This window comes from Nicotiana tomentosiformis, chromosome 8, assembly GCF_000390325.3.
Source record: "Nicotiana tomentosiformis chromosome 8, ASM39032v3, whole genome shotgun sequence".
Lineage (NCBI taxonomy): Eukaryota > Viridiplantae > Streptophyta > Magnoliopsida > Solanales > Solanaceae > Nicotiana > Nicotiana tomentosiformis.
Window position 1 is genome coordinate 67,038,651 of NC_090819.1, and position 72,089 is coordinate 67,110,739.

Sequence of the window (72,089 nt, forward strand, 5' to 3'; positions counted from 1 at the left end):
GCTTCAAACTGTAGGATACAACAAAATCATATGATATATAAATAAAGAAAGAGAAGTTTCCTAAAAGCCTATAGCCTCTCGAAGATAAGTACATACGACTCCATACCGATCCTCAAGACTCTACCAATCTTGCTAATGACTCGTGAGACCTATGCAACCTAGTGCTTTGATACCAATACTTCACGACCCAAAATTCCAACCAAAGGGGTCATGATAATACCTAACACACTTGCTAGGTAAGACTAATAGTTAACAACATATTAATATATATAGAGAGTGAAAGCGCAGAAATATATAATAAGTCTAAAACCAAGCGATGTCTAATCAACCTATCAAGATTTGGTGTCACAGAGTACATGAACTACTAAAGTCTAAAGCCTAAGGTCGAGTATGCAGCTCTACCTCGAGTCGCCTGTCTGGTAACGACTATGTACCTCTCAAGACTCTGCTGGTACCAATGTTTGAATCTGCACAAAAAGTGCATAAGTGTAGTATTAATACAATCGACCCAATATACTCAGTAAGTATCGAGTCTAACCTCGATGAGGTAGTGACGAGACTATGACCATACACTTACCATATAAACATGTACAGTTGATAAGCAATAGAAATAACAAGAGACAAAATAGTAATAATAATAATAGAAGTAATAATCACGTTTCTCGAATAACACAACTAAAACCTTTTCAACAGCCCAAATCAACGGAGAAGAAATAATGTTCGTGAATAACATAACCAACACTCACAAAGAAAGTCTATATCACAAACTAACACGAGCATCCATAACATATATATTGTTGTGCACAACCCAATAAAATCACACAAAATAATGTTGCGGCGGAAACCAGATCCAACATACAAATTCATACAGAAACATCTAATAAACGACCAAACATGACGGGGTTCATAATATAAAATCAAGGAGAATAGATAAGAATAACTCATTAAGGAAAAGATTAACATGAATAAGGAGTAATGGAAATCCTATATCCAAGAGATAATCTAAAGACATATAACAAGTAAATGCATGAAACAAGTACAGTTATGAAACAAGTAAAGGCATGTAATAATAAGAGGCACTTAACAAGTAAAGGCATGTAACAAGCAAAGGCACGTTACAATTAAAAGCATGGGACAAGTAAAGAGCATGTAATAGGCAAATACATCAAATAAACTAGTTCTACTGTCACGACCTAACTCCCACTGGTGCCGCGACGACAGCTAACACTACTTGCTAGGCAAGCCAACAGTAATAATAATGAGCTCAATAAAATAGAATTTAATAAATCTCAACAGCGGAATTAACATGAAATAACTGAGAAAAACCACTATAATACTACTACAACCATCCCAAAGATCTAGTGTCAACGAGTCATGTGCACTAGAGAATGTCAAAAATACAAGGCCAAATCCTCAATACGATTGTCTGAACAATAAACAATACTAACAAAAGTATATGAAAGAAAACTCCAAGGTCTGTGAACGACATAGCAGCTACCTTGTAGTCTCCTCAATTGGTACAGGTGCGAACTCTAGCAATCGTCGCGTCCAGAACTACCTAGATCTGCACATAAAGTGCATAGTATAGAATGAGTACAACTGACCCCATGTACTCAATAAGTAACAAACCTAACCTTGGGCTGAAAGCAGTAATGAGCTTTGAAGAAACAGTCAGTGACTGATCTCGTCCAATTTCACACCTCAATTTAAGGTTATGAAACGGTCGATGCAATAATAGTACCCAACAATAGTCGGGGTTGAATTCCATAGGGAGCTATATATGGGAGTTAGTAGTATATATTGTAGTGTCTAAATTTGACTATCTAAATTTACACTTCCACAAAATTGGAATGTTTTTAAGTATAATTTAAATCTATAATTGCAAATGGAGAAATAAAACTAAGAGAATATTTTTGTTGTTTTTCATGTTTTGTAAAAGCCTATGGCTATGACCATCACCTAGGTGTTTTCCTAATGGAATATAAACCGGAATGCTTGTTTTACTGATCGGGGTGTATTACAACTATCAATACTCAATTACCCACTCAATATCTCTCGGTCAGGGTGTAATTTTGCCCAATTTGGCTTTCTCAAGTCCAAAATTAACCTAAAATTGTGAAACTCGTCTATTTATACAGGGTTAAAATTTTCGAACAAAAATGCCCTTCAGGACGTACTACGATCGCACAATTCCATGTGCAGTATGCACTTTTCTTCATCTTGTCTGGACTGGAAGTCTGCGGCCGAATAATTCTAGTCTGCGGCCGCATGGCACTCTTTTTGCGGTCTACACTTTTACATGTGCGGCCTCACTTGATCTTCTACGGTCCACGCTTTTACTTTTGCAGCCGCTGATAACTTCTTTTGCGGCCACACGATTCTTGTGCGGTCCGCACTTTTGAGGGACTTGGAAAGCACATTCTCTAAACTTTGCTCCTGGTCCAGCTTTTGCAGCCGCACAATTCATGTGCGGACCGCACTTTGCATGCAACTCTGCTGATTTTTCCTTCATAATCTGCAGCCGCAGATGATATTCTGCGGTCCGCACTTCTGAGCTTCCGTGCCTTTTGTGTCCTTGAGTTCAGATTACTCCTTTTTAAGTTAGATTTCATCTCGGGAGTTCATCTTCCAATATTCCTGCAATTAAGCACATTTCATCAATTTTCGAGAACATAATTAAATGCTTATGGATTTACAAAAATCCTAAAAGGCGCTAATAAGTAGTCAAAATCCCCACTTATCAACTCCTCCAAACATAAGTTTTTGCTTCCCTCAAACAAATTAATTATTTTCCACCTCCACAAGTTAAGGACCATTCCAACTAATCAAAGGTGAGTAATTCACACATCAATTGGGACCAACAATTACCCACACCACTTATGAATTATCAACAAGGCAATAAGTTAAACTTTTATGCACAAATAGTTCTAATGTGACACTTTATTCATCAAGGAAGCTCGCTCTTTCATGTAGGTCATTATTAATCCCAAACTCCTCATCCTCTATTCTCCCTTTTCCTATCTCACTTCAGAATTTTAGCACTCAATCCAAGATTTGCAAAAGGCTCGCTCATCTCTCTCAAACGAATGTCACAAGTATGGCTTTAAGTACCATAGCCTTGCCCTACATGTAGATCACCACTAATGTAAGCTCGCTTGCCTTGAAATCACGTAGGGCTTTTTTGGAATGCAATGAAGGCTTTTGGAATAAGGTTGGATATGATTATGATAGAACGGGTTCATCTCTCCTTAAGCACTCCATTTTCTGTTCTCGGCCCATGCTTTGGCAATTCTTTGAGGCATTTTCTTTTTCTTGGGGGAAATAGAGAGACTTAAAATCACTCTTTCTTTATCATGACATTCGTTTTCTCCTTCTTTGATTTCTCCATACTTTGCATCATTATTTTTCTTTGAAACCCTTTAACTCTTCAACTTATTCACTTTCTTTTTGCATTTTTCTTTTCGTTCTTTCCTTTTCTTGCCTTTCCTTTTCTTCATTTCTTTTCTCTTCTTGTGCCTTGATACCTCCTTCTAGTTCCTCGTCTATCTCCAAAACTTACGTTTTTACCAATTGTTTCACAAGAGTGTTAAGGAAAGCTCGAGTGCCAAGAGAGGGTCACAAAAAAAACGAGTAAAGGCTTGTAACATGGTTATCACATGAGAAAGATTCGAGGCTCAAATGGGTTGACTAGGGATAACAACATTGGTGGGCTATGGAAAACTTCAAATGGGTAAAGAAGAGCCTACAATCACTTCTCAAGCCAGGCAAAACTTAAGATTTTGCCTTGAAACATATTCGGGGAAAGTTCTAGACCATTCACACGGGTACTTGGACTTTCAACAAAAACATCTCACCTCTCACGCAGCTGGATTGTTAAAGAGGATAGAGTCGAGGCCCAACAATGAACATATTCAATATTAAAAATTAATATGGTTCGATTAAACCACTCGATGATTGCCTAAGTCAACACAAGAGTCACAAGTTCACTAACTAGAGTTACTTCTTTCCAAAAACCTTATTTTTAACCATAAGCGCGTAGTTAATTGTGTTGGTACCAAGTGAAGTATGTTTGACTCATCGAGCATGACTCAATTAGGTCTTTTATTCATTACTACTACTATTATTACCTAAACACCAAAAACAGACTCAATCCCTTAAAAAGGTTGTCACGCCATCCATCATTGGGAAGAGTCATCTGGTTCACACAAAAGCTACCTTTGCAAAGAACCGTGGAATTAAGAAAACCAAAGGCTTATTATCTACTAAACATGAAAAAAGCTATTAAATCAAAAAGAAACTACTTAGTTAAACACTAACTAATAAGAAAACAAACATAAAAGAAGCTACAAAACAAAACTATTGAAAGCGTAATGAATATACATAATGATAGAGTAGAGAGGATATATATATAATGAGAAAGAAGAAGAAAATAGTATTAAGATAATTACAGGCCAAATGTCTTAGAATTATCAAAATATATCAAATAAACTACACCCCCCTCGAATAAAAATAAGCATTGTCCCCAATGCTTAACAAAATAAAAATATAGGAAGGGTGAGAGTGAAGAAAACTCCCTATGGCTCTGTGGCCATCTCTGAGTCCCCAACAGCCTCTGCCTCATCCAATTGGATCTCATCATTCTCTAGACCGGGAGTGGCTGGGTTGGTGAACATCCGACGTACTACCTCGACAGTGTCAGCAGCAGTGTCTGGCTCCTCAGACTGGCCAGCTGGTGTTGTAGGTACTGTAGGATCAAGGCCTGGGTGGTGCGGGTCTATCAGCATATCAAATGGAATGTCTCCGGCTGCTGCAATCTTGGTAACATGTCTCCGGAGCTTGTCCACTGACTTTTTTGAGGCCTGGTACATCCGCATTTTCTTCACTTCCTTTACCAGCTCTTCTATCACTGACCCATGCTGCACTAGAGTGGCCATTATTGTGTTCTGATTTTCCAGAAGCTTCAAGGTTTGTTCAACTGTGGGTGGAATATGGGGTGCCAGAATGGATGACTATGCTGCAACATGACTGGATATGTCATATAGCTTTGTAGTAGCTATCTGCATTCAGTTGTTGAGGCTCCCTAGTGTTTGGGAGACTCGCAGTGCAGTCGGTGGAACAGTGGCATCGGTACCCGCTTCAAAGCTGAGATGGAAGGCACTAAGGCTGAAGGTAGGGGCATAGCAGCCGCACTGGCTGAAGGCTCTGCTATAGTGAATGGCATATCGACTATCTCTGCAACTACCATCGATGGCTCATCAGACTGGCCTATGGTGGTAGTCGGCTGACCCATTCTCTTAGGGTTCTGCACATCCATTAGAGAATACCATGAGAAAGGCTTCTTAGCCTGAACCTTCGTATCAAAATCTCGGCTTCACCCATGCATCTGTAACGTACTCAGTAATGGTGTTGGGATACGGGTAGGAGGAATTAGCTTGCCTTGCAACCATAGACATGTTAGCCGACATCAAGGCATCCACATTGATCGGGTACCCGGCCATGATGGTGGCGACTAGAACTACCAGCGAAATAGGTAGGTTTTTTCATTCTGGCATGGGTCTAGTCTACAGCATACAAAGGTATGCCTTCCCTTTGCCTCGAAGTTTAGGGTGTTCCGCTAAATAGGTACCCCTGTTGTGATCCATGGTGGTGGTGGCCTCGGGGCTGCAAGAATCACAGCTATCCATGGGCGCGTTTCATCACCCATCGCCAGCTTCTCCAAGTACTGTGTAGGATCAACATCCTCAAACCCCAAGTTGGAGTTCAGTGTGTGCTGGTCAAACCGCACCTTCAGATTCCTCACTTTTGTCACTTTGGTCCCTTTCTCTATGTGCGCCACATTGGCGTAGAACTCCCGGACCAGATACTCCTTAGCATCCTTTACACACTGGGTGAACCACATCCACCCCTTCCAATATCGGAACTATCTCAAGACAGCTGGATTGTACTTGTCAAGGTTTTTTAGTTGGAACTGTCGCTCAAGAGTGAGCAATCTCACCAGCCACCACACACGGAAACTAGTGAAAGCAGCTAGACTGACAAACCGATCCTCTCAGACCTTTTATTCTTTGACCTTTCAAGGCCGACAACTGTGGTATCTCCCCCTCGGCCATCATCCTGAATATCATCAATTTTAGGTGCCTCAAGGACGGGTGTAGAGGAGGGCTCTGAAGCCTTACTGGCACTCTCTGAACCCTCAAAGGTTCTATGTGAGGAGAAAGGCTCGTCCCGGAGTTGATACCTTCCCGGTTGCTTTGATTGGACAATCGGCTGCTCTTGAACTGAGTTTCCCTCTGATGTTTCCCTAGATGGGGCATAAGAACTGGATTCGGAGGGCTTCACATTTCTTCCTTGGCCGACTGTAGCCTTCTTTGCGATTATGTTTCGGAGGGCGAGGGATAAAGTACTTTGCCTCGACCTTTGGAAGGTTCACCCCTCCCCTTTGAAGTATCTCTTCGGCCTCGAGATCTAACCATTTTGTGTAACACGCAATAATAGGTGTCAGTTGCAATTCAAGTGTAACATACAAGAACACACCAGAGAGACAGTGAACACACAATGTAAAACATGCTTGCAGGGCAGGGGAGTGCGGTCCGCACAATTATAAGTGCAATATCACACAGGGCATTGCAGACCGCACAATTTCTTCTTGCTGCCACAGAACTAGATCTACAGTTCGCACAATTATTAGTGCAACGACAGAATTGGAGTGCGATCCGCACATTTACTATCGCGGCCAAATTCCAACTCTCTAAAGACATAAAATGGGCTGTTTTGCGGCCGCACTCACTTTTTTACGACCGCGATGGAATTTCTGTGGTTCGTGAAATTTTCAGTGCAGCCACAGAATCATGTTTAACCAATGTGCCCTAATCTCAACTTCTACGGACCACACAATTTCTTGTGCGACCGCACATTCCAAAACATTTAGGAGCAAAATTTCTATGGTTAACAATCGTTTTACAAATTTGACATGGTATTACAATTAAGCATGAAAATCAATTTACCCATTCCCCATAGAGAAATTATTAGTTGACCCAACACAGTTTAAACCCCACATGGTTGTAAGATTTAAATCTACTGACAAATGGCTTAAAACTACTTGACAAATTATAAATTAAAATAAAAATTGAAAAACATTCTACGAGAAATTGAAGCATACCAGATATGAAGTAGTTCAAATGAGTGATCACAGATGTTGATTGTATGTAGAAAGTGATTTAGCATATGCTTTCAATATTTTAGATCATTGGGTTCTTAAATAGGGGAAAAAATGTATAGTAGCCCTAAAGTTACTATTTATACTGGACGGTCTGACTATTTATGATAGCCCGCAGAGTACCAAATATTGTGAAAATATTCTTCTTCAAGAACGCCACCACACTTCTCGCTTCATTGTTGGGTAGAGAAATGGCCTTAACCCATTTAGACATATAATCAACTGCAACCAAGATGTAGGTGTTTTCACAAGAACTCACAAAAGGACCCATGAAGTCAATACCCCACATATCAAAGATATCAATCTTCAAAATGGTAGTAAGAGGCATTTCATTCTTTTTCGAGATTCCACCGACCCGTTAGCATTCATTACATCTTTTAACCATATCACTTGCATCTTTGTAAAGACTGGGCCAATAGAAACCGCAACTTAGCACTGTGGCCGCCGTTCTTGCTCCGCCGTAGTGACCATTATAATGCAAAGAATGGCAAGCCTCAAGAATAACATTTTGCTCTTCGTCCGGTACACATTTTCTAATTACCTCATCCGTGCAAAATCCAGAAATGATATGGCTCATCCCAATAATAATCTTGACAATCCCGTTTGAGTTTCTTCCTTTGATTTGAAGAGAAATCACCCGGGATGGTTTCACACACAAGGAAGTTTGCTAGATCCGTGAACAATGGCACCTCCTTAATTGAAATTGCCAAAAGTTGCTCGTCTGGAAAGGAGTCATTGATTTCAAGGCCATCATGCGGCCTCCCCTCCAACTCCAAACGAGACAAGTGGCCCGCCACTTGATTTTCACTCCATTTTCGATCTTGGATGTCAATATCCAACTCTTGCAACAATAGCACCCATCTCATCAATCGAGATTTTGAATCTTTCTTGATTATAAGATAGTGAAGTGCCGCATGATCCGTATGAACAATAACCTTTGCACCCATAAAGTATGGACAGAACTTCTCCATTGCAAACACAATGGCAAGGAGCTCTTTCTCTCTAACGGTGTAATTGACTTGGTCTTCATTCATGGTCTTACTAGAATAGTAGACCGGATGAAATCTTGTTGATACATTGCCCCAAAATTGCCCCAACCGCTACATCACTAGCATCGCACATGAGCTCAAAAGGAATACTTTAATTAGGAGCGGTGATAACGGGAGTGGTTGTCAACTTGAACTTTAGCAATTCAAAGGCTCTCATGCAATCATCATTGAAGTGAAAGTTAGCATATTTATCTAAGAGATTGCACAATGGGTTCACCACTTTAGAAAAATCTTTTATGAAGCACCGGTATAACCCCGCGTGACCCAAGAAACTTCGCACGCCTTTCACTGAAGTTGGAGGTGGATGTTTAGAAATCACCTCTATCTTTGCCTTGTTGACCTCTATGCCATTATTTGAAATTTTGTGGCTAAGGACAATGCCTTCCTCGACCATGAAAAGGCATTTCTCCCAATTTAACACCAAATTAGTTTCTTTACACCTTTCCAATACTCTATCCAAATTTTCCAACCAATCATCAAAGGAATCACTGAATACCGAGAAGTCATGCATGAATACTTCAAGGTAGTCCTATACCCTATCCGTAAATGTTGCCATCATACACCGTTTAAAAGTCGCTGGAGCATTGCATAAGCCAAATGGCATCCACTTGAAAGCAAAAGTGCCATAGGGACATGTGAAAGTTGTTTTCTCTTGATCTTCCAGGGAAATAAGGATCTGGTTATAGCCCGAATATCCATATAAAAAACAATAGATATCACGGGTGGCCAACCTATCAAGCATTTGGTCAAGGAAGGGGAGTGGAAAATGGTCTTTCCTCATGACTTTGTTTAGTTTGCGATAGTCCATACACACTCGCCGCCAGGTAACTATTCTTGTGGGAATCAACTCGCTGTTGTCATTGGTGACCACTATCATGCCCCCTTCTTTTGGACACATTGCACCAGAGAAGTCCACGAACTATCGGAAATGGGGTAGACAACCCCGGCATCCAACCATTTGATAATATCCTTTTTGACCACGTCTTGCGTAGCTTCGTTGAGCCTCCTTTGATATTAAATAGATGGTGTGAAATATTCTTTCAAGTTAATCTTGTGCATGCAAAAGGCGGGGCTTATTCCCCAAATATTCGCCAAAGTCCATCCAATAGCCTTCTTCCTCTTGTGGAGCACCGCCAAGTGGAGTCAACCTGCACGTTAGTCAAACAAGAGGAAAGAATAACCAGTAAAGTAGAACAAGGGCCAAGTAATTCATACCTAAGATGTGGAGGCAATGGCTTCAACTCCAAGGTAGGAGGCTCTTCAATTGAAGGCTTTGCAGGAGGAGTTTTCCTACTCTCAAGATCCAAGGAATGTTTCTGGGGTGCATAGTTGTACGATCCCATTCCTTGCAAAGAATTCACACATTCGATGAAGCCATCCATATCGTCATCGTCAAAGTTGAGCAAGACGGCCTCCAACATATCGCCCATATTAACTGTGGCACTTGTATCATCAATAATCACATCGGTCACCAAGTCCATGAAAGAACACACTTTATTGCCGATTGGTGGCCGTATATATTTGCACGCGTGGAACACCACTTTTTCATCACCTACCCGAAAAGTAACTTCTTCGGCTTCCACATCAATAAGAGCCTTCCCGTGGACAGGAAAGGTCTTACAAGAATAATTGGCACCTTATAGTCCACTTCACAATCAAGAATAACAAATCCGTTGGAAGAATGAACTTATCAACACGAACCAATACATTTTCAATCACTCCCAACAGTCTCTTCATTGTACAATCGGCCATTTGTAATCTCATAGATATGGGTCTTGGTTGCCCGATTCCCAAGGTCTTTAAAACAAAATAAGGCATCAAATTGATACTTGCCACAAGATCACAAGGAGCTTTGGCAAACTTGGCACTTCCAATGGAACAACGGATTGTGAAAGCACCAAGATCTTCCAATTTAGGAGCCATCGAATGCACAATTTCACTCACTTCATGAGTGACCTTGATAGTTTCAAAATTTATCGACCGCTTCTTTGTCACAAAGTCCTTCATAAACTTTGCATAACCAGGCATTTGCTCCAATAATTCAACTAATGGAACATTTATCGAGAGACTCGTCATCATGTCAATGAACCTTTTTAATTGATTCTCGCCATTTTACTTGGCGAGCCTTTAAAAATATGGATGAGGTGGCTTAGGCAGTGGTGCCTTAGTCTTTTGCACTACCGGCTCCGGTATGTCAATAACATGATCCCTAAATGGCTTCACTTGCACTAGAGTCTCTTTTACAGTGTCATCAATAGAAATCCTTACTTCATCATTTGCTTGTACCACATTATGCGGGATCTCCTCTTCTTCTACCACTTGCTCATCTTCCACAAGTTGCCTTTGACTTGAGGTGGGTGCATTCCCAGCTCTTCCACTTCTTGTATTAACGGCCATGGTATGCCCCGTGTTGTTACCACCCTTTGGGTTCACCACTGTGTCACTTGGTAGTGCCTCCTTAGGATGAGAATTTAAAGCTTGATAGATTTGTCCCATCTGCACTTCTAAGTTACGGATCGAGGTGTTGTGTGAAGCAAGTTGAGCATCGAAATCAGTGTTCTTCTCCAATATTTGCTTGAACATATCTCAATATGGCCCATTCATTGTTGGAAGAACTAGGACCATAGAAAGGATAAGGAGGTGGGTTTCTCGGTTGTTGATGCATTTATGGCCTTTGAAAAGCCGACCCCCGATTTCCTTGATTGTTATTCAACCCGCCTTGAATGTTGACTCCCCCATTGCCTTGGTTATTGTTATTATACCAATTCCCTTGATTATTGCTTCCACACCAATTGCCTTGACTGTTTTTGTTATTCCAATTGCATTGATTGTTTCCACCACTCCAATTATCTTGGTTGTGATAATTCCAATTGCCTTGATTATTTTGAGGTCTACATTGTTGTTGGCTAGGGCCTTGGTACTTGTTTCTTTGCCCTTGAAAGTTGTTCACATATTGGACCTCCTCTTCTTGGTCATTGTAAGATTCATCCTCATCAAATCCACTATCATTTTGCACAAAAGTTTCCATTCTTTGTTGCATTTGTGGACTTCTTGTTCTTTGCTTGTTCATCGCTTGTTCACCATCATACATACTCCCTCCATTGCATTGACTTGCCTCGGGTTTTGCAGTTTTTCAAGTTGAGCCTTTGCCAATTGGTTCAAGGTGGTAGTCAACTCGGCTATGGCTTTTCCATGATCATGCAACACTTTGTGAAGGTGAATCACATTGGGGTCACCTTGTGGAACATTAGCCCGAGATTTCCATGCCAATGAAGTTTTCGCCATCTCATGCAAGATATCACACGCCTCCGCATAAGGTGTAGTTATGAAGTTCCCACCGGAAAGTTGATTCACCACACATTTGTTGGTTGTATTGATCCCCCGATAGAAAGTTTGTTGAATCATGTTTTTTGTCATATCATTGATGGGGCATTCTTTCACCATTGTTTTATACCTTCCCCATATCTCGTGTAGTGGTTCATTGTGCTCTTGCTTGAATGCTAGAATTTTATCCCAAAGAATAGCCATGTGCCTGAGAGAAAAGTACTAAGAAATAAATTTCTCTGCTAATTCATCCCAAGTATGAATGGAATGATCTGGCAAACGTTCCAACCAATCTAAAGATTTCCCCCATAGATAGAAAGGGAAAAGCGTTAGCCTCAAAGCATCCTCAAAGACATTTGTTTGTTTACTCCCCCAGCACATATCTACGAACCCCTTCAAGTGTTTGTATGCATTTTGACATGGTGCACCAGTAAAGAACCCTCGTTGCTCGAGCAAAGTGAGAATCACGTTAGTTATTTGAAAGTTACCCTCCCTAATACGGGGAGGGACAATAGCACTTGCATACCCTTCATTCGGCAAAACCCGGTGTGGAGCCGCTCGTGGTGGAGGTGGGGGGTGGAACGAGCATATTGTCATGAGGCAGTCGGCCTCGTCTATTGGCTTGAGGTTCTGGAGGGACCTCATCCATTTGATCATCCTCAATGTCCATATCCCTTAAAGGTATGTTTCCGAGCTCATTGTTTGCCATGATTGCACCTATAATTTCTCAACACGTTAGTAACATGGAAGGAAAAGAAGATATTCCCAAAAACACACCTAAATATATAGGTAACACCGTTTTTAGCTCCCCGGCAACGACGTCAAGAATTGATCTCGTCTAATTTCACACCTCAATTCAATGTTATGAAACGGTCGATGCAATAATAGTACCCAACAAGAGTCGGGGTCGAATTCCGCAGGGAGCTATATATAGGAGTTAGTAGTATATATTGTAGTGCATGAATTTGACTATCTAAATTTACACTTCCACAAAATTGGGTTGTTTTTAAGTCTAATTTAAATCTAAGATTGCAAGTTGAGAAATAAAACTAAGAGAATGTTTTTGTTGTTTTCCAAGTTTTGTAAAAGCCTAGGGCTATGACCATCACCTATGTATTTTCCTAATGGGGTATAAACCTGAATGCTTATTTTACTGATCGGGGTATATTATAGCTATCAACACTCAATTACCCACTAAATACCTCTTAGTCAGAGAGTGATTTTGCCCAATTAGGCTTTCTCAAGTCCAAATAAGTATTGAACAAAATGGTTGATAAAAGCTTAATTCGGGTTATTACTATCTCTAAGTTGAACCCTTTAATTGGGATTATCAATCTCTCTATTGACCCAATTTTTTGTTAGCCAAATTTTTCTATACTAAGTCTCTCTTTCTCAATTAGAGACTAAGTCCCTCTTTCTCAATTAGAGATTAAGTTAATTAGGCATGAACTAATATTTGTAACCATTAATTTCACAATTTAAAGCATAAACAAAGCTAAATAATAAACACCCAACCATAAACAAACATTAAATTAAACACCAATTAAGTTTACACACTAGGGTTGGGTCAGAACCCTAGTACATATCTAGCTACTCATGCTTGCAATTGAAAAAATAAAAGAAGAAATGATAATTGAACTCATATTGCAAGATTAAAATGATGAAATCTATGTAAAATAGCTCAAAATATGAAACACCACTAAAAGAAGTAAAAGGAAATGGCTATCGTAGCAGCTGATGTCAAATATTAACCTAAAATTGTGAAAATCGTCTATTTATACAGGGCTGAAAATTTCGGACAAAAAGGTCCTTCGAGACGTTCTGCGGCCGCACAATTCAATGTGCGGTCCGCACTTTTCTTCAGTTTGTCAGGACTAGAAGTCGGCGAACGCATGGCACTCTTTCTGCGGTTCGCACTTTTACATGTGCGGCCGTACTTGATCTTCTTCGGTCCGCACTTTTACTTCTGCTGCTGCACAATTCTTTTGCGGTCCGCACTTTTAAGGTATTTGGAAAGAACATTCTCTAAACTTTGCTCCTGGCCCAGCTTTTGCGGCTGCACAATTCGTGTGCGGACCGCACTTTGCACCCAACTCTGCTGATTTTTCCTTCATAATCTGCGACCGCAGATGATATTTTGTGGTCCTCAATTCTGAGCTTTTGTGCCTTTTATGTCCTTGAGTTCAGATTACTCCTTCTTGAGTTGGATTTCATCTCGGGAGTTCATCTTCCAATATTCCTGCAATTAAGCACATTTTATCAGTTTTCGGAAACACAATTAAATACTTTTGGCCTAAAATAAAAGCTAAAAGGCGCTAATAAGTAGTAAAAATCTCCACTTATCAATGACGAGCATCAATAATAAAAAAGAAACATAGAATATAAGGGAAAAAGTAAAAGTAAATAACTCAATGATGTCAGGTTGAACTTGTTCACAAAATACAAGAATTTAGACATGATTTCCAAATATAGCAGTCATGCCCAATATATGTAAGACATATTATTTACCAACTAGTATGAGAAAAATGCATCTCTATGCCTACATGTGAAATATATATGTCAAACAAAGATCTTCACTGTGAAACCATCAAGAATAACCACATTCAGTATGCTCAAGGTACCTGGCACAATTCCCCTCAACATCACACACAACAACACTCAACATTGTTTGGGTGCTTGTCATAAATGCCCCTCACCAAAGCACGTATTTATCAATGTGCCTGCACTCACTGTAATATCAGACTCCGAAGGGTCGGATCCTGGCCCAAGCACTAATCAAAATCATATAGCCCAATAGTGGGTCCCGGTATGCGCGTTGCCCCTAATCAGTACTAGTTAGCCTAATATGGGCCTAACGCATGTGTCACCTCAAAATCAATACCACATCGGCAATATGACCCAAACTCAATCATCAACCGCTCAAGCCTCAATTAACCATGTCTCACAGTACTCAATTTATCGGTGTTATACATATGAGGCATCAACAATATGTGAGAAATCAAAATAGGAAATCACTGAGATAGATATATCATACACGGATATACCATCATGACTGAGAGTATGTGTACGACTAAGGCAAATAGTTCAAAACAGCAAGAATAGCCTATCATGTCTCAAACAAATAATCACATAGCCTAGACCTAATTTTTAACATGAATCTTAGCTAAAATAATCATACAACTAGAGAAAACATGGATAAACGAGGAATGATAGCAAAACAAATACGGTAATAGTTTAAAAACCACCCAAATCATGAATACTCCGTGTTGCACCCTATTTTGCACTAGTCAAAATACAATACAACTAATGGTTCTTCTAAAGTTGATAAAAGAGGGTCGCGACCTAAAACTTTAAGGTATATTAGGGTACTATAAGTCTAAGAGATTATTATCCTAAGGGTCTGCTAACCACTGAGATTTGGGTAAGGAGAAGGTATTAGGCACCCCTTAAAATCTATCTGGGGTAGCTCCTTAGGCTTAGGCTATAGGTCTGGGGGAAAGAAAAGTCTATATTCTACCTAGTTAGTGTTTAAAGTTGATAAGTAAACTCTATGAAAATATTCTAAGTCTTACTTGAAAATTCACTATTTTTGGAAGGTTGTGTATATACTTTGAAAAGAAAAGATGTTGTCTGTTTGTGAGTTTATAATCTTGGAAAGTAGAAAATTACCTTTTAAATTATGTATGTACCTTAAGTTGGAAACTATATATGCTTTTGCCTTTGAAGAAAGTCTGGTATTTAGAACTCGTTGTTTTGGAAATAGTTCAATTTTTTTGCTTTTGGATCTGCCAAAGTTAAAATTACTGCAATCATTAGTAATAACATAGATATGACCTTCTGTTTGTTGAAAAGAGTAATTTGAAATTAATAATGATCAAACATTAGAGTAACTAAGGTGAGCCAAACTTCTAACTTAACTTTTACCTATGAGTCTTGGTTTGCCTATGTTTCCTAAACAAAACATTAAACAATAACCAATAGTACTTTTAGTTTCCAAAGATACATATATACATAAGCAACAGATAACGACTAGTGATTATTTGCAAAAAAAGGGAGAAGAGAGCTGGACTCTTGGTATTGGGCCACCGGATACTCAGGCCGAAGCAGAGTTCATATAAGCAGCAGACTCAACATGCAGGAAAGCAGAGAAGACAACCCAAGTCTGGAACTTGGGCCTGAGTTCCAAAGGTACTTGGCAGGCCCAGATCATACATGCACACAAAGAGCAAGGAAATAATTAGTGAAAATCAGTAAGTGATAAAATTATAGCAAGTAATAATAATAAAGGGGGTGAGGGATACAATGAGTCTAATTTTACTTATATTAATCCGATGAGGATTAATAAGAATTAATGACCAAAGGCTTAGAATGAGACATTATTCATGGATAAAAACCCCATGTGGGCCCCTGACACTTCAGAGTTCACAAGGGTCTTAAGGACCCTGAGCAGTGTTTGTGTCAGGAAGGGACATTTTAACCACGAATTGAATTTACACCCAAATACCCTTAGTCATCCATTCTTACTCTTCCTCAAAGGTTTAGGCACAAGTAAAGTGTCAACCTAGTAATTTCATATTGCAAGAACACAAGTAGTAGATGTAAAAGATCATGATAAACCTTTCCAAGGTTCAGACACACAAAGATTCAGTAACTTTAGGAAAACAGGGCACTACACTTCATCATCAGATCACATAAATAACTTAGGACACAACATTGACTTAGAAGAATTCATATCAGAGTGTGGAGTATAGGGATAGGACAGTGTAATATGCATAGAGTAACTATTGGTACATGATTAGGCAGGATCACAAAACACAAGTGACATAATTCATTACTTATAACTTCAGGATCAGAAATGTTATCATGTAATCGCCAGTAGCATGCAGAGATGAGCAAAGGCATTTGCTCTACTGATTTCAACAACGATTCAATGTTATCAGAGTTCCCTTAAGTAGGTTCAAATCAAAAAAACGGTCCACATGTACTCTAGTAGTTCAATACAGTTCATAGCAAAGCATGCACCCAACCAAGACCTCACATCTATTAAACACTTAGGCTAACGGTTTCTTTTCAGAACTCTTAAAAAGGCATACTAACTGATGAAGTCAGTAGAGACATCAACCTAAATGGAAATGTTAATTTTAATCCTATTTAGTTTTAATGGCATGATGTCTAATTATAACAACACATAGTTCATCAAACCTTTAGGCTATCAGACTCATGCAACTTTAGATTAGATCCTCTGTAAGCAGTGATATTATCAAGCATAAGACAACAAGTAATGATATTCATTTAAATTTGGCAAATCAAACAGACTCCAATAAGTTAACACTGTAGAAATATAGACAAATTCATTAGCAGGATATGTTGACATAGGCTCAATGTGTGGAACGGTATGTAAGTTGTTAGAATAGCATAGTTTCATGACCAAGTTTACTAGGTAGAGCTATTTAAGTAAGGACAAGTCATTACAAGCATTACATACAGATTTCTCAAGGAGAATTACTCATTGAACTTAAACGAGTAAAACATCGTAAAAAGGTCAGGATTATTGCAGGTACGGAGTTAGCACATAGATGTAAGTACACAATTCCTCAAACTAAGGTCATGTAATAGTCTATGAGCACATCATAACTAACATGACATATGTGAACTCAGGTATAGCGGTTAAGAAGTCTCATTAACACACAACAACATTAATTTCATACAGATATTATCATAAAGCTCAAATAGTCATTAGATGGCAAGTATTAACACTCATTACTGGTGTCAATCCCAACAATCTATGTATGAGGACATGTTTTCTGATACAATAACAAGGTTTAGCATGTGGTTTCTTTATCATGAAGAATACACAGAGATCATGTCATCACAGTAGCATGAATAAGCTGTCATCTAGGGTCAAACGGGTCAATATAAAAGTATAAACAATAATGGGAATCATTTTTGTTAATATCAGAACAGATAGCATAACATCACAGACATACGGATCAATCAGTACAAAACAGTTGATATGGGGCTTTAACAGGATATTAGGAAGCACATAAAAGCATTATTCAATTGAGTAACTAAAAATGGTGGTGTAGCTATCACCTAAGTGATAGTGATGGAACACACATAGGTTTAACATAGGGCTTAATCCATGAAGACTCAATAGGATTTGTTCTTAGGGATAGTATGAAGACCACAATTTCCCTCTGTAGGATGTCGTGATGGTACCTAGTCTCTAAGACTAGGTAAGCCTAACACTTGTTGATTAAATAATAGATTTTCAACCAAACAACTAGTAAGCAGGAAACAAAGGTTTCTATAATAAGCCAACAATCTCAACATGATACAATATCCCAAAACCAGTAGGACAAGTCATAAGCCTCTCTAAGAATTACTAGAAATGACAATACATCATTGTCCCAGAATAATAGGAAATAATGGAAATAAAATACAACAGAAAGTGACTTCGGAGCCTACGAATGTTCGGCAGCTATGCCTTGAAGTCTCCAGCCGCACAAGCATAAGTCTCAAAACCAACTCGTTCCGAAGTACCTGGTTCTGCACAAAAATGTGCAGAAGCGTAGGATGAGTATACCACAGTGGTACCCAGTAAGTATCAAGCATAACCTCGGTACAGTAGTGACGAGGCTAGGTCAACACACCTACCAGACATGTAAACCTGTACAAGACATAACATAAAGCTAACAAGTAAAAAAATCAATATAAGGCCAATAGCAGAAGGATTTCAAATTTCAACAAACAGTGAAAATAGTGGGAGCACGAATGGTAACTAGGGACAATTAAGTAATTAGGTAACAACATGGTCGGGGTACAGATGAAATATGGATGTGTTTTAGTAAGGGAAATCGATGACCAACCTATTAATCAAGTCATTCTTAATGCCCGAAATTTAACAAGAATTACCCCCAAGTACCACTTCTCGTAATCTCATATCATAATTCACACTTCCAAACCTTACACACACAGCACCTTGTGCCCACATTTACCAAATCACTTTCGCACAACAAAATTCACGTGCTACCATATACATAGTAACCGTATCAATTTCAACTAAGATGGACGATAAATAATTTAAATACAGTTAAACACAATTTCAAACTTGAATACAGTAAGGAGTCAAATGAGATATTAAGCCTAATTTAGGATTTAAATAAAGTAAAATACAAGAGGGGTTGTGCAAATAGAGCATCAACTGAGCTTAGTTTAGAAATAAATGAAATGAAGTAAAATATCGTATTTAAGCAAAGTAAAATATCAATTAAATTTAGTGGTATATATATATATAGAATTTGTTAAAGTAAAACGTGATAACAACTTTTAAGTAAACTACACAACAATAAGGTGATGAGTAAATTTGGGAAACCAATTAAAGTAAAAGTGTAAGAAATCTTTTATTTAATTACGCTAAATTACCAACGTCTCAATCAGATATAAGCTAATGACCCCGTGCACATAAATTCACCTTTATGATCAATTTATCAAGAAATAACAGAGGTGCAAATTTGGAATATTGAGGCAACACAACATATCACGTAGCATACATGACTCACATAAGAAGCCAATATCGTTCTATTATTAGAATACTGACGGTTAATCAAATACGATCAAAATACAATGAAGTGATTTAAGAAAAACCAAATACCATCTAACATAAAATGTACCATGAGAATCACAACCGGCAATAACTTTAATATCACAACAATCAAAACATGTACATCCGTTGCAACATGCAACCCGATCCCACACAATAATAACTATATCCGTTGCGGCGTGCAACCCGATCCCACGCATATCATCATTTATCAATATCATAATCCTCCTTTATTCTACTATATCATCATTTATCAATATCATAATCCTCACTTATTCCACCATATCATTATTTTCATTATTGTTGCGTCGTGTAACCCATTCCCCAAGCAACATAAATTAAGAAACATATTTACAACCAACTACGGATTACCACAAAATCAAAAGAAATAACAAGGCTACACAAATAATTCACAACGGATGAAAAAGTTACACGATAACTCACTAAATCATATAGCACTGAATGGCAATCCACAAACCAAGACACAATTTCTGAGAATCAATTAACTATTAAGGCATGTAGCAGACAAAGCATGAATTCAACAAGTAATTAAAATTAACAATTAGCATATAAGGGTGAACTTGACAATAAAAGATGGGACATGTACTAACAACTTCAAGTAAAGCATGTAAGAGCAATCCTAATGACAAAAGATATAACATGAAACAATAACTATATTTAATTGCATGAAAGAAGCCTAATAATCTAATCCGAAAAAATACCATATATAATTTCGCATGCACACTCGTCACCTTGGGTACACGCCTTCCACATAATTCAGATAGTACCATCAATCCATAACCTAAGGACTACCCCCACACAAAGTTAGGCAAGATACTTACCTCAATTCGGCCAAATCAATACTTAAATTAGCTTTTCCTTTACAAATTCACATCCGCTCGGATCAATCTAGCCAAAGACGACTTAAATACATCAAACAATGCAAGAGAAAATAATTTCGATTAACAAAGCAATGATCTTTATACAGTTACTAAAATGTCCACAAAAGTCAACCTCGGGCTCGCCCGGTCAAAACTCGGGTCCAATGGTAGGTATTTTATACCCATAGCCCCACGAGTCCATATACGTATTTTGTTTCCAAATCCAAGTCCAATTCGACTCTCAAATCCCCAATTTTTATTTTTCAAAACTTTGACAAAAATCTCCAAATTTCCTCTTAGATTCTCATGAATTTGATGTTAAATCTAATATATAATCACGAAATATAATTAAAAATTAATTAAAATTACTTACACAGTAGTTTGGTATGAAAATCCCTGCACAAAATTGCCAACCATCGAGGCTAGGGTTCAAAATATGGTAAAATGATGGTAAGTCTGGGAATACTCAGCTATATGCAAGTTGCAGATGTCGCATTTGCGACACGGGGTTTGCAAATGCGAACCCTGCAAAAGCAAGCATCATATCGTAAAAGCGAACAGGAGAAACTGTGCTAAAGTCACATCTGCGACCCATATCGCAAATGCAAAGACAGCTACCATCAGAAAAGCGAACAACCTACACTCGCGCAAATGCGAGAAATATCTTTGCAAATATGAACTCTTCCCTAGCAGCTAAGTTTCTCAAATGCGAGGGCTACTTCCCAAATGTGATAGTCCCATTTGCGACAAAAACATCGCAATGCAATGGAACCAGCACCAACACTCAAATATTGAGTAAAATCAATCTACAGCCAATACGAAACTCACCCGAACCCCCGAGGTTCCAAACCAAACACCCACACCAGTCCAAAAAGATAACACGAACTCGCTCGCGAGATCAAAACATTAAAATAACCTCTAGAAGCACAAATCGGATGCCAAAACTCATGAAAACCATAATGAATTTCAAGAACTTCAAGAATCGCAAACAAGCGTCTGAACCATATCAAATAAACTCCAAATGACACCGAACTTTGCAGGCAAGTTCCATATGTGGAAACGTATCTATTCCAAGTCCCAAAACAAAAATTCAAACCTGATAGCCTTAAAGCCAAACCATGGTCAAACGTAGGAAAATTCCAAACCTATAAATTGCCAATTTCTACCAAATATTGCCGAAACTTTCTAGAAACCTCCAAATGCAAATCATGGCATACGTCCAAGTCTAAAATCATCATCCGGACCTACCAGAACCATTGAAACTCCGATCCCAGGTCAAATACTCAAAGGTCAAACCATAGTCAATTCTTTCAACTTCGAGCTTCTCAAATAAGCGTCGCTCCTAAAAAATCATTTCCGAACCACCCATAATACACTATGTGAAGTTACTCATGACCTCAAATTGTCGAACTGGGTGCAACTGCTCAAAATGACCAGCCGGGTCATTACATCCTCCCCCACTTAAACATACGCTCATCCTCGAACGTGCCAGGAGTTGTTCTAAAGCTACCAAATCACTGCATGATCTCACCATAAATGCACTACGGAGTGATTCCATATCACCCCAATCCATGTAGGCCCGACAACGCAGCTCAACTGAAGTCTCACTTCATCCTTAGTCCATAAACCTTAGTGCAAAGCCCAATCTTCCACATCTGCAACTTATCATAGGACCCGAATCTCACTTCAATACTCTATATAATCCTGAACAAGCTGAATCGAGCCATAACCCCAACCCAAGGTACAACCACATGATGTTACTCACAACTTTGATGCCTGCGGCAATAACTTCTGAGCCAGTAGCTGTCCAATAACGAACCTCGGTACCGGTAATACACTTTATATTGAATAAAACCTTGTTCCAAACCTCTACAATGATGCCAATGATAAACGAAACATGCAGAAACTCATAACCACTCATGAAATCAACAAGTCAAGAAGCTCCCTCGTCCGTCACGGTCCGTTTGCCCAAATGTTGAGCGGAAATAACATCATCCCCCAACCACTCCTCATCCCGATACGATAGGGGAAATCTCAGCTCTAGAAACCTCATCTCAGCCAATACAAGTAGCCCAACTGACAACTCATCAAGGAACCACACGGATTCTCACATAAGACGGTTCGTACACCAAAAAAGCAATAACTCAGACATGCAGCAAAATAGGAGGAAACCAAGGTACAAGGATTATCTAACAAATGCAATAGATATAACAACAAAATACAATTTCATCAACTTATTCCACAGTGGGAAAATGGAACACAAGATAAACACAAGGAAGGGTATCCCACATAACATCTGTTGCGACACGCAACCCGATCCCAAATATATCAATCCACATAGGATGCCTATTGAGCCAAAGTGTTCGGGTTAACAGATCCCATATATGCCAACATCAACTACGATAGAGTGCACAAATATAACTGTGGGAAGGTGAATAGAATGGGTACAGATAACATCCATTATGCCCGGTACTAAACTCAGGATATCAATTTCATAAGAGTAACCAAACCCGTTCTGAAATAGAATACACCTTCTTAGCGGGCTTTCAAATAGCCCCACACTAATTCCGATCATTCCCAGACAGATAAGTACCCTTCCAAAAGTCCATACAACATATCCATAAGATATTCCATGAGTAATCCCATTCTCAACATTCCTTCACTATCTGCAATCAAGGAATAGTCCGCGTACGAGGACATCCAGCCCCCGGAACCGCATGAATACAAGAATTTCTATACCTGATCTCAATTGCGCTGCTCAAATGGCTGATACATCACTCACACTCCATCATTTTACGAAAACACCCACATAGATCTTCCATATCGCATAACAAAACCTTATCTTCAGTAGCCCCAAGAACGCGGAAATTGCCGTACCACTAACCGAGCATCTACAACCCAAATCACAAGGTGCTTTCCTAAAATGCACGCTCTTCACATACGATATCCAATAATTCCAGCATTCTATTAACTTCTGATATTCATCTAGGAGGAAACCATAATGCACATCATATTCCTTATGTCCGTAGCAGACACCCAACTCAAGCCATGGTCGACACCATCAAGAACTCTCCGCGACCCGTCCACACATAACTAAGCCATCAGGACAGAATCTCCCCAACTTAATCGAGTCACCCAAATCGTCCAACCCCGAGTACTGCCACAAACACCGGTAGAGAATTAACACCTAAAAAGGACCAATTACCTATATTGCCATTCTGTCCCAACACCACCTTGTCAACCGACTTCTTCGGATCCTCCTCGACTTTCCTTCAGGATTGTTCTTCCCTGTCGGTACACAACGACCCTAGAACCAATGCTCAATGTAGAAGATCCTAGCACGAACCACATAGCCCAGAAGCTCATAAATCACTGTATTTCCTCTTAAGCACCCCATAATGCCGCAACCGAGATGCACACGCTGAATAGACCTTATGTGAATCTAAAGTTGTTTCTCTGACCCCTCTGATACTGAAATGTAGAATTATTAATGACACATAAATACCGCAAGTCCCAACACTAATCCATGCAAATCTCAGATCTTGATCATATACAAATTTCGGGGAACCTTTCAATACCACATATGTATACATCTCAGGCCAAAACTGGTATAACAGATGACCCTGCAATCTGCTCACCGACTGTGGACTCCCTCACTTGGCGCGAAGCCATGGGATACAACATCGGATGATCCACAATACTAACCTTCACCGTTCATACAATACTAATCATAATAAACCTCAAGCTATCTAGTGGTGCATTTTCATCCTCGTGACACTCAAACTTGCTACTCCAGTACCCTGAATGATAGTATGCACCTTTCACTTAGTAGAAATCCCATACGAACCACATAGTCTCTAATACCACCCACTATCCTCAAATCATCATCCACCTCATGACCCAACAATGATTGCGATGATTAGGCAACCAATTAAACCTTCCCAAGCTCGTACTTATTTACCAGGTGCAAGAAACTACTACACCCCCATGTGATCAACTGAATGATCTCTCAATACTTCTACATCCTCAATCTAGACGATACGTTGAGACAGTGTTTGAGCATCCCTGGCTTCCTCGTAGCCCATCCGGAGCACCACAAACTGTTGGCGCATAGTTGATACCGTGGGTGCAATATTATACACGAGTGGATGCAAAGGAATAGAAGATATATGCTTCAAGCTGAATCAACGAGTGAAAGAAGTGGAATTTCCTAATTGTTTCCGTAGCCTCTTGAAGATAAGTACAGACGTCTGTATACCGATCCGCAACACCCTACTAAACCTGCTAATGACTCGTAGCAGCTATGAACCTAGAGGTCTGATACCAACTTGTCACGACCCCAATTTCCCTCAATAGGATGTCGTGATGGAACCTAGTCTCTAAGACTAGGTAAGACTAACACTTGCTGATTAAATAATAGATTTTCAACCAAACAACTATTAAGATGGAAACAAAAGTTTCTATAATAAGGCAACAATCTCAACATGATACAATATCCCAAAACCGATAGTACAAGTCATAAGCCTCTCAAAGAGTCATAAGCCTCATAAATCACACTTCCAAACTTTACACACATGGCACCTTGTGCCCACATTTACCAAACCACTTCCGCACATCAAAATTCACGTGCTACCATGTACATAGTATCCGTATCAATATCAACTAAGATGACCGTAGGATAATTTAAACACAATTTCAAACTTGAATACAACAGGAAAGCATCAAATGAGATATTAAGCCTAATTTAGGATTTAAATAGAGTAAAACAAAGGAGAGGTTGTGCAAATAGATGAGCTTAGTTTAGATATAAATGAAATGAAGCAAAATATCGTATTTAATTAAAGTAAAACATCAATTAAACTTAGTGAGTTAAATAAATAATTTGTTAAAGTAAAACGTGAAAACATTTTTAAAGTAAATTACACAACAATAAAGTGATGAGTAAATTTGGGAAACCAATTAAAGTAAAAGTGTTATAACCACTTCAATTAGTAAAACGAGGAATGAGATATGACTTTTATTTTTGAAAGACACACAAGTGAAACACCTTAAGAACTCTTTCATTTAATTCCACTAAATTAGCAATAACTCAATCGGATATAAGCTAATGACCCCGTGCACATAAATTCACCTTGACGATCAATTTATCAACAAACAACAGAGGCGCAAATTTGGCATATTGAGGCAACACAACATATTGCGTAGAATGCATGACTCGCACAAGAAGTCAATATCATTCCATTATTAGAATACTGACGGTTAATCACATACAATCAAAATACAATGAAGTGATTTAAGAAACAACAAATATCGTCCCAACATAAAAAGTACCATGAGAATCACAACCGAAAATAACCTTAACATCACAACAATCACAATATGTACATCTGTTACGGCGTGCAATCCGATCCCACACAATAATGACCATATCCATTGCGGCGTGCAACCCGATCTCACACATATCATCAAGTATCAATATCATAATCCTCCCTAATTCCACAATATTATTATTTATCAATATTATAATCCTCTCTTATTCTACCATATCATCATTTTCACTAGTGTTGCTGCGTGTAACCCACTCTCCAAGTAACATAAATTAAGCAAATGATTTACAACCAACTACAACGTACCACAAAATCAAAAGAAATAATGAGGCTACACAAAGAAGTCACAAAGGATGAAAACGTTACACGATAACTCACGAAATTAAATAGCAAGGAATAAAAATCCACAAACCAAGACACAATTTCTGAGAATCAATTAACAATTAAGGCATGTAGCAGACAAAGCATGAATTCAACAAGTAATTACAATTAACAATTAGCATACAAGGGTGAACTTGATAAAAAAAAAAGATGGGAGATGTACTAACAACTTCAAATAATGCACATAAGAGCAATCCTAATGACATAAGATATAACATAAAATGATACATACAATTAATTACATGAAAGAAGCCTAGTGGTTTAATCCAGGAAAATACCACATATAAGTCTGTATACACACTCGTCACCTTGTGTACACGGCTTCCACATAATTCAGATAGTACCATCAATCCAAAACCTATGGGGTAGTTTCCGCCACACAAAGTTAGGCAAGATATTTACCATTAATTCGGCCAAATCAATACTCAAATTAGCTTTTCCTTTACAAATTCACCTCCACTCGGATCAATATAGCCAGTAATGACCTAAATAGATCAAACAAATCAAGAGAAAACACTTTCAATTAACAAAGTTATGATTTTTATACAATTTCTAAGAAGTCAACAAAGTCAACCCCGGGCTCGCCCGGTCAAAATAGGGTCCAAGGGTAGGTCTTGACTACCCATAGCCCCACGAGTCCATATATGTGTTTTGTTTCCAAATTCGAGTCCAATTCGACTCTTAAATTCCTAATTTTTATTCTTCAAAACTTTGACAAAAAACTCAAAATTTCCTCTTAGATTCTCATGAATTTGTGTTACATCTAATATATACTCATGAATTATAAATTAAAATTGATTAAAATTACTTACCCAATAGTTTGGTATGAAAATCCCTCCACAAAATAGCCTCCCATCGAGGCAAGGGTTCAAAATATGGTTAAATGAAGCTAAGTCTCGGAATACTCAGCTATATGCAAGCTGCAGATATTGCATTTGCGACACGGGGTTCGCAAATGCGAACCCTACAATAGCGGGCATCATATCGCAAAAGCAAACAAGGAGAAACTCTGCTAAAGTCGTATTTGTGACCCAAAATATCGCAAATGCGAAGACAGCTGCCATCGGAAAAACGGCAAAAATCTTCGCAAAAATAACATAAACCTTCGCAAATGCAAGGAATATCTTTGAATATGCGAACTCTTACCCCACAGCCGACAAAAACAATGCAAATGTGATTGAACCAGCACCAACAGTCAAAAATTGAATAAAATCAATCTGAAACAAATACGAAACTCACCCGAGCCCCCGAGGTTCCAAATCAAACCACCACACCATTATAAAAATATAACACGAACTCGCTCACGTGATAAAAACATCAAAATAACCTCTAGAAGCACGGATCAGATGCCAAAACACAATAAAATCACAATGAACTTCACGAACTTCAAGAATCGCAAACAAGTATCCGAACCATATCAAATCTTCTCCAAATGACACCGAATTTTGCAGGCCAGTTCCATATGATGAAACAGACCTATTCCATGTCACAAAACCAATATCTAAACTCGATAGCCTTAAAGTCAAACCATGGTCAAACTTAGGAAAATTCCAAACCTTTAAATTTCCAAGTTCCGCCAAATGGTGCTGACACTTTCTAGAAACCTCCAAATGCAAATTAGAGCATACCCCGGATGTTCAAAATCATCATCCGGACCTACCGGAACTATCAAAACTACGATACGAGGTCGAATACTCAAAGAGCAAACCTTGATCAATTCTTTCAACTTCGAGCTTCTCAAATAAGCGTCGCTCCTAAAAATTATTTCTGAACCACTCAAAAACTAAAGCCGATGATGCACGCAAGTCATAATACACTATGTGAAGTTACTCATGACCTCAAACTACCAAACTAGATGCAATTGCCCGAAACGACCAATTGGATCGTTACAAATAGTGGTGAATCATATTAGCTAAATCATGAGAGCTAAGGTCCAGTATTACAGATCAAATAACAATACAAGGCAATATAACTACCAAGAAAAATTATCAGTCTTAGAAGATGGCTAAACATAGAGTCACCTAGCTAATTTAGGGAAAACTTAATAGAGGAGGTCAGTCTACACAAACCTTTTGCGGAGCACCAAACCAAGCAGATGCTAACTGCCGTCTAAGGTATCTAAACTTACTAGGATAAACTCATAGTAGATTGCACTTAAATAGAAGAAGAAACGATAAATTAGAATGGAACTACTATAACTCAAATATTAGAAGAAAAGACTTGAACTTTTAATTCTTTTAGTGTATGAATCGGTAGTATTAGGTGTGTATTGATGTGTGTTGATGTCTGTTAGGTGAGAGGATTTAAGACTGTATTTATAATGGCATTCAAGACTAAGTGTTCTGATAAATTCAAATTAGTTAGTGTATGGTGACGACGAGTAGATGATGATAGCAATACGGTGAAATCAGAGAAGGACATAGGGGAAACACTGAAGACTTTTATCTGGGAACGAGGATATGAAGAATCAATCGTTGAGAGTGAAGACCCTTCGGCCAAAGATCTAATGTCCAGAGGTTATTGTGTTTGACTCTGGACACGAATAGTAATGATGAAATTCAGTCATGCATGCTCTGATTTGAAGGACGAAGGGAGAACAGATGAGTTTCAGTTGCGCGATTTAGGTCTAGGGTTTGGTTTTAGGGGTTTGAATTAAATCAATGGAAATAGAAAGAACCCAGTATGATTCGCGGCTAGCAGAGACAAGATGGATGATTCGAGGTTGAATCGAGTGACCTTGCACATATTTGTGCAAAGTTTTTGATTGATAGGTTTAAATGGGATGAGGAAAGAAGAGAGGAAGGGAAACGTAGGCGGTCGGGTGGCACAAATAAGTAGGGTTCTAGGGGTGTATATAAGGTTAAGACTAAGGGACGAGATCTGAGCCATTGAATCTTTGATCAACGACTCTGATTTATGGGAGAATAGAAATTAGTAAAAGGATTTATTATGGAAAAAATGATGGTCATTGGATCTTTATTGTAATGATCCGGCAGGTCATTTCGAGAGTTATATCTCTGTTTCCCCCATTTCTGCTTCTTCTATGTTCTTGAGTTATATTGTGATATACCGAGTTAGTTGGTTCGGGTCTGGAGTGGTTTCAGAGTGAATTGAGATACATAGTGTCTTTATTAGAAGTTTAAGTCAGAAAAAGTCATTTGGATGTTGACTTATGTGTAAACGATCGGTGATTTGGAGGTCTGTAGTGGAATTTTGCTTGAATTGGCAAAAATTGAAAATTTGGTGATTTTGGTCGGAAGTGAAAAATTTGATATCAGGGTCAGAATGAATTTCCGGATGTTAGAGTAGGTTCGTGGTGTCATATGTGACATGCTTGTAAAATTTGAGGTCATTCGGACGTGGTTTGGTAGGTTTCGGCGTCTTTTTCGGAATTTGGAAGTTTAGAAGTTCTTAGGCTTGATTCTGAGGGTAATTTGGTATTTTGATGTTGTTTTGAGTGATTCGAAGGCTAAACTAAGTTTGTATGTTGTTATATGACTTGTTTGTACATTTGTTTGAGGTCCCGAGTGCCTCACGAGGTGTTTCAGATGCTCAATGGAAGGAAGTTTTGGACTTAAGCTTGGCAGATTCTTCTGATGTTCTGGTGTTTTCGCACATGCGGTGGGAGGCCTGTAGGTGCGGCCCCGCAGAAGTACTTAGGAAGTCGCAGATGCGGGAAAAGCTAGGTTGGATTGGAATCGCAGGTGCGAGAAGGGGGATGCTTCTGCGAGACCGCATATGCGAGGCTGAGACGCAGATGCAGAAGAGAGGAGTTTGGCTGTTTTCGCAGAAGCGGAGGGAAATGCGCAGGTGCGCGTCCGTAGGTGTGTGACCTGGGATGCAGGTGCGGGGCTAGTGCGTTAAGTGAATTTCCGCATAAGCGGATTTCCGAACCATAGAAGAGGCTCCGCAGGTGTGGATATTGGACCGCATGTGCGGTTTTGCTGGGCAGAAAGTATAATTAGAGGGCTTTGAGATTTTTCCTCATTTTCACAATTTGGAACACAGACTTTTGAGCTTTTGGAGTGATATTTGGAAGGAAATTCAAGGGTTATCACTGAGGTAAGTTCCTTGAGCCTAATTATCCTTAGCTATGGTATTGTTACGTTGATTTCTCACCTAATTAGTAGGGTTTTGAAGTGAAAATTGGGGGTTAGGGCTTGGGATTTTGGAGAGTGGATTTGGGGGATTTGAGATACCAAATGATGCCGGATTTTGATGAATTTAGTATGGGTGGACTCGTGAGTGAAAGGAATTTCGTGTTTTATAAGTTTTATTGGATTCCGAGACGTGGGCCCGGTGGGGGGGGAGGGGGCGGGTTTGAGTCGATTTCGGATTTGAGCTATAGTTTGGTATTTTTCTTGTGGAATTGGTTCCTTTAGCCTATATTGATCATATTGTATTGCTTGTGGCTAGTTTCGGGATGTTTGGAGGCCGATTTGAGAGGCAAGGGCATCGCGGAGTAGGATTTTGCTTGGTTTGAGGTAAGTAACGCTTCCAGACTTGGTTCTGAGGGTTTGAAACCCCAAATTATGTGTTATGTGATTGGTATTGAGGTGATGCACATGCCAAGTGATTGGCGTGCGGGCGTGCAAGGTGAAAACTATGGGCTGGGTGATTCCGTGGCACCGTTTAGTGATTCTATTTTGTTAATATCCATGCTTTCAACATTTGATAAAGTAATTGAGCTGTAAATCATGCTAGATATCATGTTTAGGCTCAACGCCAGTATTGGTTGGACCCTCAGCGGTCATTTCTTGCTGTCATCTCACTAGTTTCATTTACTATTCCATACTCAGTCATGATCATGCAATTTTATATCATACCTCGGTCCCAGTTATTTACTGATTCATCATATCATTATGCCGAGTTGTTTTCTTGACATTATGAGCCCATGGTGAGACTAGAGAGATTAATGACTGAGTGAGGCCGAGTGCCTAGTTATGACTGACAGTTATGGGATCGGGCTGTATGCCGCAGTGGTTATATTGATGATTATGATAGCGTATATGCTGTAGGAGCCCTTCCGGGGTCTGTAACACACCCTAGTGAGCGCGGATGATATTATTGAGGGATGGATTTCCATGGACATGGATTTGTCCAAAGTACTTGATAACTGGAGATGGATTTCTCCATAGGATTGGATTGCCCTTTTCCCTCGGTACTGGTGGCTTATAGTCAGTGTTGTATATGTTACGGAATGGATTTCCCTAGGTCGGATGGCCATATGCAGTACCGAGTTGTTGGATACTTGAGAGTGAAGCACATGGTGCATTTTATACACTATATGCATTGGCATGTAGAGATAGTTGCATTGTATACCTTATACTGTTCAGATATGTATTTCATTTACTGCTTGAGTTGTATATTTGACTTGAAAGCATGCCTACGTTTCTGCACATTTATTTATGTTATACCTATTGAGGTTGAGTTCGTCACTACCTTTCAGTCCAAAGTTTGGACTTGTTATTTACTGAGTTGGTGTACTCACGTTACTCCCTGTACCTCGTGTGCAGATCCAGGCAATATCGGTCATAGCGGCGATTGCTGATTGAGGATTCTATAGTTTTGGAGATTAGCAAGATAGTTGCACAGCATTCGCTGGCCTTGACTCTTCTTCCTTATCTATTTCTTACTTTCATTTTATACCTCTAGACACTGTAGTAAATTGTATTTTGGATCTGGACGCTCATGTACTCAGTGACACCCTGGTTTTGGACAGGATTGTATCACTTTAGGATTTTCTTATGTTTCATACAGTTTTTCTTTAATGTTAAATGCTTCCTTTAACGTTTTCAACTTATTGTTGTTGGTGTTGGGTTTTGACTTGAGGTTGGCCTAGTTCCACGATAGGCGCCATCACGACGGTCGATTTTGGGTCGTGACAAGTTGATATCAGAGCCTAGGTTACATAGGTCTCATGAGCGGGTTTAGTAGAGTCTTGCGGATCGATACGGAGACGTTTGTACTTATCTTCGAGAGGCTATAGAACCCTTAGGAAACTCCACATTCTTGAATTCTTGTCGTGCAAATCTATTGATTATAGTAACTAAACATCTGTTGTTTCATTCTCTCACAGATGGTGAGGACTCGTAATACCGGTCTGGAGGGCCTACCACCAGTACCACCAGCCAAGGCCGCGAGAGGCCAAGGTCGCGGTAGAGGCCGTGATAGGGGCAGAGGTACAGCCGGCACAGTATCTAGGACAGTACCTGCAAATCCACCAGTTGCCCCAGATGGGACCAGACTCCAGTTGTTGATGCACTGGCTCAGGCACCACCTGTGCCTATTGTGATTTCAGGCCTTCAAGAGGCCTTATCTCAGATTCTGTCCGTGTGCACCAGCCTTGCTCAGGCGGTCTCTATTCCGGCCGTAGCAGCCACTTTTTAGGCCGGGGTGGTGCTCAGACTCCCGCTGCTCGCACACCAGAGCAGGTGGTACAGGGATTCCAAACACCGTGGGCACCACCTGCCAAGCCGATTGCAGCGTAGATTGGTTCCTGCTACGCCTGAGAATGAGCAGCGTAGATTGGAGAGGTTTGGGAGACTCTAACCTCCATCTTTCAGTAGTGCAGAGGGAGAGGATGCATAGGGTTTCTTGGATAGGTGTCCGAGGATACTCCGTACAACATGTCAGATCTCGTTCACTACCTTTCAATTCTCTAGGGATGTATTTAGTTGGCGGGAGGCTTATGAGAGGCGTAGGCCGGTCGGCGCAACACCCCTTACTTGGCAGCAGTTCTCCGTTATCTTTCTAGAGAAGTTCGTGCCTCAGTCCCATAGAGGGGAGCTGCGTAGACAGTTTGAGCAGCTTCGTCAGGGTGATATGTTTGTAATGCAGTATGAGATTCGATTCTTAGAGTTGGCTCATCATGCTATCTGGTGGGTTCCCACAGATAGGGAGAGGATCAGGAGGTTTATAGATGGCCTCACTTATCAATTGCAATTGCTTATGAGCAGAGAGGGAGTGTATGGTGCTACTTTTGATGAGGTTGTCGACATTGCTCGGCAGATTGAGATGGTTAGCGGTCAGGAGAGGGTTGAAACAGAGGCCAAGAGGCCTCGTGGACATTGTAGATTTAGTGGTACTCCTTCTAGGGGTCAGTTCCAACATGGTAGAGGCCGCCCATTCACGCATGCTCAGATGGCTCACCCAGTGCACCGAGGTGCATTATCCGGTCATGGGCCCCATGGTTATCAGCAGGGCTAGACATCATTCGGTGCGCTACCAGCTCAGAGTCCGTCTCATGCACCTTCAGCCCAGGGTTCATCCGTGTCAGGTCCTTCTGGCGGTTATTCCAGTGCTCTAGGTTCCCTTCAGTCCCCAGTGGCCAGTAGAGGTTGCTTTAAGTTTGGGGATTTGGATCATATAAAGAGGTATTGTCCACGCCTGACAGGAGGTTCATCTCAGCAGAAGAGTCAGCCTTCGATTACAACACCAGTTCCTCCACCCGCGCAACCAGCTAGGGGTGGAGCCCAGTCAGTTAGGGGTCGCTCGAGAGAGGGAGGTATATCGGGGGGTGGCCAAGCCCGTTTCTATGCTCTTCCTTCCAGACAAGATGCTATTGTTTCAGATGCTGTGATTATAAGTATTGTCTCTGTTTGTCACAGAGATGCCTCTGTATTATTCGACCCTGGTTCCATTTATTCATATGTTTCCTCGTATTTTGCTCATTTCCTGGTTATGCCCCGTGCGTCTTTAGTTTCATCTGTTCATGTACCTACTCATGTGGGTGATACTATTGTTATGGACTATGTATATCGGTCATGTGCGGTGACCATTAGGGGTCTGGAGACCATAGTGGATCTTTTCTTGCCCAGTATGGTCGATTTTGATTTGATATTGGGTATGGATTGGTTGTCTCTATGTCATGCTGTTCTAAATTGTCACGCTAAAATTTAGACGTTGGCGATGCCAGATTTGCCGAGAGTTGATTGGAGCAGTTCTATAGATTATTTACCTAGTAGGGTGATCTTATATTTGAAGTCTTGACGGATGGTTGAGAAGGGTTGTCTATCCTATTTTACATTTTTGAGGGATGTTAGTGCAGAGACTCCTGCCATTGATTCTGTTTCGGTGGTACGTGACTTTTTGGATGTGATTCCTGCAGACCTGTCGGGCATGCCGCCTAACAGGGATATTGGCTTTGGTATTGATTTGGCGCCGAGCACTCAACCTATTTCTATTCCACCATATCGTATGGCACCGACGGAGTTGAAAGAATTGAAGGGACAACTTTAGGAACTCCTTGGTAAGGCATTTATTTGACCTAGTGTGTCACCTTGGGGTGCACCAGTCCTATTTGTGAAGAAGAAGGATGGTTCCATGAGGATGTGCATTGATTACAGGCAGTTAACAAGGTCACAGTGAAGAACAAGTACCTTTTGCCACGTATTGATGACCGAATTGATCAGCTTCAGGGGGGGAAGGTGTTTTCCAAGATTGATTTGAGGTCAGAGTATCACCAGCTGAAGATTCAAGATGCAGATATTCTTAAGACAACTTTCAGGACCCGATATGGCCATTATGAGTTCATAGTGATGTCTTTTGGGCTGACCAATGCCCCAGTAGCGTTCAAGCATTTGATGAACAATGTATTCCAGCCCTATTTAGGCTCATTCGTTATTGTATTCATTGATGACATCCTGGTGTACTCTCATAGCCAGGAGGAGCATGCTCAGCATCTGTGGATTTTGTTACAGAGATTGAGAGAGGAGAAGCTTTATGCAAAGTTCTCTAAGTGTGAGGTTTGACTTGGTTCAGTAGCATTCTTGGGGCACATGGTGTCTAGTAAGGGTATTCAGGTGGATCCAAAGAATATAGAGGCGGTGTAGAGTTGGCCTAGACCGTCCTCGGCCACAGAGATTAGGAGCTTTCTTGGTTTGGCGAGCTATTACCGTCTCTTTGTAGAAGGATTTTCATCTATTGCATCTCCCTTGACCAAATTGACCGGAAAGGGTGCTCCATTAAGGTGGTCGGATGAGTGTGAAGAGAGCTTCCAGAAGCTCAAGACTGCTTTGACCACAGCTCCAGTTCTAGTTCTGCCGTCAGCTTTAGGTTCTTACAGCATGTATTGTGATACTTCTAGGATAGGTATTTGATGTGTTCTGATGCAGGAGAGTAGGGTGATTTCCGATGCCTCGCGCCAGTTGAAGACCCATGAAAAGAACTATCCTGTCCATGACCTTGAGTTAGCAGCTATTGTGCATGCCTTAAAGATTTAGCGGCACTATTTGTATGAGGTTCATTATGAGATCTATACTGATCAACGGAGTTTGCAACACCTGTTCAAGCAAAAGGATCTTAATTTGCACCGGCAGAGATGGTTGGAGATTCTCAAGGGCTATAATATCACTATTTTGTACCAACCGGGGAAGGCCAACGTGGTGGCCGATGCTTTGAGTCACCGGGCGGAGAGTTTGGGGAGTTTAGCATATCTTCTAACAGTAGAGAGACCTTTGGCATTGGATGTTCAAGACTTAGCGGGCTAGCTTGTCATACTGGATATTTCGGAGCCGAGTCGGCTATTGGCTTGTGTGGTCTCCAGGTCTTCTCTTTATGACCGTATCAGGGAGCGTCAATATGATGACCCCTACCTGCTCATTCTTCAGGACAGGGTTCAACAAGGTGATGCTAGGGATGTGACTATTAGTGATGACAGCATGCTGAGGATGCAGGGCTGGATATATGTGCCTAATGTATATGGGCTCCGGGAGTTGATTCTTGAGGAGGCCCACAGCGCGCGGTATTCCATCCATCCGGGTGCCGCGAAGATGTACCAGGATTTGAGACAACACTATTGGTGGAGGCGGATGAAGAAGGATATAGTTGGGTTTGTGGCTTGGTGTCTCAACTGTCAGCACGTTAAGTATGAACATCAGAGACCGGGTGGCTTGTTTCAGAGGTTAGGGATCCTAGAGTGGAAGTGGAAGTGGATCACCATGGACTTCGTGTTTGTGCTCCCACAGACTTCGAGGAAGTTCGATGATATTAGGATTTTTATGGATCGGCTGACCAAGTCCACGCACTTTATTATACTTGGTACTACTTACTCTTTAGAGCGGTTGGCTGAGATTTACATCCGAGAGATTGTTCGCCTGCATGGTGTCCCACTTTCCATCATTTCAGATATGGGCACTTAGTTTACATCGCAGTTTTGGAGGGCCGTGCAGCGAGAGTTGGGTACTCAGGTTGGGTTGAGCACAACCTTTCACCCTCATACGGACGGACAGTACGATCGCACTATCCAGATATTGGAGGACATGTTACGCGCTTGTATTATTGATTTTGGGGGTTCGTGGGACCAACTTCTGCCACTCACGGAGTTTGCATATAACAACGGTTATCAGTCGTGCATTCAAATGGCTCCGTACGAGGCTTTATATGGGAGGAGGTGTAGATTTCCAGTAGGATGGTTCTAGCCAGGTGAAGCTAGGATCTTGGGTACAGACTTGGTCCAGGATGCATTATACAAGGTGAAATCGATTCAGGAACGGCTTTGCATGGCACAGTTTACGCAGAAGAGCTATGCGGATAGGAAGGTCCGTGATGTGTCTTTCATGGTTGGGGAGAAGGTGTTGCTACAGGTATCACTCATGGAGGGTGTTATGAGGTTTGGGAAGAGGGGCAAGTTGAGCCCCCGGTTCATTGGGCCTTTTGAGGTGCCTCAGAGGATAGGGGAGGTGGCTTACAAGCTTGCCTTGCTACCCAGATTGTCGAGTGTGCATCCAGTGTTTCACATTCTATGCCCCTGAAGTATATTGGATATTTGTCCCATGTTTTGGACTACAACACTGTTCAGTTGGATGGTGATATGACTTATGATGTGGAGCCGGTGGCCATTTTGGATCAGCAGGTTCGGAAGTTGAAGTCAAAAGATATAGCTTCAGTGAAGGTGCAGTGGAGAGGTCAGCCTGTGTATGAGGCCACCTGGGAGACCAAGCGGGAGATGTGGAGCAGATATCCACACCTATTTGAGGCTCCAGGTATGTTTCTAGACTCGTTCGAGGACAAACATTTGTTTAAGAGGGAGATGATGTAACGACCCGGTCGGTCGTTTTGAGAGTTATAGCCCTGTTTCCCCCATTTCTGCTTCTACTGTGTTTATCAGTTATATTATGATATATCGGGTTAGTTTGTTCGGGTCCGGAGTAGTTTCGAAGTGAATAGAGACACTTAGTCTCTTTATTAGAAGCTTAAGTCGGAAAAAGTCAATCGGATGTTGACTTATGTGTAAACGATCTAGGATTTGAATTTTGATGGTTATGTTAGCCTTGTTATGTGATTTTGGACTTAGGAGCGCGTTCGGAATGTGATTTGGAGGTCCGTAGTAGAATTTGGCTTGAATTGGCAAAAATTGAAAATATGGCGATGTTGGTCGGCAGTGGAAAATTTGATATCAGTGTCGGAATGAATTTTGGGAAGTTGGAGTAGGTTTGTGATGTCATTTTTGACGTGTGTGTAAAATGTTAGGTCATTCGGACGTTGTTTGGTAGGTTTCAGCATTTTTTTCGGAATTTGGAAGTTTAGAGGTCCTTAGGCTTGAATCCGAGGGTAATTTGATGTTTTGTTGTTGTTTTGAGTGATTCGAAGGCTCGACTAAATTCGTATGTTGTTATATGACTTGTTGGTACAATTGGTTGAGGAAGTCTCAGATGCGGGCAAGGCTGGGTTGGATTGGAATCGCAGGTGCGAGAAGGGTGACGCTTCGGCGAGGCTAAGACGCAGATACGGAAGAGAGGAGTTTGGTTGTGTTCGCAGAAGCAGAGGGAAATGCACAGGTGCACGTTTGCAGGTGCGTGACCTTGTGCGGGGCCAGTGCGTTAAGTGAGTTTCCGCAGAAGCGGAGTTCCCAAACGCAAAAGCGGCTCCGTAGGTGCGGATATTGGACAACAAGTGCGGTTTTGCTTGGCAGAAAGTATAAATAGAGGACTTCGAGATATTTCCTGATTTTCACAAATTGGAACACGGACTTTGGAGCATTTGGAGTGATCTTTGGAAGGAAATTTGAGGGTTATCACTGAGGTAAGTTCCTTGAGCATAATTATCCTTATCTATGGTGTTTTCCCATTGATTTGTCAACTAATGAGTAGGTTTTTGAAGTGAAAATTGGGGTGTAGGGCTTGGGATTTTGGATAGTGGATTTGGGGGATTTGAGAGACTAAATGATGTCGGATTTTGATGAATTTAGTATGGGTGGACTCGTGAGTGATTGGGCTTGCGGGTTTTGTGATTTTTGTTGGATTCCGAGACGTGGGCCCTGGGGGGGGGGTGAGTCGATTTCAGATTTGGGCTATAGTTTGGTATTTTTCTTGTGGAATTTGTTCCTTTAGCCTATATTGATCGTATTGTAATGCTTGTGGCTAGATTCGGGATGTTTGGAGGCCGATTTTAGAGGCAAGGGCATCGCGGAGTAGGATTTTTCTTGGTTTGAGGTAAATAATGCTTCCAAAGTTGGTTCTGAGGGTTCGAAACCTCAGATTATGAGTTATGTGATTGTTATTGAGGTGACGCACATGCCACGTGATGGGCGTGCGGGTGTGCACCATGAGAATTGTGACCTAGGTGATTCCGTGGCACCGTTTAGTGACTTTATTCTGTTAATATCCATGCTTTCAACATTTGATAAATTAATTGAGCTATAAATCATGCTAGATATCATGTTTAGGATTTGTGCCAGTATTGGTTGGACCCTCAGCGGTCGTTTCTTGCTGTCATCTCACTAGTTTCATTTACTATTCCACACTCAGTCATGATCATGCATTTTTATATCATACCTCGGTCTCAGTTATTTGTTGATTCATCATATCATTGTTTCGGGTTGTTTTCATGACATTGTGAGCCCATGGTGAGACTAGAGAGGTTGATGACTGAGTGAGGCCGAGTGCCTGGTTATGAGTGACAGTTATGGGATCGGGCTGTAGGAGCCCCTCTGGAGTCTTTAATGCACCCCAGTGAGCGCGGATGATATTATTGAGGGATGAATTTCCATGGACATGGATTTGTCCGAAGTACTTGATAACTGGAGATGGATTCCTCCACAGGGTTGGATTGCCTTTTTCCCTCGGTACTGGTAGCTTATAGTCAGTACCGAGTGGTTGGATACTTGAGAGTCGAGCACATGGTGCATTTCATATAGTTTGTGCATTGGCATGTAGAGATAGTTGAGTTGTATACCTTACACTGTTCAGATCTGTATTTCCTTTACTGCTTGAGTTGTATATTTGACTTGAAAGCATGCTTATGTTTCTGCACATATTTTTCTATTATACACGTTGAGTTGAGTTCGTCACTACCTTTCAGTCCAAAGTCTGGACTTGTTACTTACTGAGTTGGTGTACTCACGTTAGTCCCTGCACCTCGTGTACAGATCCAGGCGATACCGGTCGCAGTTGCGGTTGCTGATTGAGGATTCTAGTGTTTTGGAGACTAGCAAGGTAGATGCACAGCGTTTACGAGCCTTGACTCTCCTTCTTATCTTTGTAGTACTTTCAGTTTATATCTCTAGACACTGTAGTAGACAGTATTTCTGATCTAGACGCTCATGTACTTAGTGACACCCTAGTTTTGGGCTGGATTGTATCACTTTGGGATTTTCTTATGTTTCAAACAGTTTTTGTTTAATGTTAAATGCTTCCGGTAACGTTTACAACTTATTGTTGTTGGTGTTGGGTTGTTGAGTTGAGGCTGGCCTAGTTCCACGATAGGCGCCATCACGACGGTCGATTTTGGGTGGTAACATTTGTGATCCAACGGCTGAGATGGGATCCGGTGAAAGCTTGAAAATAAAGGAAAAATAATGGTTAATTGTGGACCGTTGATGGATTGAATCAACAGTCCAGTTCTTTTGTGTTTCTTATGTGAGTGTTGGAGAGCCATGACATGGCGCAATGCAATTGGTTTAGGGGAGATGGCATGTATTGCCAACTTGGATGACAGGGGTGGGTCTGGCCCGGGTCAAGGGTGGTTGGGCTTGAGTATTAGGCTAGATTAGAATTTAAAATATAGCCATATTGTTTAGCTAATCAATTGCAATTACAGCCTTTAAATTTTTAAACCCCTTTTTAAAATTAACTTAATCAAACTTAATTAATCCTAATTATATGCAATAAAAAATAATCATCAAATATATTATTAATTACTGTAGTTAATTAGTTATTAAAATTAATACTTTGTCTGCAAAAACTAATTTTGGCTAATTAAAGCAGTAAAGGTGGTATAGTTATAAATTAAAGATTAATTTGTTAAATTATTTACAAAACCTGTTTATCAAGATATGAAAATTATTTTAATAGTTAAAAATAGTAAGAGTAATATAATTTATGCATATTTAATACCAAATTTTTATTTATTTAACATTGTTAATACGTATTATATTATTTATATTTTAATAAAAAATGTATTATTGAATTAAAAATATTTTACTACATTTATTGCTGATTAACAAACATGAATAATTTAATTTGTAAAAGTGAGGGTCAAAATTAATCGTCAACAACTGCCCCTCTATGACCGGAGACGACAAAAGAGTTTGTAGGCAAAGAAATTGACTTAATGACTAATTTTACCCCAACTCTAGGCATGTATTGGAGAGATGGTATATGGGATTGTTAAGCTCATGAATAGTGAGGTTGGGACTGAATTCTGGCTTTGAGTCATCTACATACCTCGGGCTTAATGAGGATCAGGCATCATGTAGTTCTGGAATGACGATTCGGTCAGAGTTGCGCTTGAAGGAATTGTCCCAGTATCGTATTATGATGATACTACAAGACGAGAGGATTTTGGAACCCAAATGACTTCATGGATTGTAGCTTGATTATGAGATTTGGAGTTCTACTGATCGGATTTAGTTGGAGTTTGGATACTTCGCTCGCTTATGAGTTTGTTGTTCCTCATTCCGGGGTAGCTTGGTTTGCTGCTAAGAAGAAGTTCCACGTTGCAGTGTTTAAACCTGCAAAAAGATAATACACACATACCCATATATCGTAATGCAAATACGTTAAGATATAATGTAAATATCCAAGAACGATGATGCCTGACTGCCGGCTATCCATTATTTAAGATCTTGGGTGATAGGATGTTTGAATCTCAAGTATCCAAGCGCTAAAACATTATTTGGGATGTCGAGGAAGGGTATTTGAATCTGACATAAATGTTAGCCGGGCAGTGTACCATTCTGCAGTTGTTGGAGCATTTGAATCCACGCGATGGGAGTACTCAATTTTGAATTTTCCCTCGATGGGAATATTCGATTTGACTTTGAATCTCCACGCGATGGGAGTAGTTGACTTTGAATTTAAAATATCCATACGATTGGAGTATCTCCACGCGATGGGAGCATTTGACTTTGAATGTAAAATGCCTATAAGCTGTATAAATAAAATGTCAAAACATTCAAGGAAAAACGAAGAAGTAAATGAGCATGCCCAAGAAATACTCTTTATTGCAGAACTAATTTGCGGTCCTCGATCGACGGAACATGCAGCTAAATTAAATGGTCTATCCTTCAATTGGCCAAGTTGGGGATGGGGTTTGGAAATATCTACTTGGAATCTCCAATGTGGCGGAGTAACAGTGCGATCTGTATAAAGTGCTCCAATTGGCGGGGCGAACGATGCGATCTGTACAAACTGCTCAAGTTGGTAAATCGATCGGTTTGATATATATATATATATATATATATATATATATATATATATATATATATATATATATATATACACAGGGAACTCTGATTAGTGAAGCGGGCGGGTTGCTATAAACAGGACACTACCATTGAAGAAGCACATGGTTTGTTGTATATAGGATGCTCCGACGGGCAGAGCGGACGGTTTGATATGTACAAAAAATGCTCTGATTTTTGTCGAAGGTTTGGCTCGGGGATACCTGCAAATAGTTTGAAGTTAGTCCTTATCTATATATGAGAAAATTAATTGAATAATAAAGGTGAGATAGGGGCTCATGAGATTGTAGCAGATTTGTCATTGTTCTTGGTGATCTAGCGACCTTCGATTCTCCAATGTGGCATTGTAGGGGAAGGGGCATTGGTGTTGATCATGGACCTGGACTTGCCCTGGATCTGGTGAATTATCCCATGAAGTTTGGTAAGTAGAAAAGTAGAATTTCTTTAAAAGTCATTTTGGAAAATCGTTTATGTTTATGGTAAATGTTGTTGTTCTGGATTGTGACATGTTTAGAAGTTTCTTCTGATGTGAGTATCATTTTGGGATGGTGCCACATTGTTGATGATGATTTCCTAGATGTAGACCTGATTACGTAGCTTCCTTCCATCATGATTACGTTCTAATCTAAGCAATGCATTATAAAGGCTTTCTTGGGGTTGTGACTGAACCTTTTCAGGTTGCCTACGTATCTGAACGGAATTAGGTCTGAACATAGTTTAAGGATAATGAAATGATGAGATAATGAAATGAAATGACTAAGCCTGACTCAAGTAGCCTACGTATCTAAATGGAATCAAGTCAATTCATATTACGATTACAATAGATGTAAAAATGGTAGAATTTGGAATTACATGGCCGAGTCTGACTTAGACTACCTACGTAGACAAATGGAATCACGCCAAAACGTAGTTCGATTACAATATATGACTGAATCTTATGTGGATTACGTACATATTCCTACCAATGGAAATTAAGTCATGGAATAATTCAGAGTACGTGAAAAATGACATTTGGATTTTCTATTACAAGAGTGGGACAGGACCCTATGTGGGTTGCCTATGTATCCCACTGTGGGAAGTCAGGTCATGCATAGTTCCGTGACAACAAAACCATAACTCTATTGTCTTCAAATGTAGTATCTTTTCAGTGCGTCTAAATTGATAGGCTTCGTGCTGACTCTGCCATCCATTTATGCTAGGATTAATGCTCCCCCCGACAATACTCGTTGGACCACATAAGTAACCAGCCAATTTGGCACAAACTTCCCTTTTGCTTATTCTTGATGGGGGAATATCTTCTTCAAAACCAGTTGCCCCAGTATGAATTGTCGTGGTTTCACTTTTTGTTGAATGCATTGGCCATCCTATTTTGATATAATTGACCATGACATACTATGTCCATTATCTTTTCATCATTGCGCATGATTATACTTGTCGGACTCCATTATGCATCATCTAGCTTGGCTTCTTGAATAATTCTCAAAGATGGTATTGCGACCTCCAAGGGAATCACGGCTTATGTGCCATATATTAACTTGTATGGCGTTTCCCCAGTAGATATCCTCATGCTAGTCCGGTAACTAATAAGGCACTATCTTCCGCAAGATCCTCTTGATGATTTTGTTAGCTGCTTCAATTGCTCCATTCATTTTTGGCTTGTAGTCTATGGAATTACGGTGGACATTTTAGAACTTCTCGCAAATCTCCTTCATGAGATTGATGTTGAGATTGGCTGAGTTGTCCTTTATGATTGATTCTGTAATCCCAAATTGACAGACTATGTTGTTACGGACGAAATCTACTACCATATTCTTCGTGACAACCTTGTATATGGAATCTTTGACCCATTTGCAGAAGTAATTGATGGCTACTAAGATGAAACTATGCCCATTTGATGTGGCTGGTTTTATAGGTCCAATCACATCCATGCCCCTAGAGGCAAACAGCCAAGGAGAACCCATTATGTTTAACTCATCCAGCAGAACCCGGATGAAATCCCCATGAATTTGACACTGGTGACACTTCTGCACGTAGTGGATTCTATCCTTTTCCATGGTCATCTTAAAATATCTGGCTCTCAGTATATTCTTGGCTAAAGTGAAACCGTTCATGTGACCCCCGCACACTCCTGCATTTATTTCTTCCGATATTCTCATTGCCCCGGTAGCATCTACACACCTTAAAAAACCCAAATCTGGGGTCCTCTAACATAGGACTTTCCCGTTAAGTAAAAAGTGATTGGCTAGTCTCATCAATGCTCGTATTTGACCATTAGTGGCAATCTTTGGATATTTTCTTGCCTCGAGGAACCTTTTGATGCCGTGGTACCAATGCTTGCCATCATGATCTTCATCCAAGTGGAAACAATATGCTTGCTGATATTAAATCTCTATCTTGATAGGGTCGATGCAATATTTGTCCCGATGTTGAATAATGGATGACAAAGTTACGAGAGCGTCGGCATACTCATTCTGGATTCTTGGAACATACTTTAACTCGATCTTGGTGATCATCTTGCACAACCCCTTTACACAATGCATGTATGGAAGGATCTTGACATTCTTGGTTGTCCTTTTCCTTGAACTTGGTGAATCAACAGATCGGAATATCCTATGACCAAAAGTTCCTTGATGTTCATGTCTACTGCCATCCTAATCTCGAGGATGCATGCCTCGTATTCTGCCATTTTATTTGTATAGGGGAACCTTATCTTGGCTAAAGTCGGATAATGTTGTCCCTACTCGGAAATTAGGACTGCTCTAATTCCTACTCCCTTGAAATTTGCGTGTCATTCGAAAAACATTCTCCATGATAGGTATAACTATGAAATGTCCTCCCCAGCAAATAACACTTCTTCATCTGGAAAAATTTATGTGAGATGAGTGGCGAATGATTGTCCGATGATAGCTTTCTGGGTCACGTACAAAATGTCAAACTCACTAAGAAGGATCTGCCATTTGGCCAACGTTTTGGTAGGCATTGGCTTCTGAAAGATGTATTTGCGTGGGTCGAGTTGATATATCAAATATATGGTGTATGCTGACAAGAAATCTCTTAATTTGTGGGCGATCCAGGTCAAAGTGCAACAGGTCCATTCTAACAAGGTGTATCTAGTTTCGTATGGTGTAAATTGCTTGCTCAGTTAGTAAATAGCTTGCTCATTCTTTCCAGTCTCGACATGTTGTCCCAACATGCATCCAAATGCATCTTCCAAGACAATCAAGAATAGTAGCAGTAGCTTCCCAAGTTCAGGAGGAACCAATACTGGTGGACTTGACAAATATTCATTGATTCTGTCGAAAGCTTTATGACATTCCTCTGTCCACTTCGTGTCAGCATCTTTCTTCAATAACTTGAAAATTGGTTCATATATTACTGTTGACTGGGCTATGAACCTGCTGATGTAATTCAATCTCCCTAGGGAACTCATCACGTCCTTCTTGCTTTTGGGAGGAGGTAAGTCTGAATGGCCTTGATATTTGAGGGGTCCAGCTCTATCTCGTTTCTGCTGACGATGAAACCCAACAGTTTTCCTGCGGGAACTCCAAATTCATGCATCGCAGGAATCAACTTCAGACTATACCTTTGCAACCGCTCGAAGAACTTCCTTAAATCACGCATATGATCCTCACTTTTCTGAGACTTGATGATGGCATCATCCATATATACTTCGATATCCTTATGGATCATGTCGTGAAAGAGGCTCGTCATAGCCCTCATGTAGGTAATATTAGCATTCTTGAGAACGAGCGACATGAACATGTTTGCAATAAACTCCCCATGGTATGGTGAATGTTGTCTTCTCGGCATGCTCTTCATGGTGATATCTAGTGAAACAATCCACGAACGATGGTAATTCATGTTTCGCACAGTTGTCGATAATAATATGGATATTTGGGAAAGGAAAGTCATCCATGGGAGTGGCTTGCTTAAATCTCGATAGTCTACACATATCCAAATCTTTGCATCCTTTTTCGGCATCGATACGATTTTTGCCAACCACGTAAGGTAATTGGTGACCCTTAGCACGTTTTCTTCTATCTTTTTGGTGACATCTTCTTTGATCCTTAGACTCAAATCTGGCTTAAATTTTCTAGGTTTATGCTTGACCGGTGGTCTAGCGGGATCGGTGGGTAATCGGTGCGAGACGATGTCGGTACTTAATTTGGGCATGTTGACATATGACCAAGCGAATACATCGATGTATTGTCGGAGGACCTCTACCAATTCTTCCTTCTGTTCTACCTTCAGATGGATGATGATTTGAGTCTCTTTCACATCTTCTTCACTTCCTAGATTGATTACATTTGTCTCTTCGAGATTGGGCTTCTTCTGGCTTTCTAGCTATTCGATCTCATGCGGTAGGTTCTCAGGCATCATACTCTCGTCATATTATTCGTAGTCCAGATCATATTTCCCAAGGGTTTCGTTACATTCAGAATCATGGAACACATGTTTTATCAATTTGATTACTGAAAAGAAAACATTGAGGATAAATAAAGACAGATAAATACATGATGATTTTCAAGAAGATAATTCTTTTTGTTTCATCAAAAGGAATGTCTCAAAGTTCAAAGAGGCAGTTTAACAAAAAAGAAAAGGCATGGTTTAGGCCTCAATTGACGATGCGGTTTTCAAAACTACTATAATTCCACACTACCAAAACTCCCGGTGAACCAGAGATGGACTGGCGGTCTAGTTTTGCAAGGTCTCTCCTGGTTTGGCATCCCGAATGGTTGGTGTCTTGATATGAACTTCGCCGCAACATTCCTTGTTCATGGCCACGAATACTTTTCAATCCCATAGATGATATCTTCTTATAGTGGTGAGCTCTAACACAGACTCGGAACATGCTCTGGTACGAAAAGCTTCTTCCCAATGTTAACATTATAGGTTCTTCTAGTTGTAGGATGGTATCCTAAGCCAAGGGTGCCTTTCTGCCCCTTGTGTTGAATCAGCTCTATTATCCCATCTGACCGGGCTCCTAGCCCAGTCCCTGGTCAGTACCCATACTTCATCATTTCTTGCATTGCTATGTTTGACCTATACAGTGACTGCATACTATGATTCTGTTCATTCTTCTCCATTTCTATTGCTTGCATGATCACGACTGTGTGTAAGGAAACCCTATCCAATCTTTCTATAAAATGAACCTTATGTTCCAAGTAAGCTGATTGGCTCCATTCTCTTTGTACCACAATCTCCTGGTAATCCTATTCGAATTTCATACACTGATGGAACATGGAAGGAACTGCCCCTGCCATATGTATCCAGGGCCTTCCTAGTAGTAGATTATATGAAGATGATATCCATCACCTGAAACAATATTAGGAATTCAACCGGTCCAATTTGCAAGGCTAGGTAGATTTCTCCGATGACAACGTTCTACGATCCATCAAAATCCCTTACCTTAACATGGCTCTCTTTCACTTCCCTCAAATGAATGTCTAATTCCCGTAGAGTAGAGAATGGGCAAATGTTTACTCCAGATCCCCCATCGACAAGTACCCGAGATACGACCTTGTCTCCACACTTTACAGTGATGTGCAGAGCCTTGTTGTGATCCATTCCCTCCACAGGAAGTTCATCCCTCAGCAAGGAAATCTTGTTTTCCTCCACCATCTTCCCAATGGTTGTTTCTAGCACCTCACTGGTGGTAATTGCTCGGCACACATACTTTGCTTAGCGAGTTTACCAGAGCATCCGTGTGATTGTCGAAGATCATTAACAAATCCATAATCGATATGTGGGCAGGGTCTTCCTCAACTGTTCTTCTATGGAGTATTCTTTAATCGTCTTCCTCCTCAACCATTCTGCTGCCTCCATACCAGTTATGTATCTCCTATGATTTGGCTCCCTATTCGGATTTTCCTAGTTCACCTCTTTTGGAGCATAGCACCTTCCTGACTTAGTCATCCCATGAGCAGCTATGATGTCTGTCATCTTGCCCTTTCCCTTCGACTGATAAGTGCATGGAATTGTTTTATATTCTCGACTCTCTTCATCTCTAACGGCTCTGATGGGTCATTATTGGTATGTCTAAACCATCACAGGATGGTTTAGCTTGACAATGATCAATGGAGTTTCTCGAGAGGGTGTCCTTGCATCTTTGACATTCCCAATAGTAACGGTAGTCCCTTTCAAATCATAGTCCTCGTCCATTGTGATCATGTTGGCTCCTTGATTTCTATGGTTTGGTAGTGGGTTATGGTTTACATTTGATGGGGATGGGGTGAATTAGTTAGCTCCACTCTTAATCAGCATTCCGATCTCATTCTTCATTCTATAACATTCCATGGTGTCATGCCCAAGAACACCTAAATGATAGCACATCGCTTGCTTGCATCGAAATACTTGGAGGGTTGGTCAGGGATTCTTCCTTCCACTGGGTATATTAGTCTGGCTATTCTCAACATCTCAAATAATTGGGCTAAAGGTTCAAAATTGGGGTGGAGTTTATGAGGTTCCTTTCTTCAACCACCGTATAGTCGTGGTTGGTTTAGATTTTTATTGGCTCGGGGAAGGTTGTAGTGGGGTTGAGCATTGTTGTATTGTTGGGAGTTATATACTGGAGTATAAGTGAATTCAAGCGGTGGGTGAGTGTTTGCAGGGTAGGAATTGGTTAACGTGGGGGACTTGACTAATAGTAGGGGATGATCGTCGCCACTTCTTCTTTGTTCTTCTTCCCACTATCGATGGATCTGGAATGCATAGCCTTGTCAGCATATTATAGTGCAGCTTAGGGAATTTCTTATCCATGTCCAGCCAATCCCTCCAGTTTTTGGGATCTTGTTTGGTGTACCAAGTGAGCGAATCCCTAGTCAGACTCCTTATAAATAATTTCATTCTTAACTTTCCGTTTCTCCCCACTCCGACCATCTTGTCATAGTATGCCCTCAAATGAGCCTGGGGTTTACCTGTTCCATCAAAAATGTCAAACTTTGGAGGCTTATACCCTTCGGGCATGGCAACATCAAGGTGTATGCATAGGTCCTCATAATCCAAGCTCTCGCTCCCTCGAGCAACTTGGAGGTTCTTTATCTGTTTCCATAATACTCGTAGTTGTTCCGACAGTGACTCATCTTTATTGATCTTTACTTCTCTTTCAATTTCAGCATATTGGTCTATATCATAGGGCATTCTGACCCTGACATGCGCGGTAAATGTGGATTCAGAAGAAGCATATATGGGTGGAAGATACCACTCATGTGTGGTGGTGTGTGCCGTAGGTATATACTGCATGTGGTTGTTTGTGAAAGTGACATTGTCATGAGGAGGGGTGTGAACGAATATGGTGGTGGCTAGTGAATTGTGTGGTGCTTGGACATAGTTGGGAACATACAGTGTGTGTATGGGAGGGTTTGGTGGGTTTTCGAGGGTTACTAGCGATATGACTTGAGTAATGGCGGGGTTAGTAGTGATAGTAGTTGGTGTATTAGTTGTTTATCGGGTTAATGAAGAGAAATGGTCAGGGATTGAATCTAGTCAGGGGAAGCGAGGTAGTTGTGGAAGCGTCGTCATGGCCAGCTGTGCCAACTCGCGGATTTGTTGTACCTCTTCTCTCAATGACTCTATCTCATGTTCCATTCAGGCAACATGTTCATTATTTCGGGTATCGTGTTTTCCCCCTGATCCCCTAGGGTTGTCTGCCACCACTAGAGCTTTTTCGGCTGGGGCGTCTCTTGCAGACATATTCCCTTTGGACCTTAGATTGAATGGTGATTCGTCCAGTTTATATATCAACACAAATCAACCTCTTTTGTGTGGATACATAAAGTGATAAAGCGAGAAAGTAAAGAAAAATAGAAGTCAGTCCCAAGGATTGCATAGATATAATCACATAGAACACTTAGTTCACATATTCATACATGCACGTTTCCTAAAATACATAAGGACCTCTCTTTGTTGGAGGTAGGCCTATATCTTGAGCGTTTGACAAACAATCAGATTTTGACACATTCGGATTTGGAGCAAACTTCAATTTTCATTGATTGGATTGTGGGTTACAATAAGGCTTCATCACTTGATACTAGATGGAGAAAGTTATTAATGGCTACAACATGATTCTCAAAGGTTTATAAAAGATTGCATGGGCTTATGGATTCGCCCTTAGGAAATGAAACTACAAGAAAGAAATCAACCAACCACTTAATAGTCATCCATGGAATCTCCTCCCAAACTTTATTTTTCTAGATCTTCCTCGTGGTCCTTTTCAACCTCCTCTACATCCTCATCATTGTTGTATTGGATCCTCTTCTGTTTCTATTTCATATTAGATCTGTATGTATTCAACTTCTCGATTGTCGTCAACCTGCAGCGACACCATGTGGTCGACCGATCCTGGAACTACATGTCGATACATGGTAGTGGTGACTAGATAGTGAGGATGAATCTCGTGATATAGCTGCAGAGCTCCTACTGAGTCCTCTAATACGGTTAATCCCTCTCTACTGGGCCTGGTCAACTCGTCTTCTTCGTTGATCCATACTAAGTACTCATGCGTGCACCAGGGATCAGAATCTTCCCATTATAATCATCCTCGTATAAAGTTTTCCTTAACCAGAGAGGCACGTATTGAATCAGCCCAAACTACCTCATAACCCTTAGTGGTGCATATGGCTGAATCCCTTCCAGACTACCAACTCGATGAAGTACTTCCCCGAGCTTCTCAAGATCACTCTACCACTCAACCGATAAAGTTTCCCAATGGCTCATCGTTTCCTTCTGGCCACTCCTCCTGGCCCCGTGGTGTAGCCCAATGCCACATCGTTTCATTATGGTTGTGGATCATGTTACTGGTGCCGACAAAGTAGTCAATGATCGCCTCCCTCTGGAAGAAATGCTCTGTAGCCCATATCTATAGTGGCAAGTAGCAACCTTTGACAAAATCATATCCTCTTGAACATGCCGATAACGCTCGGAATGTCTCTGCCAATATCATAGGAACAAGGGTGGCCTACAAATTTTCTCAAAAGGTTGCCAAAACTAGGGGAATCAGCCTGATATCAATTTGTCCCTTTCTTTGTGGGAAAACCAGAAGTCCTAGCAGTGATAGAGAGAAGGTCAAGGGGTGAAGGCTCTCCCATGCAGCTTCATCACACTAGAATTCTTCAAGATGCCACTCATAGCCCTCCCGATGCCTAAATTTGTCCAATAGCTGGTCCAGACTCACCCATCCATCCTCGACATTTCTCAAGTTCCTGTTACTCATCTGACCTAGTGCATGGAGGAACCTGTGGTCTGGCATGACGACCGGCATTATTGGCTTCCGCGTGGTGAATGGTAACTCCGTGAAACTGGTAATCTCCTCTAGTGTTGGTGTCAACTCACAATCAACAAATTTGAAGACCACCTTCAGTGGGTCCCAAAACTCTATCAACAGCATAGTGAGTACTTTGCCAGCTCAGATGTTCATCAGGGCGGTTAGTTTTCCTAGGTGTGTCATGATCTTGTTCCTGTGCTCCCGTCGAATGTTCCTCCACTCCTGCTTCAATTTGTGAGTAACGCCCATGGTCATGTTAATCTCTAGGAAGTTGCAGTTGATTTTCATTTAAAGGGGTGAAATGTTTGGTAAGCATTTGCTCCGGATCCTTAGTGTCATATCTAGATTCATTCGTCCTTCCACAGAAAGTATGTCGTTGGGTGCATAACCCGTTGCCATTAAGGTGGCTTTCATAATCGTAAGTCAATTCCAAGGATCGACCCACCTAAGGTTTATGCAGCATTACCTATGTTTGTTAAGAGTAGAATGTCTTATAATTTTTTGGAGTTGGACTGAATAACTGCTACACGTTATATCAATTGTCCTGAAAAAGTCGTTATGTGAAACTAGAGTGTTTTGAAAGTTGTGTAAAGACAACCCTCGCATGCCATTGTGTGTGATTTTGTACGATCAATACTCGATAGGAAAGATGTGACGACAGTGTATAAAGTAGTAACAGATAATTATGGTAAAGCAGTAATATAAATAAATAGGTAAGCATGTTGTAAAGTGTAAGAAAGTAGAATAAAGTGAGTAAATACATATTTGCATATCAAGCATAATCAAAGCAAAATAAAACAAGACATCCCCAAGTTCAAGTCCAGCCTAAGTCTGCTAAGGTCAGAACCTAAGTGTAACATCTCCAACAGAGTCGTCATATTGTTGTACCCTATTTTGCACTAATAAAAACACAATAAAACTAATGGTTCTTCTAAAAATGATAAAAGAGAATCACCACCTAATATTTTAAAGTATATTAGGATACCTATAAGTCTATGAGATTATTATCCTAAGAGTCTGCTAACCGGTGAGATTTGGGTAAGGGTTCTAGTTATTCTAAGGGAAATGTGTTAGGCACTCCTTAAAATCTACCTGAGGTAGCTCCTTAGGCTTAGGCTAGGTTTGGGGAAAGAAAAGTCTATATTCTGCCAAGTTAGTGTTTAAAGTTGATGAGTAAACTCTATGAAAATGTTCTAAGTCTTATTTGAAAATTTACTATTTTGAGAAGGCTGTGTATATACTTTGAAAAGAAAAGATGTTATCTGTTTGTGAGTTTACAATCTTGGAAAGTAGGAAATCACCTTTTAAAATATGTATGTACCTTAAGTTGGAAACCATATATGTTTTTGCCTTTGAAGAAAGTCTGGTATTTAAAACTCATTATTTTGAAAAGAGTTCTGTTTTATTTTTGAAGAGAAGATTGTTATTTATTTGTAACATTGTAGAGTAAAAGACTATTTTGAAAACATACCTTAAGTTGGAATGGGTATACGTCATTTGAAAATCAGTTTCAACGGAAAGCTTTGTGTTTAAAGATTTATTGAGGTTCATCATTTTGCAAATTTGGATGTGTTTGGTTTTACTTCTTGAAAACAATTCTCTTATTATTTCGCAATTTAGATGACGATTTTCAAAAGAGAGTTTTGTTTTGCTTTTGGATCTGCCAAAATTAAAATTACTGAAATCTTTAGTAATAACATAGATAAGACTTTCTGCTTGTTGAAAAGATTAATTTGAAATTAATAGCGATCAAACATTAGAGTAACTAAGGTGAACCAACCTTCTAACTTAACTTTTACCTATGAGTCTTGGTTTGCCTATGTTTCCCAAAAAAATTATTATAAAATAACCAATAGTAATGTTATTTTTCAAAGATACATATATATATATATACACATAAGCAATAGATAATGACTAGTGATTGTTTAAAATAAAGGAGAGAAGAGAATTGGACTCTTGGTATTGGGCCAGCAGATGCTCAGGCCCAAGCAGGGTTCACATAAGTAGCGGACTCAACAGGTAGGAAAGCAGAGAAGATGAGCAAAGTTTATAACTTGGGCTTGAGTTCTTAAGGAACTCGGCAGGCCCAGCACCAAAAGAGCAAGGAAATAATTAGTGAAAATCAGTAGGTTATAAAATTATAGCAAGTAACAACAATAAAGGGGGTGAGGGATACAGTGAGGCTAATTTTACTTGTATTAATCAGATGAGGAATAAGAATTAATGACCAAAGGCTTAGAATGAGACCTTATTCATGGATAAAATCCCCTTGTAGGCCCCTGGCACTTCAGAGTTTACAAGGGTCTTAAGGACCAAGAATAGTGCTTGTGTCAGGGAGGGGTATTTTAACCACGAGCCAAATTTACTCCAAATTATCCCTAGTCATCCATTCTTACTTTTCCCCAAAGGTTAAGGCATAAGTAAAGTGTCAACCTAGTAATTCCATATTGCTAGAACACAAGTAGTAGATGTAAAAGATCATGATAAACCTTTCCAAGGTTCAAACACACAAAGATTTAGTAACTTTAGGCAAATAGGGCACTACAATTCATCATCATATCAGAGAAATAACTTAGGATACAACATTGACTTGGAAGAATTCATATCAGAGTGTGGAGTATAAAGATAGGACAGTGTAATATGCATATAGTCATTGTTGGGACATGTTCAGGCAAGATCACAAAACACAAGTGACATAATTCATTACTTATAACTTCAGACTCAGAAATATTGTCAGGTAATCACCAATAGCATACAGAGATGAGCACAAGCATTCAATCTACTAATTCCAAGAAAGATTCAATGTTTTTAGAGTTCCCCTCAGTATGTTTAAATTATAAGAACAATCCACAGGTACTCTAGTGGTTCAACACAGTTCATAGCAAAGCATGCACCCAATCAAGTCCTCGCATCTATTAAACACATAGGCTAATTGTTTCATTTCATAACTCTTAAAAGGGCATACTAATTGATCAAGCCAGCAAAGACTTTAACCTAAATGGAAAGGTTGATTTTAATCTTGTTTAATGTTAATGGCATGATGTCTAATTATAACAACACATAGTTCATTAAATTTTCAGGCTATCAGACTCAGACAACTTCAAATTAAATCCCCCATAAGTAGTGATATTATCAAGCATAGACAACAAGCAATGATATTCATTTAAATTTGGAAAAGCAAATAGACTCCAATAATATAACACTATGGTAATATAGACAAGTTCATTAGCAGGATATGTCAACACAAGCTCAATGCATGAGTTTGTATGCAGGTTGTTGGAATAGCATAGTTTCATGACCAAGTTTACTAGGCAGAGTTATTTAAGTAAGAACAGGTCATTACATACAAATGTTTCAAGGAGAGTTACTCAATGAACTTAAACTAGTACAACATCATAGAAAGGAAAGGACTAGTGCACGTACAGAGTTAACACACAGATGTAAATACGCAATTCCTCAAACTAAAGTCATGTAATAGTCTATGAGCTCACCAGAACTAATAGGATACATGTGAACTCTGGTATAGAAGTTAAGAAAATTCATTAACACACAACAACAAGAATTTCATATTGATATTGTCATAAAGATCAAACAGTCATGAGATGGCATGTATTAACGCTCATTAATGGGTTCAATCCCAACAAATTATATTAAGATATAAGGACATGTTTGATGATACACTAACAAGGTTTAGCATGTGATATATTTATCATGAAGAATACCATAGATCATGTCAACACTGTAGCATGAATAAGCTGTCATCTAGGGTCAAGCAGGTTCAATATGAAAGTATAAACAATGATGGGAATCATTTTTGTTAAACTGAAAACATATAATGTCACGATCCAAAATCCCAACATGTTGTGATGGCCCCAAAAACACTTACTAGGCAAGCCAACAATCACATAACAGTTAAATATTTGAATAAAATATATTTTAATAAAACTCAACAGTGGAAATCTCATGTGTATCTGATACAAATAACTGGAATACTACTACGACCACCCCAAAATCTGGTGTCAACGAGTACATGAGCACTACTAAGTGTCAACATATACCGAAACTCTAATACAACTGTGTGAGTAATTGAACAGTAATAAAGAAAACAAAATGGAAGAGAGTCAAGGTCTGTGGATGTCATAGCAGCTACCTCTAAGTCTTCGAGCATGTACTAGCACAGATCTAGCAATCACCACATCCAAATGCACCCGGATCCACACACGAAGTGCAGAGTGTAGTATGAGTACAACCGACCCCATGTACTCAATACGTAACAGAACTAACCTTAGGTTGAAAGAAGTGACGAGCTCAGAAGAAGATAGCCAGAGTCCAATATAATGACAATAGATGTTTAATGATGACAAAAACAATAAACAACTCAAAGAAATTATCATAAGCAACTCGTTCATATTACAGAAATTTAGACATGCTTTCAAGTTCAACAATTAAAGTCCAACACTAATAGGAACATGTCAATTACAGTTAGCACGAGGAATGGTACATCTCTATGCCTACATGTCAGATATGCATATCAAATGAATGATCTCACGATGGTATCCCCAAGTACTCACACTCTCAGAAATATTCAATATGCCTGCCAGATGCCCACACAAACAACACGTAATCGTTCCTGACATCAATGCCCCTGACCAACCCACGTGTATACATGTCATTGTGCATGCGCTCACTTCTGGTATGTCAGACTCCGAAGGGACAGATCCTACCCAAGCACTAATATAAAGCTTATAAGGTCTGTTACGGCGTGCATCCCAATCCACATAATAATCATAAAGAGAATATAGCCTGTTGTAGCGTGAAGCCTGATCCACAACGAAACTCACAACTCGGCTCTCAGGCCCACCTTAGTCATCAATCTCTCAAGTCTTAAGAGGTCACAAATCTTGTACCACTCAGCCCAAATAATAATAACATGTGATGTATAAATGCATGATCGCAAAGACTGAGATATGATATGAAAAAAAAACATGACTGAGTATATAATTACAGTTAAAGCAGATAGCTCAAAACAACAGAAATAACCTCATTAGATCTCAACCGAATAACCACATAGCCTAAACATTATTTCTAACATGAATCACAATTCAATTACTCTATCAGGTAAGGATTGCACGGATAGGACAAAACTTGATAACAACACATTCCAAAAGAATCGACTATATCATAAATAACACGGTGTACGCCCACTCGCTCATCACCTAGCACGTGCGTCATCCCAACACAAAACAAGTAATTCCAAGATTAGAAGTGTTACTTACCTCAAAGTAAGCAACTCAATGCTCCAACGAACCCTTCCCACGTGAATCAGCCTCTGAGCGACTCGAATCTAGCTAAAGAAACGTAATTCCATCAATAATAGTGATAGAAAATAATTCCCAAAAGATAAATCTAAGGTCTTTAACCAAAATCAAAATGTCAACCCAAAGGGTCAACCCCGTGCCCACAACTCGAAACCTGAGAAAAAAAACAAAATCCGAATACACATTCAATAACGAGCCCAACCATACCAAAATCATCTAATTCTAACCACAAATTGAACCTCAAATTCCCAAATCTCACTCTCCAATACATAGTCCAAAAATCCCTAAATTGCACCTCAAACACATATAATCTAGGTGTAAATATTAATGGGTAAACAATATTTATCAATAAGAGGGATGAATCTTCACTTACCTCTTCCATTATAGTGAAAACTTTTTCAAACATCGCCCCTAGCCGAGCTCACAAGTAAAAAATGAGAGAAAATCACGAAACCCTCCGTTTTAACATTCTGCCCAACACTATCGCACCTGCGCCCTATTTTCCGCTTCTGCGGAATTCACTTAACGCCTGACCAAATCCACTCTTGCGCCCAACTGCCCGCACCTACGAACTCACATGTGCGGAATATTTTATCGCACATGCACATCTACCCATATTACGCCAAAACCGCTTTTGCAACTCCAGGGTCACTTCTGCGGTCTCGCACATGCGGCCAAAATCACACAGGTGCGATCACACTAGAAGCCTTAAGTTTTAGCAATTCTTTAAGACCAAAACTCAATCCGATATCAATCTGAATCATACCCGAGGCCCCAGGACCCCATCCAAACTTACAAACACATCCTAAAACATGATACGAATTTATTCGAACCCTCAAATCACATCAAATTCGGGAATCATACCCCAATTTAAGCCTATTGAAACTAATGAACTTCCAACTTCTAAAACCAATGTCAAACCATATCAAACCAACTCCGATTGACCTCATATTTTACACACAAGTCATAAATGACACAACGAACACATTCCAACTCCCGGAACCAAACCTTGAATTTTCCAACTTTCGCCAATTCAAGCTAAAACTACCTATGGATCTCCAAATCAATATCTGGACATACTCCAAAGTCCAAAATAACCATATGAAGCTATCAGAACCATCAAAACTCCATTCCAGAGTCGTTTACAGAAAATTCAAACTCCGGTTAACTCTTTCAACTTAAGCTTCTAACCTTAAGACTAAGTGTCCTAATTCACTTCGAAACATCCCCGCAACCAAACCAACCACCCCGGCAAGTCACATAACCCCAAATAAGTATAGAATAAGCAATAAAAAGAGGAACATGGCTAAAATACCCAAAATGACTGGCCAAGTCATTACATTCTTCCCTTCTTAAACAAATATTCATCCTCGAACAGGTCTAGAATCAAACCTGGAGTCTCAAATAGGTGTGGATATCTTCTTTGCATCTCCTGCTCAGTCTCCCAAGTATCCTCCTCGATTGGATGGCCTCTCCTCTTAAGTTTTACTGAAGCTATATTCTTTGATCTCAACTTTCGAACCTACCGATCTACATTGGCCACTGGTTCCACATCATAAGTCAAATCTCCATCTAACCGAATAGTGCGGAAGACCAAAACATAAGACGGCTCACCATGATACTTCTGGAGAATAGAACCATGAAACACGGGGTGAACACTCGATAGACTAGGTGGTAATGCAATCTTGTAAGCCACCTCTCCAACTTTCTTATGCACCTCAAAAGGACCAATATACCGAGGGATCAACTTGCTCTTCTTTCCAAACCTCATCACGCCCTTTATGGGCGAAACTCTAAGAAATACCTTCTCTCCCACCATATATGCAACATCACGAACCTTCCGATCAACATAACTCTCCTGTCTAGACTGTGCTATATGAAGCTGGTCTTGAATCAACTTGACTTTCTCTAAGTCATCCCGAACCACATCAGTGCCAAACAACCTATCATCTCCCGGCTAAAACCAACAAACTGGAGATCAACACTGCCTCCCATATAAGGTCTCATAAAGATCCATCTGAATAATAGATTGGAAGTTGTTGTAGTAGGCAAACTGTGAAAGCGGTAGAAACTGATCCCAAGAACCCCCGAAATCCATAACATATGTGTGTAGCATATCCTCTAAGATCTGAATGGTTCGCTTAGACTGTCCGTTCGTCTGGGGGTGGAATGTTGTACTCAACCTAATGTGTGTGCCCAACTCTCGCTGCACTACTCTCCAAAATATGATGTGAAATGCATGCCTCGATTAGAAATAATGGACACTAACACACCATGAAGATGAACAACCTCATGGATATAGATCTGAGCCAGCGGCTCTCAAGAATAGGTAGTAACAACCAGAATGAAATGTGCAGACTTAGTCAACCGGTCCACAATCACCCAAACTGCATCAAATTTCTTAAAACTTCGTGGGAGTCCAGCAATGAAGTCCATGGTAACATGATCCCATTTCCACTCGGGGATCTCAAGTCCCTGAAGCAAATCGCCCGATCTCTGATCCTCGTACTTCACTTGCTAATAGTCAAACACCGAGCCACATACTCCACTATATCTTTCTTCATTATTCTCCACCAATAGTGTTACATCATGTCTTGATACATCTTGGCGTCACCCAGATGAATGGAATACCGCAAACTGTAGGCCTACTCAAGAATCAACTCACACAACCCATCCCCATTAGGCACACAAATCCGACCCTGCATTCGCAACAACCTTTCATCTATAGTAGAAACCTCCTTAGCATCACTGTGCTACACCGTGTCCTTATGGACAAGCAAATGGGGGTCTTCATGCTGATGCTCCCTAATGCGCTCATAAAATGAAGACCTAGAAACCATGCAAGAAAGAACCCGGCTAGGCTGTGAAACATCTAACCTCACGAACTGATTGGCCAAGGCCTTAATTTCTGATGCAAGTAATCTCTCACAAACCAAAATATATTCAAGGCTACCCATACTCACAACATTTCTACTCAATGCATCGGCCACTACATTGGCCTTCTCGGGATGATACAAAATGGTGAAATCATAGTCTTTTAACGGCTCCAACCACCTATACTGCCTCAAGTTTAGATCCTTTTTCTTAAATAAGTATTGTAATCTCGGTTGATCTGTGAATACCTCACAAGAGACACCGTAGAGGTAGTGCCTCCAAATTTTAATGCATGAACTATGTCTGCCAACCTTAAGTCATGAACGGGGTAGTTGTTTCCATGGGCATTCAACTGGTGCAAATCATATACAATCACCCTACCCTCCTTCATCAAGACACACACAATACCAATCCTCGAAGCATTACTATAAATCGTATATGAACCCGATGCTGATAGAAAAACTAGAATTGGAGTTGTCGTCGAGGCTGTCTTGAGCTTTTGAAAGCTCTCCTCACACTAATCAGACCATCTGAATGGGGCACCCTTCTGGGTAAATCTATTCAAAGGTGCAGAAATGGACGAGAAACCCTCCACAAAATGGAGATAATATCCGGCCAAACCAAGAAAACTCTGAATCTTAGTAGCTAAAGACGGTCTAGGCCAACTCTGAGCTGCCTCAATCTTCTTCGAATCTACCATAATCTCCTCATTGGACACCACGTGCCCCAAGAACGTCACTTAATCAAACCAAAACTTACACTTGGAGAATTTAGCATTAAGCTTCTTCTCCCTCAAGGTCTAGAGTACAATCCTCGTATGTTGCTCATGATCCTCCTGGCTGCAGGAGTACACCAGTATAACATTTATGAGCTTAAAACACACACTTAAATTATGCTCGCTATTCAAATATTGTATAGTATAATATCGTATCCACAAGGATTGGATTTAAACAGTATTGTTGTAGTTTCTAGCTTGGTTGCTATCAAAGATAATCAACAATTGCAATTTCTATAATTTTTAACTACAGTTAACTAAGAATCTAAAACTATTGACTAATGAAAATCGCAACAAAATTAAGCAAGGAAGATATCAATGGGAGAAAATAGGGGTTCATAGGATAGGTGCAAGATAATTGTTTGGGATCTAACTCTAGATAATTCACTTCTAATGTTCAAGTAAGTCTTTCGAATTCACTCAATTATTAGTTCAAATGTTCAGTAAGAACTCATCTCTCGATTATGTCTTAACCTCGTGAGATGAACCAATTTAAGCACGTAAAGATATGCAAGAATGTGTAATGGATTGAACTTTAGGAGAACCTCTTTCGATTATTTTCCTAACTAGGTTTAATCAATAATTCAACTAGCCTCTTTCGATTATTTAGAAGAATTAATGAACTCCACCAACAAGATAATGCAAATATATCATAAGTTATGCCTCTTTTGATTACATGAACAACTGAATATAGATGCAACAGTTAAATCATCCAAAAACACTTCAATACAAAAACTAGAATTATAATCGACAAACAATCATCAAAACACCAAATCCATCAAGCCCTAAAGAGAACTACTCCATAGATATGGAGAAATTCATCTTAAATATAGTTAAAGTAAATGAAAACACAAATTCAATCCAAACTCGGGTCTTGATTGAGGAAAGAATGATGAAATCCTTGTGCTCGTGTTCTTCCGATTCTTTCTTAGCCTCCATAGGTCGAATACATGTCAAAAGTCTCAAAAATAATGTGTTTTCATGTATTTATACCAAGTAGGGCCGGGCCTTGACGAAATCATCTTCTCCTAGCCAAAATAGGATTTTCACTCTGTAAACATTGCATAGGCGTGCCGCATGGAGCGACGCGCCATCCGGGAATTAATGGAGAAATCCAGAGAGTTGGTTCTGACAGGCAGCAGGAAATTTGCATAGGCCTAGCACGCCATGCTCCGCCCCACGCGCCGCACTAGTGCAATGACTAGCTAAAAACACAACACAAAATTATGCTCTCTAGTCGAATATAGTATAGAAAATATCGTATCCACAGGAATTGGATTTAAACAGTGCTTTCGTAGCTTCTAGTTTTAATTGATATCCAAGATGATCAACAATTTAGAGTTGTGTGAATTAAAACTAAAATTTACTAAAAGTCTAAACTATTGGCTAATGACAATCGCAACAAGAGTAAGCAAAGAAGATATCAATGGTAGGAAATAGGGGTTGATTGGATAGGTGCAACATACTTGTTTGGGAATTAACTCTAGTTACTTCACTCTATGGTTCAAGTGAGTCTCTCGGATTCACTCTATTATTAGTTCGAACGTTCAGTAGAAACTCTTCTCTCGATTAAGTCTCAACCTCACAATATAAACTAAGTTAAGCTCAGTGAAGATATGCAAGAATTTGTAGTGGGTTAATCCTTAGGATAACCTCTTTCAATTACATAAACATGTGCAGCACTCTCAAAGGGCCAATGATTAGCATCTTCATATAACTCATCATGAATTTTAACTATCTCCCTTTGAGTCTTCTTTATCAATGGGCCTCCAGCTGCATTGCTCAATTTTCTACATGAGGCCGGTGTCAATCCATCCCAAAAGTCCTGGAGTTGCATCCAGAGTTCAATTCCGCTATGTTGATACTTTCGAACAATCTCCTTAGACCTTTCCCATGCTTCAAAACAGTTTTTGTATCTTTCTGGCAGAAATTATGGATTTCCCTTCTAAACTTGCTCGTTTTAGCTGAGGAGAAATATTTATCAAAGAACTTTATGTTCATCTCCTCCCAAGTTCTAATCGATCATGAGGGCAAGCTTCGAAGCCACTACTTTGCATCATCTTTGAGTGTGAAGGGGAATGCCCTTAAGTACACTGCATCTTGTGACATACCATTATATTAAAAGGTGTTCATAATCTCCTCGAAGTCCATTAGATATGTATTTGGGTCTTCGTTTGGCTTCCCTCTGAAGATACAATAGTTCTGAAGAGTTTGAAGCAACCCTTGCTTCAACTCAAAATTATTTGCTACAAATCGAGCCGGTCTAACACTTGACAAACCTTGATTGTAGACCAGTCTACGTAATCGCCAAGTGGTCTACCAGGCGTGAGAGCTATATTTCTTAACTGGTGTGGACCCAAGGGTCGATTTTGAGCAATTATCTGACCCCTCTCTTCTTCGTAGATAATATGTGCATCTCTAATAGCTGCTTCCAAAGCATCCCATGCTGCTTTTTATCTTCGTTGGGCTGCTTCTCTCGCAGCCAAAGCCACATTATCATCACCGTTTCCAGCCATAGTTCCATTGGTTGATGATTGCTCAATATTTTCTAAAGTTTCGATGAGATTTCTTTCCTTCCTTATTTGTCGTAGTTGATTTTCAATTTTTGGCTCATATGGTAGCTCTTCTTTCGCAGAAGCTCGAGTCATGCACCAATCTAAACCTGTAGCCTGCGCATAGTTAAAGAACACTAACCGTAAAAATAGAAAAATAAAATTAACTAAAAAGAACAAAATCCCTGAATTAGCACTACATCCTATTTCAAACATTGTTGATTGCCAATCCCTGGAAACGACGCCAAAGTTTGACGAGCTAGAAACACACACTTAAATTATGCTCGCTAGTCAAATATAGTATAATATAATATCGTATCCACATGGATTGGATTTAAATAATATTATTGTAGTTTCTAGCTTGGTTGTTATCCCAGATAATCAACAATTGAGATTTCTATGATTTCTAATCTCAATTAACTAAGAATTTAAAACTGTTGACTAATGACAATCGTAACAAAACTAAGCAAGGAAGTTATAAATGGTAGAAAATAGAGGTTGATAGGACAAGTGCAACATAATTGTTTGGGATCTAACTCTAGATAATTCAGTGAGTCTTTCGAATTCACTGAATTATCAGTACAAACATTCAGTAAAAATGCCTCTCTCGATTAAGTCTTACCCTAGCAAGATGAACCAATTTAAGCATGTGACGATATGCAAGAATGCGTAGTGGATTTGTCTTTAGGAGAACCTCTTTCGATTATTCTCCTAACTAGGTTTAATAAATAATTCATCTAGTCTTTTCGATTACTTAGAAGAATAAGTGAACTCAACCAACAAGATAATGCAAAGATATCACAAATTATGCCTCTCCATTACATGAACAAGTGAATATAGATACAACAGTTAAATCATCAAAAAATACTTCAATAAATAAAACTAGAGTTATAATCCACAAACAATCATCAAAACACCAAATCCATCAAATCCTAAAGAGAACTACTCTATAGATATGGAGCAATTCATCAAAAAATATTTAGAGTAAAGGTAAAATACAAATTCAATCCAAACTCGAGTCTTGAGTGAGAAAGGAATGACGAAATCCGTGTGCTCAAGTTCTTCCAACTCCTCCTTAGCCTCCATAGGTTGAATATGTGTCAAAAGTCCCGAAAATAATATTTTTCCATGTATTTATATCAAGTAGGATTGGGCCCATATGAAATCACCTTCTCCTAGCCGAAATAGGATTTTCACTCTGTAAAAACTGCACACGCGCGCCGCATGGGGCGACATGCCATGCAGGGCATTAGTGGGGAAATCTAGAGAGTTGGTTCTGACTGGCAGCAGAAATTTGCACAGCCGTGGTGTGCCATGCACCGCACTAGTGCAACTTTATCAGAGTACGACTCAAATCTTGCGTTTTGACGTCCAGACTTAGCCCTCGGCCTCCGAACACGATCCCGGCTTAATCCCTTGGGCTTTTACTCAGATGTCAAAGCTCCATATTGCTCGAATACATTCCATAACATCTACATAACTCGGAATCACTTCTACAAGGCATAAAACACACAATAAGTGTAAAACACTATCAATTAAAGCTCAAATACGAATAAAGTGCAGTAAATTAGAGTGCAATAGGCGACTAAAATACGTAATTATAGCCTACCATCAAACATCAATGAATACGATGAAAAAATAATCAATATATGGCTGGAATACATTGTTCATCAGATGCATAAATGGTGCTGGGGTATTGGTCAGACCAAAAGACATCACTAGGAACTCGTAGTGACCATAGTGGGTCCTGAGTGCCGTCTTCAGAATATCAAAATCCTGAATCTTTAGATGATGATACCCAAACTACAAATCAATCTATTAAAACACTCTAGCATCTTGAAGCTTGTCAAATAAGTCATCAATGTGCGGTAGTGGGTACTTGTTCTTAATTATTACTTTGTTCAACTTCCTGTAGTTAATGCACATCCACATAATACCATCATTCTGCTTCACAAACAGAATTGGCCCACCCAAATGCGACTCACCGGGCCTAATGAATCCCTTATTAAGTAGCTTCTGAAGTTGTTCTTTCAATTCCTTGAACTCTGTCGGTGCCACACGATACATAAAAATAGAGATGGACTAAGTACCCAGCACCAAGTCAATACTATAATCAATGTCCATGTCAGTTGGCATGCCCGTCCGGGTTGCAGGAAACACATCAGGAAAGTCTCTCACTACCAGAACGGACTCAATGGTAGGAGTATCAGCACCAACAGCCCTCACAAATGCCAAATATGCCAAACATCCCTTTTTCACCATCCGTTGAGCCTTCAAGTATGAAATCACTCTACTTGGAGCATAATCCAGGGAACCTCTCAGCACAACCCTAGGCAATCCCGACATCGCCAATGTCACGGTCTTAGGGTAACAATCCAAAATAGCGTGACATGGTGACAACCAATCCATGCCTAAAATCACGTCAAAATCAATCATGCTAAGTTGTAAAAGATCAACTATCGTCTCCAATCCCCTAATAGTCACCATGCACGACCGATACACACGGTCCACAACAATAGAATTACCCACCGATATAGATACATGAACATGTATAACTAAGGAATCATGGGGCATATCCAAATAATAAGAAAAGTATGATGATACATATGAATAAGTGAAACCAGGGTCAAATAATACTGAAGCATCCTTGTGGAACACTGAGAAAATACATGTGGTCACTGCATTCTGAAGCAACTACATATGGCCTGGTGGTAAACCCTTAGCATCGAGCCTAACCATCACCTGATCGACCTTTCCATCTAGGGAGACCTCGAACTCCCTAAGTCCCACCCTGAGCTAACTGAGCAGATGGTCAAGTAATTGGTGCAAAAGTCATAGCCTTAAATCACAGCTAAACTGGACCGCCCATAAGACGAGGGCAGTACCTTCTCACATGCCCCGACTATCCACACTCGAATAAACCTCGATCCAAAGATGGCGGCGAGGACTAAATCGGACCTCGATAACCAGAATAGCCACTAGAAGAACCTGGTACTGACAAACCCCGAACTGATAGAGAACGGGATAAACTCTGAGCTAGGAGGGCACTGAAAGATGACTTACCTGAACGAGCACTATATGGACCGTGACTAGCCAATACACCACCATGAATCGGACGAGCCATTCGAGCGGACCTATAAGAACGACCCCTACTATGATGAGACTGACTTCCAGATGAGGTACCACTAAAAGTACCTAAAACACGGGGCCTCTTGTCCTCCCGCTCCATGCGCTCAAGCCTATGAACCGACTACAAACACCTAGAAATCTCGAGCACCTAGTCAAACCTAACATATGTCTAGGCCTCTCGGGCCAAACTAAAGCATAAACCATAGTCGAGGCCATCAATAAACCTCATGATCCTCTCTCTCTCTCTCTCTCTCTCTCTCTCTCCCGGTAGGAACCAACCATACTACATGAAGAGCCAAATCGGCAAACCTTATCTAATAATGAGTCACTTTCATACCCTCCTAGCGTAGCTGCTCAAACTGCCTACACAACACCTCTATGCGAGTCTATGGAAGAAACTTCTCTATAACGAGATCGTAGAACTTATGCCACGTATGTGGTACAACACTGGATCGACTACTTAAATCATAAGCCTCCCATTATCTATAGGCTGCCCCTGTTAGCTGAAATGTAGTTAATGCAATGCCACTGGTCACCAAGATACCCGATGTGCGAAGGATCTGCTGGCATCTGTCTATAAAATCATGAGCATCCCCTAACTCTGCCCCCACCAAACTATGGAGGCTTGAGCCTCCCATACCACTCTAGTCTCTTATTTTCCTCATCACTCATGGGTGGGCCAACCTGGGCCCGAGCAGCAGCAACCAGCTAGGCTGGTATTACCCCCAGTATCTGGAGTCCCAGAGCTACCTGCTCTGGAGTACAGGGGGCGGGAGTCTGTGCACCTCCCCCAGCCTTTGTAGTGGCTGGTGCAGCTGGAGTTGAGACAGCCTGAGCCAGGCTCGTGCACATAGTCACAATCTGGGCTAAGCCCTCCTGAAGGCCTGGGATCACAATTGGAACAGCCGGTGCTTGAGCTGGTCCCACCGGCTCAACAACATATGGTATTTGCTCCTCAGATAGAGCAACTGGTGGCTCCTCAGGTGTTGTTCTATATGTAGTATGAGCTGCACCCCGGACTCTACCGCGTCCTCAGCCTCACGCGGCCCTAGCTGGTGTTACAGGTGATCGTCCGCCTGCTCTGATCGTATGTGTCCTCACCATCTGTGAGAGAATAGAAGAGTAGAAGTCGAGATTCTGAAATTACAAATCCTCCCGAGAAGAATGCAAGAAAGTGAAGTTTCCTAACGGTTTGGTAGCCTCTCGAAGATAAATACAAATGTCTACGTACAGATCTGCAAGACTCTACTAAACCTACTCATGACTCATGAGCCCTAAGAAACCTAGTGCTATGATTCAAATTATCATAACCCAAAATTCCAACATGTCGTGATGGCACCTAATACACTTACTAGGCAAGACGATAATCACATAACCGCTAAACATTTCAATAAAACATGTTTTAATAAAACTCAATAGCAGAAATCTCATGAATATTTGATACAAATAACTGAAATACTGCTACAACCACCCCAAAATCTGGTGTCAATGTGTACACGTGTACTACTAAGTGTCACATAAACCGAAACTCTAATACAACTTTCTGATTAATGGAACAATACTAAAGAAAATAAAATGGAAGAGAGTCAAGATCTGCGGACATCATAGTAGCTACCTCGTATTCTTCGAACAAGTACTAGCACATATCTAGCAATCACTACGTCCAGATGTACCTGGATCTACACATGAAGTGCAGAGTATAATATGAGTACAACCGACCCCATATACTCAATAAGTAGCAGAACTAACCTTGGGCAGAAAGCAGTGACGATCTCAGAAGAAGACAGTCAGAGTCTAATTTAATGACAACACATGTTTAATGATGACAGAAACAATAAACAACTCAGAGAAATTATCATAATCAGCTCGTTCATACTATAGAAATTTTGACATGCCTTCAAGTTCAACAATTAATGCCTAACACTGATAGGAACATGTCAGTTACAGCTAGCATGAGGAATGGTACATCTCTATTTCTACATGTCAGATATGTATCTCAAATAAATGATCTCATGCTAGTATCCCCAAGTACTCACGTTCTCAGAAATACTCAATTTGTCTTCCAAATGCCCACACAAACCACACACAATCACTCAGCATTGTACGGGTTCCTAGCATCAATGCCCCTTACCAAATCACGTGTATACATATCAATGTGCCTACGCTCACTACTGGTATGTTAGACTCCGAAGGGGCGAATCCTTCCCAAGGGCTAATATAAAGCCTATAAGGCTTGCTGAGGTGTGCAACTTGATCCACATAATAATCATAAAGCCAATATGGCATGCTGTGGTGTATAGCCCAATCCACAATAACACTCACAACTCGGCTCTTAGGCCCACCTCATTCATCAATCTCTCAAGTCTAAAGGGCTCACAAATCTCGTACCACTCAGTCCAAACAATAATAACATGTGATGTAACAGTGCATGATCACAAAGACTAAGATATGATATGTAAATTAAGAATCATGAATGAGTATATAATTACAGTTAAAGCAGATAGCTCAAAACAACCTCATTAGGTCTCAACCGAATAAGCACATAGCCTGAACATGTTTTCTAACATGAATCACAGTTCAATTCCTTAAAAATAAGGATTTCATGGATAGGACAAGACTTGATAATAACACAATCCAAAATAATCAATCGAATCATAACTAACACGGTTCACGCCCACACGCACGTCACCTAGCATGTGCGTCACCCCAACACAACACAAGTTACTCATTTTCCAGGGATAAATACCTTAATTCCAAGTTTACAAATATTACTTACCTCAAAGTGCGTAACTCAATACTGTGGTGTGTAGCCCAATCCACAATAACACTCACAACTCGGCTCTCAGGCCCACCTCAGTCAACAATCTCTCAAGTCTAAAGGGCTCACAAATCTCGTACAACTCAGTCCAAATAATAATAACATGTTATGTAACAGTGCATGATCACAAAGAATAAGATATGATATGTAAATTAAGAATCATGACTGAGTATATAATTACAGTTAAAGCAGATAGCTCAAAACAACTTCATTAGGTCTCAACCGAATAAGCACATAGCCTGAACATGATTTCTAACATGTATCAAAGTTCAATTCCTTAAAAAATAAGGATTTCATGGATAGGACCAGACTTGGTAACAACACAATCCAAAATAATCAATCGGATCATAACTAACACGGTTCACGCCCACACGCACGTCACTTAGCATGTGCGTCACCCCAACACAACACAAGTAATGCATTTTCCAAGGATAAATACCTTAATTCCAAGTTTACTCAATGCTCCAACAAATCCTTGCCATGAGAATCAGCCTCTAAGCGACTCGAATCTAGCCAGAGCAACTTAATTCCATCAATAATAGCTATAGGAAACAATTCCAAAAGATAAAGCTAAGGTCTTTAACCAAAATCAAAAGGTCAACCATGAGCCAACACTTTGGAACCCTACAAAATTCACAAAATCCAAACACGCATTCAATAACAATTCCAACCATACCAAAATTATCCAATTCTAACCACATATCGACCCTCAAATCTGCAAATCTCACTTTCCAATACATAGTCCAAAAATGCCCAAATTGCACCTCAAACATACATAATCTAGGAGTAAATATCAATGGGTAAACAATATTTAACAATAAATGGGATGAATCTTCATTTATCTCTCAAAAATTGCCCCTATCCGAGCTCCAAAACTCAAAAATGAGAGAAAATCACAAAACCCTTCATTTTAACATTCTGCCTAGTACTATCGCACTTGTGCCCCTATTTTCCACTTCTGTGGAACCGCATCTGTGGTGAAAGGGTCTGCTTCTATGGAATTCACTTAACGTCTGACCAAGCGCACCTACAGGGTCACTTCTGCGGTCCTACTTTTGCTCCAGCACCTGCGGAGAATCTCCGCTTCTACGACTCTGGCCTATCCTATTCAATTCTGCTTCTGCACCCAGCTGCCCGCACCTACGAGCTTGTAGGTGCGGAATATTTCCTTGCACCTGTGCATCTACCCAGTTTCAGCCAAAACCGCTTTTGCGAACCCATGGCTGCTTCTGCAATTTTGTACCTGCGGCCAAAACCACATAGGTGCGATCACACCAGAAGCCTTAGGCTTTAGCAATTCCTTTTGTCCAAAATTCAATCTGATTTCAATATGAATCATATACGAGGCCCTCGGGACCCCATCCAAACTAACCCACACATCCTAAAATATGATACGAACTTAGTCAAAGTCTCAAATCACATCAAACAATATCAAATTCACGAATCGTACCCCAATTCAAGCCTTTTGAAACTAATGATCTTCCAACTTCTAAAACCAATGTTGAATCATATCAAACCAACTCTAATTAACCTCACATTTTGCACACAAGTCATAAATGGTACAACAGACCTATTCTAACTGCCGAAACCAAAATCGGAGCCCGGTATCAATAAAGTCAACTCTCGGTCACACCTCTCAACCTTCTAAATCTTCAAATTTTTAACTTTCGCCAATTCAAGCCAAATAAACCTACGAACCCCTAGTTCAATATCCAGACATACTCCTAAGTCAAAAATTATCATACGAAGCTATCAGAACCATCAAAATTCCATTCCGGAGTCATCTATATGAAAGTGAAACTCCGATCAACTCTTTCAACTAAAACTTCCAACCTTGGAACTAAGTGTCCCAATTCACTCCAAAACATCCCCGCAACCAAACCAACCACCCCGGCAAGTCACATAGCCCCAAATGAGTATAGAAGAAGAAATAAATGGTGAAACTGGGATACAATACCCTAAACGACTAGAAAAGTCATTACATATAGCATAACATCACAGACATAAGGATCAATTAGCACATCACAATAGATATGGGACTTTAACAAGATATCAGGAAGAACTTAAAAGCATGATTCAAAAAGTAACTAAACATGGTAGTATAGCTATCACCTATCTGACACCGATGGAACACATATTGTATTAACATAGGGCTTAATCCATGAAGACTCAACAAGATTTGTTCATATGGATAGTGCTGAATCATATTAGCTAAACCATGAGAGTTAAGGTCCAGTATTATAGATCAAATAACAATACAAGGCTATATAACTACCAAGAAACATTATCATTCTTAGAACAAAAAACGAATGAGATAAATAGCAAGACATAATTAAAACCACACATTAGCATGCTCAACATATGATTATCAGTATGGATGGCATAAACATAGAGTCACACAGCTAATTTAGGGGAAACGAAAGAGATGAGGTCAGTCTACACTGACATTTTGCGGAGCATCAAACCAAGCAGATTCTAACAACCGTCTAAGGTATCCAAACTTACTACGATCAACTCACAATAGATTGCACCCACACGAAAGAAGAAAAGAGAAATCAGAAAGGAACTATCGGAACTCAAATTTTAGTAGAAAAACCTTGAAATTTCAATTCTTTCATTGTATGCATCAATAGTATTTGGTGTGTATTGATGTATGTCGATGTCTGCTAGGTGAGAGCATTTAAGGCCATCTTTATAGTGGTCTTCAAGACTTAGTGTTCCGGTAAATTCAAATTATTTAGTGGATGGTGACAACAGTATGATAGCAATACGGTGAAATCGGAGAAGAACAAAGGGAAAAACACTTAAGACTTTTATATGGGCAAGAGGAGATGAGGAATCAACCGTTGAGAGTGAAGATCTATCAGCCAAAGCTCTAATGTCCAGAGGTCAATGCGTTTCACCTCTGGACACGAATTATAATGATGAAAATTAGTCACACATGCTCTGATTTTAAAGACGAAGGGAGAACATATGAGTTTCAATTGTACGATTTAGGTCTGGGTTTGGTTTTGGGGGTTTGAATTGAATCGATGAAAATGGAAAGAACCCGGCTTGTTCCCCGCTAGCAAGGACAAGATGGATGATTCGAGGTTGAATCGAGTGATCTTGCATAGATTTGTGCAAGGTTTTTGATTGGTAGGTTTAAACGGGATGAAAAATTGAGAGAGGAAATGGAAATGAAGGTGGTCGGTGGTGCAAATGAGTAGGATTCTAGGGGTGTCTCTAAGGTTATGATTTCCAACTTGGATGATAGGGGTGGGTCTGGACCGGGTCAAGGGTGGTTGGGCTTATGTATTGGGCTAGATTAGAATTAAAACTATAGCCATATTGAATTATTAAATTAACGTAATCAAGTTTAATTAATCCTAATTATATGTAATAAAATATAATTATCAAATATATTATTAATTATTGTGGTTAATTAGTTTTTAAAGTTAATACTTCATCTGTCAAAACTAATTTTGGCTAATTAAAGTAGTAAAGGTTGTATATTATAAATTAAAGATTAATTTATTAAACTAGTTACAAAACTTCTTTATCAAGATATGAAAATTATTTTAATAATTTAAAACAGTAAGAGTAATATAATTTATGCATATTTAATACCAAATTGTTATTAATTTAACATTGTTAATACGTATTATATTATTTATATTTTAAGAAAATAGTTATTATTTATTTAAAAATATTTTAATCAACTGGAATATAAGCAAGACTCCCCATACTCTCAACCCTCCCACTCAAGGCATCGACCACCATATTAGCCTTCCTCAGATAATAAAGAATAGTGATATCATAGTCCTTTAGTAGCTCTAACCACCTCCTCTGCCTCAAGTTCAAATCCTTTTTCTTGAACAAGCGTTGGAGACTCATGTGATCTATGAACCCCGCA

The 72,089-nt window shown here is 40.0% G+C and overlaps 2 protein-coding genes across 2 annotated transcripts; one reads left to right on the forward strand and one right to left on the reverse strand.

Moving 5' to 3' along the window:
* Positions 1–32,615: 32,615 nt before the first annotated feature.
* On the forward strand, positions 32,616–33,683 carry LOC138897623 (uncharacterized). The gene is made up of 2 exons (XM_070183617.1): positions 32,616–32,880; positions 33,013–33,683. Exons 1-2 carry the CDS (start codon positions 32,616–32,618, stop codon positions 33,681–33,683), a joined length of 936 nt encoding a protein of 311 aa, XP_070039718.1.
* Positions 33,684–57,568: 23,885 nt separating this feature from the next.
* On the reverse strand, positions 57,569–58,482 carry LOC138897624 (uncharacterized). The gene is made up of 2 exons (XM_070183619.1): positions 58,429–58,482; positions 57,569–58,003 (listed from the first exon to the last, which is right to left on the reverse strand). Exons 1-2 carry the CDS (start codon positions 58,480–58,482, stop codon positions 57,569–57,571), a joined length of 489 nt encoding a protein of 162 aa, XP_070039720.1.
* Positions 58,483–72,089: the final 13,607 nt, after the last annotated feature.

Bases quoted from the DNA above. Each gene is read 5' to 3' on its own strand.
- LOC138897623 (XM_070183617.1), top strand. From the start codon at position 32,616: ATGCAGTATGAGATTCGATTCTTAGAGTTGGCTCATCATGCTATCTGG. The intron at 32,881-33,012 runs GTCAGTTCCAAC...GTGCGCTACCAG, and splicing joins TAGTGGTACTCCTTCTAGGG to CTCAGAGTCCGTCTCATGCA.
- LOC138897624 (XM_070183619.1), bottom strand. From the start codon at position 58,482: ATGGACTTCATTGCTGGACTCCCACGAAGTTTTAAGAAATTTGATGCA. The intron at 58,004-58,428 runs GTGATTGTGGAC...TGTTGGTTTTAG, and splicing joins AGAAATTTGATGCAGTTTGG to CCGGGAGATGATAGGTTGTT.